The following is a 72,089-nucleotide window of genomic DNA, read 5'->3' as shown; positions in this document are numbered from 1 at the left end:
TTTGAGCAGAGCTTTTACCTGAGGCCTTGTTTTTGGAAAGACAATAATCTTGTGTAGGCGTCAATAAAAGATTAATAACCAAAGAAAGTAGGACAGCCTGTCTTGAATGTCTTCTGATGTCAGCCCGCCTCCCATGACATCACTATAGCAATTCCCAGGATTGGCTACTGCATCAGAGAAGCTTGGTGGGAATTTATATCTACAATCTGTCTTCCCCCAGGATCTGCTGTCACCACTGACCTTTATCCAGATGAGGAGAGCATTTTTGGATAGTGGTTTTTAAAAGTACTTACTGCAGCAAATTGCACTGGGTGAGACAGTTATGCAAGCTGGCCATACTTCCTCACAGAGATTTTGGGTGTGTTATACTCATGAAACTGTGGGAAAATGAGGCCGCATAAGGACTTCTGAAATAGAGTGCTCTAGCTATTAGGCTGCTTATAAAATGTAAAATAAAGTCACTTCTCAATTGCCAATTATGTAAATGTAAACAGTCACTCAATACATTTGCTCAAAAGAATCTCACTAGAGGTGTAAGGAAAGGAAAGTGTGCTTGTGTGAAAGTGGATTATTTATTGCAGTGTAAGATAGTCCCCTTCAAGTAATAATTGCACTTTTACTTACTAGGTCTAGTTTGGTCTCAATAATTTAACTTGAGCTCAACCCTTGGTAGCTGTAGACAGAGTAGACAGACTTCACTTAGGAGAAATGTGTGAAGCATTTATCAGTACCAAAACAGTTAAAACATAGACAACACAACATAATAAAAACTCCACTTCTTTCATATGAATAGAGAACATTTTAATGAGCAAATAGGCACCAGAATTACAAACATCTGATGCAAGGAACTGTAGGTATGATTCTTCAAAGTTTTAGCATTTTCTAGTGACAAAAAGCACAAAGTGCTGCCTGCTGTTATCTGGTTGCACTAGACTAGGTAAAAGTCAAAGGTTATATCAGATTGTGATGGAGCACAGATTCGATACAGGGACCAGGTTTGTCTGGGTGGGAAGTTTACCTTCTGACATTTTTCTGGAGAAAAGGCCTCATAGACAAGGTCTTCAGCACGTCAAAACAGGGTGCCAGCTGGATCCGAATAGGGGCTTGTTGATGGCAGCTGAATAATGCACAGGACCTCTGTGGGTGGCTCAGGTCCTTCCGGAAGTTCGAGGCTCTGGATGTGAATGGTGGGAAAACTCTGAGTGGCCGAGTCCAACATCTGGGCTCTGGTAGTTGTCGTCGTCTTGTTTCTGCTTGGATTTGATCCTGGTCAAAAGCTTCTACTTAGCTTTCTGGAAGTCAGCATCATTTTAGTGGGGCAAACCAACAAGTTGAGTCTAATCAGCAGTTCAATAGCAGTGGCTGTAGCTAGGCAAAGCAGCAGTGGCAGCCTCTGGTCTTCTTTACAAAAAGGTCAGAAAAATGTTGTCTAATTGTCCAGTCTTGCAATTATGGAGAGGAAAAGAGTACACTCTAACACTAGTCAAGGGTCTGGGACCTGCAAGGAAATGGGAGAGGGAAGAGGGTTTGAAACTGTCTATGGATATCTGGGAGAATGTGAATCGATTACATTTCATGGCACTTAGAGGCGCAAATTGGCATCAAATGATATTTTTCAATAAATGGCTTTATCGTACCCCACAAGCCTTGTCCCTGACTAACCCTAGCTGCCCTGACCTTTGCTTTCGTTGCCAAGTGCAGGGCCCCGCAAATTGGATGCATGCGATCGGCACGTGTCGGCTTATTCAAGAATACTGGGACAGGGCGTTTAAGCTTTTAACAAAAACCTTGCAGAATTAGATAACTCCCAGTATTTGGTTACTGGCCTTGGGCTATGACCCGGGGCAAAGCTCCCACCTAGGTGGGTAAAATTCATTTTTATTAGCACCACAGACGCTAGGTCTCTTTTCTTGAAAAATTGGCATTCTACGGGGATCCCAACTGCTGCAGAATGGTTGAATAAAATGGTTCTTGTAAGAAGTCAGGAATGGAAATACACAATGAGAATGGGCGGGCTTAAGAAGTTCTCCCAAACCTGGGGAAGATTTTTTTATATGATCGATTGTAACTACACCTAGGTATGGGTAAAAAATATTTGATGGTCCTGAAGTTGAATGCACTAAGTGGTTGTGATGACTATGGAAATGTTTTGCCACTCCCTAAATAATGGGTTATGCATTCCCAGATGTGCACAGCATGTGTGTTTACCTGTAAACTATCCAAAAGTGCCCCCTCTCCACCTAAAACCAATATATCAGAACCTTTCTTCCCTTGTTCAGAGCTCTGGGCACACTCCTGAGGTGTGTCCAATGGAAATGAGGCATTTCCCCTGCACATCAGTTCTGAAGCACATTTTAGCCCCACTGGGATTGGTACCACTTTAGCTACTTGGACAATAGCAGTGACAGGCCTAGGTGTGGATTACATTTGCCTGTGACAGGGGATGCCCCTTTGAAGTTTGTGCATTTGATGGACACACCCTCATGCCAACCTATCAAAAGGAGCTCACACCTTCTCCTAGCCAAGCACCTTTACTGTCATTTCCTGAGAGTCATTCATTTTCCCCCGTCCCCCCAGGTGGCCGTCGTGTCACAGTTGGGGATTAACATTCAAAGGTGAGGGAGGATAACTTTCTACAAGTGATATGTTTGCCTTTTTAAAGTTTTAAAGCTGACTTGACCTTTAGATTATAGTTCAAATTGCTAGTAATGTGAGTACTTGGATGATGGTTCTAGCTATTTACAATCTGAAGTTATGATTTACAAGGTGTTAAAATGTAACCCAGGGCTTTTCTATAAAAGAGCTAGCCTTCCCACAGCGAAAAATTACTTTGGAGATTTTTCACTACCACAACATGTAAAACATAAATACACATGTCATACTTTTTAGCCATGCATGAATGACGTATAAATAGTAAAGAGGCATGATTAGGCCTGGCAAAAGGTTTCTTTGGCCAGGTTGAATTTGCAGTTTTAAACTGCCTACTCAGGTGGAGGGGCTGGCCTGAAGATATGCTTTGCATGGTCTAGTGGTGATGGGAAGGTGCTCCATTCCAGTAGTGACATTTAACTTACAGGTCCTAGGTACTACATACAAGGGACTTATCGGTGAGTTAAATGTGGCAATTATTATTTTTAAACAATTTGACATGTATTAGGGAACAGAGCACATGCCCTGGGCCCTGGTTAGCAGGTCCAGATGTGCTGAGTCCAAACACCAACAGAATCAATTACAAAAATGGGGAGGATAACACAAAAGGAGGCATTTTCTTACACTTCTCATTTTATCACCTTTAAGCGTATGAAATGCTAGAATGCTGAGTAAGTGCTGCAGGATTCTTCTCTTCGGTAAGCAAGTTACACACTCTTCTGCAATCTGTATTCAATCCACTGAGCTATCTTCCAGAATGATTCGGCAATGAGATTATTAGATGTACTTTTAAAAGTTATAGTCAGCATCAAGGAGGTTGAGGAGGAGCAAGCACTTTTTTCCTCTAGAATTTTAGTAACCTACACCAATTTTAAATTACATTACAACACCTTTAGTGCGATAATATTACCAATAAGATACCATTTCAATTATGTTTCCTTCAATTATGTTTCGTTCTTTCTTCTTCTTCTGCTTCTTCTTCTTCTTTTTATTATTATTATTATTATTACCTTATTATTATAATCAAAATAATGTCAACATTATCATATCATTTTTGTTGCTCTTCTTCTTCTCCTTCTTCTTCTTCTTATTATTATTAATAATAATAATAATCTATGAGTGGCATGAGAAGATGTCCATCGTTTTGTCTTTTATCCTAAATAATGCCCTCGCGACTAAAGTAGAAGGGAATGATCAAAGAATACACATGCCCCACTTCACTTTTCTAAACTCCTACTTAACATGTCTAAATGGTACTGAGGCCAACGAAATAAGATGTAAACATTTACTCATAGATTTCCTGCTATGATTTGCACAGATTTCAGACTTTGTGGGGAGTCACAGAAATGTACAAGATTGTGCAGGAAAATCTATTCAAATCGAAAGTCCCCTTGCATGTGAATAACATTAAACTGTCTGGTGTGTTACTGTATAAAAACAGTCGGGCTACAGTTACATTTGAGGTGCAAATGCAGCAATATTATTTTTGTGGCTACAGTGAAAGTATTTTTCCATATTCAGAGAGTTGTGCTTCTTCACCCTGGTAAAACATGGTGTTTTGGGGGTGATCTTCCTACAAAATGTACACACACCAGAATCTAGTGATAATAACATTATTTGCATAACATGGGAATAATAAACATTGGGAAGGTTTATAAAATCCTACATTGTTGATGATGGTGATCCCTATGCAAATCCTTGCCCTAATACAAGATATTAGCTATGGAGTAACACATTAACAAAGGTCATTAAAGATTAGCTTGTCCGAGGATGCTAAGTTTTTGTTTTTTATGCACTTTACATATTTTTTGTTAAAAGTTCCAAACATATGCAAAGATGAACAAGTTTTAAGTGAGTTTATCTCTCGTGAGAAAATTAAGACTTTCGCAAGCAAGTGTAATTTATTCAGTGTATTTAGCCACTCGTGGTAAAGCGAAACAAGGCATGTGTTCACATGGAAAATGCCTGTGAGTTACTGGTGTAATGTGGTTTCAGAGTACCGATAAGAAAACGTTAAACAATATATCTATACAAACTGCTTGCATGATACAGAGTAGCATGATTGGTGTTTCATAGTACTCACTATAAGAATCGAAAAATTGCAAATTGCTGGTGCTAACTAATGCTCAAACTCAAATTGCTCTCTGATGTCAGAGGTGTAGGAGGCTTGATTATACGTACACCTCCAGCATCAACTGACATCCTCAATAACTTCATTCTACTGAGTCATATGCCCTTTGGAGAAATCCCTGTGGCAGCAGACCTATTCTTTTTCTATTTTCTATCCCAATGAAGGCAGAGAAATGCCAGTCCCCAGCAGCTCAAGTACTTGTGGCCCGGCATGCTGTATGCCTCAGGATTCCTCTCTATCACTAACTCACTTACTTGCTCTACTCAGATTTCAGCATAGATGTGGATGACATATAAAGTTTTTTTTAACTTAGTTTGGAAAGTGTTGGTGGAGGACCAAAACTAGAGGGGCTGCAGTTTGTTTAACCACAACTAAGATAACACAGAGGTGATTCTCATCTGTGTCAACATGTAATCTGTGGGGGCCCATTTTCTGGTGTGGATCTTTGGGTGTACCATGATATGTTTTTATAGTCAGGAAGGCAATGTCATATTTATCAAAGTTTTTGCATCACCCTTGCATCACGCAAAGTAGCGCAAGGGCAATGCAAAACCTAAATGAGATTTATCAAGCCCCGCAAGGCCACCTTTGTGGGCCTGAGGGGCTTGATAAATCTAGAGTAATGCAAGGCAGCACAAATCACTTCCTTGCATTACTCTGTGGCAGTGAGGCATGCCATGAGTGGAGGGTGGGTGTTTCACCCATGGATTTCAACAAATCCCCAAATTTACCAACATTATTAAAACCTGGAAATGCGGCAGAATTGTATGCTTCCCTGCCAGAGGCACAATGAGGAGAAATATCTTTATTTTTCTTCATTGGTTTCTCTTTTTAAGTGAGCTGCAAAATGTAGCACACTTAGAAAGAGAAAAATACCTTTGAGGATTGTTTTATTCAGGAAGGGACACCTTCCTGCACAAAAATAATTCTGCCAGCAACATGATGCTAGAATGCGCTAGGCAGCCAAAAGTATGCCAGTTCTAGGAAAGGACAGGAATGCACCATATAATGGTAAATATGGCACATTGCTGCCCTTTCACGTTGTACAGCACCACAAGGTGCCTTGCTATGTTGCGCTGCATGAATTGCTTTGTGAATATGGCCCTCATGTTTTAAGGTAGATGCCAACCTTTCACCGGGCCTGCAAATTGTCACTCTTTCTTTTAGCTGCATCTACCAGCTGAAGTGTCTTCATCCTTCATTACATAACACCATGCGTTGCTCAATCTTGCCACAAAACAGCTGTCACAGGCTTGGCAGGATCCAATTTCAACTACAACAACTTGCTGTATCTGGGGCCATGAAGGGATTGACACTGACAAGTGATGCAAAATGGAGCAGCTTATATTATTCTTAGTGCCCAAATACCTGAGGCAGGTAATTACTTCTTAGAACCCACTTATAGCTGTCTGTCTTCTCATATGTGGTCTTAAACTTCTTATATGTGACATATCAAACTTTTCATGGAACTCTCTAAATGCTATTAAAAACAGGCTGATATGTGATCTTCCTGGGAAAACACATTGCTATGCATATCAGGAATGTTTCAGCACCATGATTCAATCCTCACAAGAAAGGTGGACACTATTTTCACTTGTCAAGTGTGAAATGGTTGCCAGTGGTACATCGCCATGGACCAGTTGCCATTTTTCAATCTTCTCAAAAACGTGCTCTTCCCCTCTGCACATCCCTAATTCTCCTGCCTGGTAGTGGATTTTTCACTGTTTAGTTTTCAGCACTAAGAAATACACTGAGGTGGTCATTCTGTGTTTGGCAGTAACGTGACCGCCACGCCGGTGGAGGTGGTGAGACCTCCGCCAGGGTGACAGTGCAGACTGCCATATAACGAGTAAGGCGGTGAACCCAATGTAACACAGACCACTTACTGCTAGTACTGCCATCGCCGACGAGCAGCATCTGACACGGTAGCCAACTTCAGGCTGGCGGGAACCAATGTCCTGCCCACTATATTATGAGTCATTAGACCGCCAGGATATCCAGGGCGGGTTGACAGCACCACAAATCTTGGCGGAAACAGAAAGTACAAAATGAGACACTCACCTCCAGATACACAGATGTGTCCATGGCCGCCATGGCAAACGAACTGCAAGTCCTCCCAGCATAGTATCCCGCCATACACCTTCAGGGCCAGCCACAACGACGAAGACGATAACCGTAGGTGCGCCTAGCACATAGTGGAGGAAATGGCAGTGATACACACCCACACATAACACACACTCCCGGCACGGACAGCGAAGGCCACACACATGTGCCTACAAACGTACCATTACCATATGAACACACACATATACACACACAAAATACGTAAAAGCCAAGTACTCAGTACACACACAAAGCCAAGCAGATACGTGCCAAACACACAGCACAATGCACACAAACACCACCAACACAGTCATACACATCCATACACCCCCCAATCACACAACAACTAAACCAAAAACACTTCAATGCAGTCTTAGATAGGCACGTTGTGAAACATCACACATCCACACATTCCAAAAACTGTATGTAGCAATGACACACAATCAATAGCAGGGAACACACATCCAAACAATGACACAGGTGACACATCATGTACAACCAACATACAAGGAAATCCACAGATGCAGGATCATACACACCAATGCACACAACACCCATAAAATCCCACAAGCAAGCAGTCAGACACATAACAACATGCACATGGCACAACCCATCTACCTAGCACATGCAACAACACAGACACAACCCATACACAGTCCTCACACACCATTGCACACAGATATCACACCACCATGTAGAAGGAAACCAGGGCAAGCATCTCATCTTGCCAACCACAGCAATGTGGGCAGATGTATTTGGAACCATGACATTAAAATAAAATATATACAAATGTGCCAAATGGCAAGTCCAGCTTCCAGAAATGCAGGACACATAGTCCATATATCATGGGCCCAACTTGACTCCTGACAGCAAATAGGCCTCCATGTCGTTGGGGCATCAATTGGACATGCAGGCACCTCAGGGGTTTGGGGTTGGTGGGGGTGGCTTGGATTTGGAATGGGGGTGTCTCTGTTTGGGCTTTGGAGGGGGGACTTTGGCTCTGGGAGGGGTGGACTTTTTGATGGGGGGATGAGCAGGGGAAACACCAGTGGGGGCACTAGAGGAATGGGAGGTGGAAGGCCCTGGCAGGGGCAAGGGGACATGACATTTGGGGCAACACGGGGTGGGAGAGGAGTAGGGAAGAGGTCAAGGGCGGCAAGGAAGAAGTTTTTAGGTACACAGAGCGGTCACATAAATGAGGGATGGGAGTGGAGATACAGGGCATGCTTGTGTGACGTGTTGGTGTGCTGTACATGGATGCTGGTGTGTGCAATGTGTGCATGTCTGTGGTGGGTGTATGTTGGGTGGATGAGTGGGTGCGTGTGCATATCTTGGGAGGAAGGGGTAAAGATCCAGGGAGAGGGAATGGAAGATGTGTTAGTGAATGTTGGGGTGGTGTGTGCAAGTGAGGTGGAGTTGCTGCAGGTGGCAGAGAAGGTGGTAGTGGTGAGTGCTGATATGGTGTGTGGTGTAGATGTCTTTGAGTCTGCTGTTGTGGTGACTGAGGGTATGACAGAAATGCTAGCAGCACCAGTGTGTGATGATGCAGTACTGGCAGGTGTGAGTGGTGATGTGACTGTAAGGAAGGCAGTGTGGGAAGGGCCTGTTGTTGCATATGCAGATGTATTTTGTGTGTGTGCCTGCCTGGGGTTTGTTTGTTGTGCTTATATTTGCCTTTGCACACCTTGTCTGTTGTAGTGGGTGTTGCTGGTCTGTAGGTGTGCCCTGTACGGGTGAATGGAGAGGGGTTGTGGAGTGGGAACAGGTAGCTGGGGGTGGGAACGGAAGATGAAGGGACGCTAGCGGCCATCAGTGAGGAGGCCGCAGCCTGAAACGATCTCTGTCGGCCAGACAAGGCATTTGAATACCTTCCAAGTAGGCATTGGACTGCTGCATCTTGGATGCCAGTCCCTGGATGGCATTCACAATGGTTGTTTGCCCCACAGAGATGGACAGCAGGGCTGACTGTGGCAGGGGCAGAGGTGCCTGCAGTGAAGGAGATGGACACGGGCAACTGGGTGGGGAGCTACAGGAAGGGTGTGCTGGTATGGGGGGTGGCAGACAAGGATGGTGCTGGGCTGGTCCCAGAAGGATCCGCCACTGCCAGGGAGCCGTCATCAGAGGAGGAGTCTGAATCAGGTGTGGTGGTAGCTCCAGTCTCCCCCGTAGTGCTCCCCTTGCCCTCCATCCCACTGGTCTCCTCGGCTTCGCTGGTGCCAGACTCCTGGGTCCCGTGGGCTGCTGCATCCCCACTCGCTGGTGCCCTTCCTCCTTCCCCAGATGATGCTAATGCACACATAGACAGAAGTTGAGAGAGAAGGAGGGTAGGAGAAAAAGAAAGGAAGGAAATGGAAATAACCCACACATCCACTTCACATACAAACAATACATACATTTGCCCCTGTCGGGGAAAAAAGAGCTCATTTTGCAGTCATGAACAATAGAATCCTGCACCGATTACCCCATCCCTGCAGCCTAGACACCTGATTAAAAAGTCCAAAATGCCTGTCAACTGGCTAACTGAACAATCCAACAATTTAATCTAGTAACATACCCAACCACATGCGGGACAGGACAGTGCTTCGTACTCCTCATGTGCAGTGTCCACAGGCCATGGTGCCGGTGTCAGCAGGAGCGTGGCGTCGGGGATGCCCATGCTGTGGTGTGAGCAGGAGATTCTGATGTGCGGGGCCCACAGGTCCCGGTGCAAGCAGCAGCTCCGTGAAGTCGTCCAATGATGGCGTTGGTGAGACCGGGTCACTGTGTGAAGCGGGGCAATGCAACTCCGTGCGGCGTCGACAGGTCACGAAGCAGGCCAGAGGCGTCATTGGTGGCGTGGCAGTGGTTTCTCCTCTTGAACACACGAAACACACAGTTCCCAGTGCTGCAGGTTGAGGAAACTGAAGTCATTGGTGTCCCTGAGACTTCCAATAGGAGGCAAGCTCTGCTCCAAGCCCTTGTAGAACTTTCTTAAGCAGGACACACAGCAAAGTTCACCCTTTGCACTCCTTTCAGGCAGAAGCAGCAACTTCAGGCCAGTCCAGCAAAGCAGCACAGCAAAGGGACAGTACTCCTCCTCCAGCTCTTCAGCTCTTCTCTTTGGCAATGGTTCATCTTGATTCCAGAGAGATTCTAAAAGTCTGGGGTTTTGGGTGTTCTTCCTATACCCCTTTCTGCCTTTGAAGCTGGCAAACTTCAAAGCAAAGTCTCAAGCGTTTGCCAGATCCTTCCTTGTCCAGGCCAGGCCCCAGACACACACCAGGGGGTCAGAGACTGCATTGTGTGAGGGCTGGCACAGTCCTGTCAGGTGAGAACGACCACTCCTCCCTCCCCTCTATCTCAGATGGCTCATCAGGATATGCAGGCTACGCCCCCTTTTGTGTCACTGTCTAGAGAGGTCCAAAACAGCCCAACTGTCAAACTGAACCAGACAGACAATCCACAAACAGGCAGAGTCACAGAACAGTTTAAGCAAGAAAATGCCTACTTTCTAAAAGTGGCATTTTTAAACACACTACCCTAGGGGTGCCTGACATGTAAGAAAAGGGAAGGTTTAGGCCTCGTAAGTGGGTACAATTGCCAAGTCGAATTGGCAGTTAAAAACTGACCACACAGACACTGCAGTGGCAGGTCTGAGCCATGTGTACAGGGCTACTAATGTGGGTGGCACAACCAGTGCTGCAGGCCCACTAGTAGCATTTGATTTACAGGCCCTGGGCACCTCCAGTGCACTTTACTAGGGACTTACCAGTAAATCAAATATGTCAGTCATGGATAAACCAATCAACGGTACAATTAACCTAGGGAGAACTTCACTTTAGCACTGATTGGCAGTGGTAAAGTGCGCAGAGACAATAAACCAGCAAAAACAGACCTGAAGAATTAGGAGAAAGAAGGCAAAAAGTTTGGGAATAACCCTGAAAAAAAGGCCATTTCCAACATACAGTATTTGCAGAGATGGAGTACGAAGCAAGTAAAATCCCTGAACGTTTGAGTAACCCATATGTACAGTAGAATGTGTGTTACATTACACCCACTTCTGTTCCTGCATGGCTCTACATAGCTAAGGTGTCACACTCCAACATGACTGGTGTGACAACCAGGACTGTACACTCCCCAAATTTCATCTGACCACGTAAATCCCAAGTCCAGAGAGGGTCACAGTAGACAACCATGCAGAGGTCACCTAACAGTCTACACTTACCCCCTTGTGGCTGCTGGGCTGCCCTCAAGCACCTTTCTCAACTCTGGGTAGGCCACCACCAGTATGCGGACCATTAGGGGAGTCGGGGTCTGACAGGCACCCGTTCCATGTTGGGAAGCCGTCCCCAGCTGGGCCTCTGGGGTCTTCCGGGCCCAGCTTCTCTGGTCCTTCCACCTCTTTCTGCATTGGGTGCTCCACCGGATATAGACCTCCAGGGTCTGCTCTTCCTTGTTGATGGCTCTCCATAACACTTTTTTCGGGTGGGCCGTTGACCAGCATGGGAAACATTCCAATAATGGAGGACATGATGTAAATGATACCAATATAGCTGCAACCTTTGGTGACACTCAACATACACAGCCCATACACATTGCTAATATACCACACACCACACACGTAATGTGCATGAAAAACCACAAATCAGTCATCACATGTCAAGTTGCACACACATTCACAGTCAAACACCACCCAAAATGTGTGACAAAGGCTGTTGTACTGACCTGTTGTCCTTGAGCCCCATACAACCGCCCATACAGGGGTAAGACCTCTTTCACCAGTTTATCCAACTCCTCAGCTGTGAAGGCTGAGGCCCTATCCCCTGCCAGACACAGGAGCACACAAAGTGAGGTATTCCACGCCCGAATGCCAGGAGTCAAGTGAGCTTGCCCATTCAAAATGGAGGTCATGACCCACAGCAGTCAGGACCGTCAGCACCAGCAGTGATCGTCATTGGTCCCAGTTTCCCAGAGGCGTCAATGTTAACCAATGATGAGTTACACAGTGGTTCCGACCGCCTTCCACCATGATGACTGCCGCCGGCGGAATGAGGTCACTTCTATCCGTCCAAAATGAGTAATATAGGTTACGTTTTGTAGATAATCACATTTGTAGTGGGTGTCAGGTGACATCACCACACTTGTCACTACATATGTCTGTATTGACAATCCGCATGGTGAAACACCTTGAAAGTCTATGATTACATGCCCGTACATGTCCTTTGTCACAGGGATTATGTGGCATTGTCTGGCTAGCAATGGAGTGTGGAGTAATGTGTCTTTCCACAACATGATAGCCAACTTACATGACCAATGCTACATGATTGTCATATGTCATACTTGGTTCACAACATTATGAGAGGTTCCCAGATTGTTGCTTGTCTCCCTGCATAGTTACCACCAAAATGGAGTGATGACCAGTTTACCGGCCCCTAGTAGATCTTGAAACCATGGAAGAGAGCCACATCATCCTAACCTATCAGCTGAACTGTGTACCCATCAGGGGACTGGTTGCCCAGTTGGAGCCAGACCTCCTGCCGGCTTTGAGAAATCCCCATGCCATCCCTCCAACAGTCCAGCTATTGTCAGGCCTGCATGTTCTGGCCAGTGGCTCACTTCAGGTGACTGTGGGAGTGGCTGCAGGGATGTCACAGCCCAAGTTAAGTAAGGTGTTACAAGATGTGCTGGATGTACTACTCAAGCATGTGCACAGGTACCTAAGGTTCCCACAATGTGCTGAACTGCCCACTGTTAAAGCAGCCTTCTACAATATATCACATGTCCCACATGTAATGGGGACTATTGATGGAACTCACATCGTCTTGGTGCCTCCGAGGGCCAATGAACAGGTCTACAGAAACCGGAAGAGTAAATATTCGCTCAATGTACAAGTGGTGTGTCTTGCAGACGAGTACATAACAGATGTAACAATGAAATTCCCAGGATCGGTACATGATTCCTACGTTCTGAGGAACCGCAGTGTCCCTGCATTGATGTTACAGCTACAGGGAGAAAGGACCTGGCTAATAGGTATGTGTACTGCTCTCCATGTCAGATGTTTGATATCCCTCTCTACACAGTCTGCACTCTGCAGAGCATTGTTACATATCATCATGTCTCCTTTTCCACACAGGTGACTCCGGATACCCCAACCTACCCTGGCTCCTGACACCTGTTAGACATCCAACTACAGGAGGGGAGAACAGGTACAATGAGGCACATGACCAGACGAGGTGGTGATTGAGAGGACTTTCGACCTCTTGCAAGCTAAATTTAATTGCCTCCATGTGTCCGGTGGTGCCCTACAATCCTGACCAGGGAAAGTCTGCAAGATCTTTGTTGCATGCTGCATGCTCCATAATCTAGCCCTGAGAAGGCAAATCACACTTCTGGAGGAGGGGGACATTGATGCTGGAGCAGTGGTTGGGGCCAGTGATTCTGATATGTTTGATTTGTATGTCATGTGCACTTGCACTATATATTGGTAAAGGTAGCCTGTACCCAGATTTTCATGCATCAATGTGTGTATGGAGAATACTGCCTTCCATCTTGGTTTCCGACTGTTAAAGGTAGTGGACTTACCATGAGGGGTAGTAGAAGTGCATTGATGCCAATGGCAGTGTGAAATGCTGGTGCCATAACAGAACATACTTATGGTTGTACCAAAGGTTATGGATCCTCAGTCTGACTGTTTGGGTAAATGTAAGGTGGATTTATCAGTCTTATCCTGCGGTGTAGGCATATTATGCTGCATTGTCAGCCGCTGTGTGGCAACTACCTGTTCCTGACTACTCAAGGAGGTGATCGGTAGAGGATGTCACCTTTGTGAAATCTTTACTTTCTTACATGTGTGTGAGTGACAATGCAGGCCCTTACATATGTGTTCGTGTTTAACTGCTGTTGATGCATGAATATGGAGTATATGACTTACAACATTGAACCTAACTCCTTGTCATTTTCGCTCTTCAGGTCACATGTATGTTTGCTAGCTGATTACTGATATGCATGTTGGCATCGTTGATACTGGATGTTACTAGAATAAGAATGTACTTACACATCTGCTGGATACTCTTACTGTATCTGTCACTTTGACATTCTTGTAATGCTGATATGTATATTTGCTTGTTGCTTGTAAACAGAAATGCCATTTGAAACAATGAAGACACATGCACCATGACTTGTGCAAATTGGTGTTTATTGAGTGTTTTACATCACAGTCCAGAGTAGTGGGGACTTGGTTTAGGTGAAGATCAGAGTGGGTGGTCCAGTTGTATGTTTCACAGGTCTTGTATCCATTAGCTTTGTGATGATGTGAACTTGGCATTGAACAGCCAACAGTGTGTAACAGTGGCACACAAGGGTGACATTTCAGGAGAGGGATCACCTCCTGGTGGGGGGATTGGTCTTTGCCTCATGTCCTGCAGGGTGTCTGAATGACCAACCTCTTTTACGGGGGTCCCTCATCTGCAGTGGTAGGGGTGCTGGTGGCATGTGGGTCCTCTTGCTGGGACTCCATTCCAGTAGCAGGTGCTGATTCAGAGGGCAGTGGTATTGTGTAAGTACTGGATGAGGCTGCTGTTGGGTGGGGGATGTACGCAGGATGGTGTTTAGTTCCTTGAACTCCCCAAACATGGAGACCATGGTGGCATTGAGTACCTGCCACTGCTGCATGGCCTCCTGGTGGTATTCCCCTTACAGCCTTTGGGTCTCCTGCAAGGTGGTGAGTATCTGCCCCATCTTATCCTGGGAATACTGGTAGGGTCCCAGGACTCTGGAGAGGGCTTCCTGGCCAGTCGTGTCTTGTTGCTGCCTTGTCCTTTGGCCCACAATTGCCCTCTCACTGGCCTTTGCCTCCTGTGCCTGTGCCCCTGGTGTAGTATGCCCCCTCCCACTAACACTAGGACCGTCATTGTCTTTGGATTGCAATGTTGACTCATGCCCCTGTCCTGTGGGGCACACTGATATTTGATGTGACCTTGGGCTCAGGTTTGGGGAGGTGGGCTCTGCTGTGCAATGGATGCCACAGGGGATGTGGTTGCAGTTGTAGGCAGGGTGAGGCTGGTGGTGGTGGACTGACCACTCATGCCTGATGGGCGAGGTACGCCATCCCTATTCAGACATCCAGGGGATTCCTCCTCTATTGGACCTGCTTCCAGGCCTGGGCATTCTGTCACTGGCATCTTTCGCTGTGTGGCAGTTCATGGGACAGCTGTGGAATGAGAGGTATTGTGTCACAAGGTGGTATTGTACAAGTGATACACATGGTTGTTTGCCATCATTGACTGGATTTGCAGGGCAGTCATGGTATTTACAGTTACTAGACTACTGCTCGTGTTTCTATCAGTGGAATGTTGCAATGGCCCTATTTTGGGCAATAATTGGTATTGGTCTTGCAATTGTCATTGCCATGTACTGATGTGCATTCCAATTACTTTTTGTTAAAGGGGGTGACTTGGTTTAACATGCAGGTGCAGAGATGTGAAGTGGATTTATCAGTCATGTAACGGTAGGGTGTGTTGGTTTGTGGTAGTTGTAGTACTTGCTGCAGTGTGGGGTATCCATGCACTAGGTGGGCCTGTGAGGGAATGGTGTTAGTAGGGATCTGTGGCATGCAAGGGTGGGTTTTGGGTCTATGGTTGCTTTCTGCCCATTAGGGTGGTGTGAGGGGGTGAGAGGGTGGTGGGGGTACATGCTGTGTACAGGTACATGTTGTCCTGGGAGTGTAGTTGACTTACCAGTATCCAGTACACTAGGTATTCCTGTCAGCCCCTCTGTGTGTAGGATGGCCAAGAGCTTCTTCTCCCAGGATGATAATTCTGGGGTCGGCAGTGGGGGCCCACCACCAGTCCTCATGACGGTGATTTGGTGCTTGGAAGCCATGGCCCATACCTTCCCCATAGGTCATTCCACCTCTTCCTAATGTCCTCCCTTGTGCATAGATGGTTTCCCACAGCCTTCACCCTGATGATGATCCTCTGCCATAAGTTCTTTTTCTGGGCTATGGATGTCTGCTGGATCTTTGCTCCAAACAGTTGCAGCTCCACTCTGACAATTTCGTCGACCATGACCCTAAGCTCCTCATCTGTGAATTGTGTGTTTTTTTGTGGTGCCATGGTGGTTGTGTTGTGAGTGGTGTAGTGTGTGTTGTGCAGGGATGCTGGGTGTTCTGTTTGTTGGTGTGAGTTGGGGTGATAGGATGTGCATGTGGTTTGTGGTGTTTGTGTGCAGTGGCGATGTGCATGTAGTGTTTCTCTTGATTTTGACTGTTTTGTGATGCATGTTCAGTGTGATGGTGCCGGTGATATCTAGGTGCAGTGCCTTTTGCCAATGTGCTATTGACTCGCTCTGCCAAACTTTGGGTGCAAAGGGCTCTGGGTATGTGTGGGAATGTGTTTTGTAGTGCTCTGGTCTGGTGTGTGTGATGTGTATGTGTATCAGATGTTGGGTATTGTTATTGTCCAGTGTGGTGCAGTTTTTTGGTGGCTGTGCTTTTTTCCCACGGCGGTTCTGCCCACCAATGGATTGGTGCCGTGCTTAGACCACAGTGCTGATTTGTGATTTTTGATTTGCAGGGCGAGATGTTCTTGGCGAGGTGGTGCTGGTGGTGCAGACGCCTCTTTGGTAACTTTTTGGCGGTGGTGTGTTGGTGACTCGTAATACGGCGGTCATCAGACCACCATCATTGGTATTCTTTCGGCACCAGCTTACACGGTGGTCTTCGGTAAAGACCGCCAAACTCAGAATGACCACCTGAGTGTAAGAGAGCCTCAGAAAAGACCTGCCTAAGATAATCAGAAAAGAAAGGGGTGCACAACTAAAAGAAAACAATTATAACTCTGTTATTGATGTGGAAATGTAATTTTTACTACAAGCAGTTGTTTTGCTCTGCCAAAGGCAGCTATTTTATTGAGGCCTTGATAAATGCCTGAATTATTATGTGACTGGTATAACCCTTATACATGCAAAAAGATCTCTTCACATGGGTTCCATCATTAGAAGCCATAGAGAATATGAATTTTGCTAGTGGCAGGTCTCTTAAGAAACAGTTAATGATAATAACACTAGATTATTGCATATTTTTTTTTGGTTGTGGTTGCTGTTTTATGTACTTTTTACATAATTTTCTATATATCAAAATCTATTCTGATTCCACCCCCTGAAAGTGAAGTCCGGGTATCACCCATACTCTTTGCTAAACCTTTATTCCTCTGTTTCTTTTTTATGTTCATAATCAGATTGATATCTGCAATTTTAATTATTTATTTACTATGATTCATGGCCTGTGCTCATCAGTTAAATTTTACTGCCACTAATTTATTGTTATAAAATTACTTTAATGCTACATTAAGCAAATAATTTCTTTACTTGATATTTCTATTTGCAATTATATGCTGAGTCACTGACTGACCTTTGTGGTGTGCCCTTTCATGATATATTATAATTAAGGTATTTAGTTAACATCCTTAAATCTTAGGATTGTGCTGACATTACTTTTCTTCCTTTTTGTGGATGGGATTGTAACACAGTTATAGATGATATATTTTTAATATTTTTTTTGTCATGGACCCTGACCAATTATCTTTTGACGGAGTAGGTACTCCAAAAAGATATTTGCGATGATAATTATCTGGTCGTTTTATTTTCAGTGCCTTTATTCTCAGTCTCTGTGCCTTTCACTGACAACTTTGGTCTTTCAGTCAAGAATAATAGTCTTAGATTATTATGGAAATCATCTCTGTCTAGCTTGTTTATGGTTAGTTTAGCAAAAAATTGTTTGTTAATTTTGAATTGTCTTTCCCTATCACTGCTCAATGTCGATTCCAAGATATTTACTACATTTCTGACAAATAGGATTAACAGAATTATCTCTTGGCTAGCATCACCTGAGCAACATTGCTTTCTTCCCAGCAAACTCCCTATTGCATTACTGCATTATTAGATTGAGGTGAAACGTTAGCAGTACCACTAAATATTATTCTATTAGCTGCTGAAAAGCATTCAACAGGGTTTCATGGCAATTTGTATGGGAATTGCTAAAAAATGTCATATTAGCCCTCAATTTATTATATTGATTCAAGAGACATACCAAACACCCAAGGCTCTCATACGTAATCAAAGATGAATGCACATTCTTCATCCCACTCATATGAGGCATACACCAAGTTTATCCACTGTCATCCGCCTTGTATGCGTTTTATATGGAACCATATATTCGGTTTTTACAAAAGAATATCCCTAGCAATCCTTATATTGGTATCTTCCCCTGCTGTATATGCAGATAATGTATTAATATTTTCACATTGTATTAACCTAACTTTGAATATTATCAAATAAGTAGACTTTATATTTGGTAAGATCTCCTTTTATAAACTATTCTCTCATATCACCCAGCTTATACTGGCAGGTGGGGGTACTAGCTAAGATCCTATAGTGATTATCAGAGCTAGGTATCTGGGTACTACTAGTGCGACTTTTTTAGGCTGTTACTTTGAATACAAGTATATCTTAAAATTACAACAGATAAAGGTTCTATTGGCAAAATGGATGTATTTGCCCATCTATCTAATTGAGCGAATTAAATAAGTGAAAGGGAATGTCTTATCTATAATTTTATATTTTTTCTGGTCTTAACCTCTTTACATTCCTAATAAATACTTTAAACAGCTTGACTCTACAGTAGCTAAATTAATCTGGAAAAGGAAGAAATACCTAAGAGTAATTACGTTTCAAAACCTTTCCATAACCAGAGATGGCTGGGCACTTCCCAACTGGTGACTGTACTACTGGATAGCATTGCTAATTGCATCAAGATGCTATACGATCATAGCTCTGTGAACTGTTTACACACCATCTCTATTAATAATACTCCTCCTATTACTAGGGACAAACTTAACAAAGAGAATTGTTTTCAAGAAAATCAGACTGAGAACAATTGCAGCACTGGCTAAGATCTCGGTGGACATTAGAAAGACCTTAAACAATCTGGCAATCCATGCACATACTTGATTACTGGACAACCCGGAATTACCTGACTGCTTACAGCCCCATATTTTGTCACCTGTCACCTGGCTGGGGTCAGGTATTTAACCAATTTGTTGGATGATCAAGGGATAAAATCATTTTTAGAACTGCAGAGGAAAATTAAGTCTTTAAATATCTGCACATTAGAACCTTTTTACTGAACAACACTGCTAGGATAAGAATACCACTGGCTTAGTCTGATTTCACACAATTGATTTTTAACCCTCATCGGACTATTTTTGACAGCTATAGCTGTTTCCGGCAACATCTAAAAAATGATTTTGGATTCTGAGCAGACAAGTGGTTTATAAGTTCAGATGAGACCATTACAGAACAACAACTATCTAGTATCCTTGCTTTTGCAAAATTATTACATCTACAAGACTGTGGGTCAATTGTACTGGAGCTTATTTGATTTCTATATGAGCCCCTTGAAATTATGTGAGTAGTACAAAATACCCCAGGGCTGTAAAAACTATTCAACTGTGGTGGCTGAAAATAGTCAAGTTTCTCATCTGCCTTAAACTCAATGAAATTTGGGTACTGATCAAGCTGAAAATAGCCTCTATGCAACATACAAGGGTCTCACTTACTCCTAAAATGATTGTAGTGGGTGTTGAGGTTGAAGACTGGATTTATTTTCTATTGCCAGGCTTGTGATTTCTAAAAACACACAAATCTAAGTATGTGCCCATGTATGAAATATGGTGGAAAGAAACTGTGGAGGCATAAGATTTTGAACTTTAGATAGCTAAATTACGAGATCAACTGTCAGGTTTCAACATATCTGGGGCAAAATGATGGATTATTTAATGCTTTGCTTAATATGATGTTTTTTTGCTGGCTTCATTAATTTGTTGATTCTTTCTGCTTTCTGGGCAAGGTGTATTTGCTCCTAAATAAAATAAATAACTAAATACATTATCTTTTCTTTGACGCTACTCAAAAAGGTGTTATTGATTCTTTTGTTGTGTTAAGTAGTGTAATTAAGAATTTATTACTCATGAAATTAATACACCACAATACCAGGGAACCTGTGGTTTGACAATATATGTCCGTCTGCCAATAGAAGTTTTTCTGTGATCTTATAAAGAAGACTAGGTGCAAGGAGGAAATCACTTCTCTTAAAATCCATTATAAAACTGTGTTAAAAAATAGAAAGCAAAATGAAAAAGAACAAATGGGACCCCGTAGTGCATGTAAGTCTAAAGACACCAAATTATCCTGGCATACAGATAATATCATCAAAGAAGATAATAGTCAAGCAGTCTGTATGAGCTGCTATATTTTTACAGATCAGTGCGGGAACCATCTTTCCACGGTCTATTGTTCTAACATAAACTCTACTCAGTGTGTAGGTTTATCACAGTTAAGTGCCCCCTCCTTGGCTGATCCTATTGTGTTCAATTTTCATGAAGTATAGATGGCCATTTCCCATAGCCCCTCTACTAAAGCCCCTGGAAGGGATGATGTTCCAATTGATCTTTATAAATCTAATAGTGACCTTGGCACCTCTCCTTAATAATGTAGACGACCATCTTAACATGTCTGCTATGCCCTGGTCATGGGGTGCATCACTCATGCTCTCTATTTTTAAGAAGGGAAACAGGTTGGTCCTATGGTGTTATATACCTATATTTCTATTAGTTTCAATAGTTAAGGTTATGAGTAATTATTGTTGATTAGGCCACATATGAAAGTATTTTTGTGAGGCACAGAACGGATTCTGTGAGGGACTAGATACAATGGAGCAATTGTTTAACTTACATTTCATCATTAGCAACATCGTACTTCATAGACATTAGCATTGATAGTTGTTTGATATTTTGGTGTTGAGAAATATGATTTTGTCTCAAAAGTATGAAGTTAAAGAAATGTGAGAATTATTAATCAGAGTTTTGTCATTATATAAAATGTATGTATCAAGAGTAAAATTGATTGTAATATATGCCTGATATAAGCTGTCAAAAGAAGGTCTGTGAAATTTTGTATTTATATTTACTTGAAAGTTGGGGGTTTCTCTGTTTTTTTTAACCCCTTTGCTGCCAGGCTTTTTCCCCCTCAGATGCCAGGCCTTTTTTTTGTCTATTTAGGGCATTTCGTGCTTAGGCCTCATAAACTTCTGGCCACATAAGCTAGCAATGCCAAATTTGCATACTTTTTTACAACATCCTAGGGATTCTAGAGGTACCTGGAGTTTGTGGGTTCCCCTTGATGGAGACCGAGAAATTAGCCAAAATACAGCAACATTTTTTTTATTTTTTTTTATGAGAAAAAAGGGCTGCAGAAGAAGGCTTGTGTTTTTTTCCCCCTGAAAATGACATTAACAAAGGGTTTGTGGTGCTAAACTCACCATCTTCCCAGCTTTCAGGAACAGGCAGACTTGAATCAGAAAATCACATTTTTCAAAATAATTTTTGCATTTTACTGGGACATACCCCATTTTTACTATATTTTGGCCCTCAGTACAACATTGGCGGTAAGTCACCAACATACCGTGACCGCGGTGGTATACTGCTGCGGGTATTATGACAGAGAAATCCATCACTATACAGACACCCACACAAGTCTGCCAGCCCAAAGGTCAGTGATAAACTGGTGGTACCCAAACCCACACCGCTACGCCAACAGAAATACGCCCACAGCATCATGACCCATGAATCATCGAGGCGGACATTCAACTGCCGTAAACCATTAGCGGTACACACCGCTGCGCTCAAAATACACACACACTAACAAAACTGCACCACATTGGAAAGTTCAAACCACACACACTGACACACACCCACAACACTATAAAACACACACCCACAATACCCACAACCCTTTATGACCCAAACATTTTGGCAAGTGAGAGACAGACAAACCAGGAGCACCCACTGAATCTGAGCCACATAACACCATCACCCATACACCATCCACGCACCGCACAGCACCCACCCCAACACATCACCCCACACACCCTCACACTGCACCCATGGCAGCACAAAGACACCCCAGGTTCTCAGAGGAGGAGCTAAGGGTAATGGTGGAGGAAATCATCCGGGTAGAGCCACAGCTATTCGGATCACAGGTGCAGCAGACATCTATTGCAAGGAAGATGGAGTTATGGCGGAGAGTAGTGGACAGGGTCAACACCGTGGGACAGCATCCAAGAACAAGGGATGACATCAGGAAGAGGTGGAACGACCTACAGGGGAAGGTGCGTTCTGAGGTAGCAAGACACCAGGTAGCTGTACAGAGGACTGGCGGTGGACCCCCACCTCCTCCCCACAACTAACAACATGGGAGGAACAAGTCTTGGTGATCATGCATCCTGAGGACCTCGCAGGAGTAGCATGAGGACTGGACTCTGGTAAGAAAAATCTTTACTACTTTATCCCCCACCCTACCTGCATGACATCACAAACAATAACCCCTATCCTCACCCCCATCACATCACATATACCCCAGCATCACAACCCACTGTAGGAGGCTGGACTGGCTTGTAGTGAGTACCAAGGGGTACTTACACCTTGCACCAGGCCCAGGTATCCCTTATTAGTGTAGAGGGGTGTCTAGCAGCTTAGGCTGATAGAAAAGGTAGCTTAGCAGAGCAGCTTAGGCTGAACTAGGAGGCGAGTGAAGCTCCTACAGTACCACTAGTGTCATATGCACAATATCATAAGAAAACACAATACACAGATATACTAAAAGTAAAGGTACTTTATTTTTATGACAATATGCCAAAAGTATCTCAGTGAGTACCCTCAGTATGAGGATAGCAAATATACACAAGATATATGTACACAATACCAAAATATGCAGTAATAGCAATAGAAAACAGTGCAAACAATGTATAGTCACAATAGAATGCAATGGGGGCACATAGGGATAGGGGCAACACAAACCATATACTCTAGAAGTGGAATGCGAACCACGAATGGACCCCAAACCTATGTGACCTTATAGAGGGTCGCTGGGACTGTAAGAAAATAGTGAGGGTTAGAATAATAGCCCACCCCAAGACCATGAAAAGTGGGTGCAAAGTGCACCTAAGTTCCCCAAAGAGCACAGAAGTCGTGATAGGGGAATTCTGCCAGAAACAACAACACCAGCAATGCAACAACAATGGATTTCCTGACGAGAGTACCTGTGGTACAAGGGGACCAATTCCAAGAGTCACGATCAAGTTGGGAGTGGGCAGATGCCCAGGAAATGCCAGCTGTGGGTGCAAAGAAGCTGCCACTGGATGGTAGAAGCTGAGGATTCTGTAGGAACGACAAGGGCTAGAAACCTCCCCTTTGGAGGATGGATGTCCCACGTCGTGAAGAGTCGTGCAGAAGTGTTTTCGTGCAGAAAGACCGCAAACAAGCCTTGCTAGCTGCAAGGGTTGCAGTTAGGGTTTTTGGATACTGCTGTGGCCCAGGAGGGACCAGGATTTCGCCAATTGCGTGAGGAGACAGAGGGGGCGCCCAGCAACAGTAGGAGCCCACTCAGAAGCAAGCATCACCCACAGAAGTGCCAGAACAGGCACTACGAAGTGGAGTGAACTGGAGCTCACCCGAAGTTGCACAAGAGGGTCCCACGAACCCGGATGACAACTCAGGAGGTCGTGCAATGCAGGTTAGAGTGCCGGGGACCCAGGCTTAGCTGTGCACAAAGGAAATCCTCAAAGAGTGCACAGGAGCCGGAGTAGCTGCAAAACACGCGGTTCCCAGCAATGCAGTCTAGCGTGGGGAAGCAAGGACTCACCTCCACCAAACTTGGACTGAAGAGTCACTGGACTGTGGGAGTCACTTGGACAGAGTTGCTGAGTTCAAGGGACCTCGCTCGTCATGCTGAGAGGAGACCCAGAGGACCGGTGAAGCAGTTCTTTGGTGCCTGCGGATGAATGGGGAAGATTCCGTCGACCCACGGGAGATTTCTTCGGAGCTTCTAGTGCAGAGAGGAGGCAGACTACCCCCACAGCATGCACCACCAGGAAAACAGTCGAGAAGGTGGCAGGATCAGCGTTACAAGGTCGCAGTAGTCGTCTTTGCACCTTTGTTGCAGTTTTGCAGGCTTCCAGCGCGGTCAGCAGACAATTCCTTGGCAGAAGGTGAAGAGAGAGATGCAGAGGAACTCTGATGAGCTCTTGCATTCGTTATATAGGGAATTCCCCAAAGCAGAGACCCTAAATAGCCAGAAAAGGAGGTTTGGCTACCTAGGAGAGAGGATAGGCTAGCAACACCTGAAGGAGCCTATCAGAAGGAGTCTCTGACGTCACCTGCTGGCCCTGGCCACTCAGAGCAGTCCAGTGTGCCAGCACCACCTCAGTTTCCAAGATGGCAGAGGTCTGGAGCACACTGGAGGAGCTCTGGGCACCTCCCAGGGGAGGTGCAGGTCAGGGGAGTGGTCACTCTCCTTTCCTTTGTCCAGTTTCGCGCCAGAGCAGGGCTGAGGGATCCCTGAACCGGTGTAGAATGGCTTATGCAGAGATGGGCACCATCTGTGCCCATCAAAGCATTTCCAGAGGCTGGGGGAGGCTACTCCTCCCCAGCCCTGACACCTTATTCCAAAGGGAGAGGGTGTAACACCCTCTCTCTGAGGAAGTCCTTTGTTCTGCCTTCCTGGGCCAAGCCTGGCTGGACCCCAGGAAGGCAGAAACCTGTCTGAGGGGTTGGCAGCAGCAGCAGCTGCAGTGAAACCCCGGGAAAGGCAGTTTGGCAGTACCCAGGTCTGTGCTAGAGACCCGGGGAATCATGGGATTGTCTCCCCAATACCAGGATGGCATTGGTGGGGCAATTCCATGATCTTAGACATGTTACATGGCCATATTCAGAGTAACCATTGTGAAGCTATACATAGGTAGTGACCTATGTATAGTGCACGCGTGTAATGGTGTCCCCGCACTCACAAAGTCCGGGGAATTGGCCCTGAACAATGTGGGGGCACCTTGGCTAGTGCCACCAGGGTGCCCACACACTAAGTAACTTAGCACCCAACCTTTACCAGGTAAAGGTTAGACATATAGGTGACTTATAAGTTACTTAAGTGCAGTGTAAAATGGCTGTGAAATAACGTGGACGTTATTTCACTCAGGCTGCAGTGGCAGGCCTGTGTAGGAATTGTCAGAGCTCCCTATGGGTGGCAAAAGAAATGCTGCAGCCCATAGGGATCTCCTGGAACCCCAATACCCTGGGTACCTCAGTACCATATACTAGGGAATTATAAGGGTGTTCCAGTATGCCAATGTAAATTGGTTAAATTGGTCACTAGCCTGTTAGTGACAATTTGTTAAGAAATGAGAGAGCATAACCACTGAGGTTCTGATTAGCAGAGCCTCAGTGAGACAGTTAGTCATGACACAGGTAACACATACAAAGGCACACTTATGAGCACTGGGGCCCTGGCTGGCAGGGTCCCAGTGACACATACAACTAAAACAACATATATACAGTGAAATATGGGGGTAACATGCCAGGCAAGATGGTACTTTCCTACACCCACCCAACCCAATACCAAGCCCTGCATGCAACACCAATGCATAGACCCCATCACAGACCTGCATGGACACCCATCACCACAGCATGCACGCTAGTGACAATCACTTAGCCAAACCAAGCACAACTCACACAAGCCAAAGCTGTCTTGCTAATTACAACCACAGAGGGAAACATATCCATGCACAAGATACCACATGCAGATACAATAACACTGCATTTACATCCCCACAGGACCCCCACGCAACGTCACCGGAGAGGAGGTGCCAGCAACATCCAGTCCCCCCCGAAGAAGCCCACAGTGATGACAACAGCTCTGCACGCCTGGATCAAGATGACCAACCTGGCCCCTCAGGGACCTCTGGACAGTTGGTGGCCCAGCCACAGTCCCAACCCACCACAGAGCCCCCCCTCAGGAAATGCCAGCACAGCACCCACCCAGCGGGCCCATCCCTCTGTCCCCAGGACCCATCAATCAGCAGTGTGTCCACCACTACAGGGACCCCAGGCAGCCCCACAAACACAGGACGATCAGGGACCTGGGGTCAGTGGCAATGGGCACACGGTTCAGTGGACAGAGGCACAGGACAACAGGGAAGCTGGAAGGACTGCTGTGCAACAGGGGGAGGACAGGCCCAGGGAACCGACTCTCCATGAGGCACTCACCAACATCCTGGGAGCATACCACCATTCCCAGTGGACCATGGGCCACATAATGGCCAAGCTGCAGGAGACCCAGCGGCTGCAGGAGGGACAGTACCTGGGGATCAGGGAGGACCTGAGGGACATCCACACCACCCTGGTCACCATTGCAGGGGTGCTGGCAGACATGGCCAACACCATGAGGGAGGCAGTGGCACATCAACCGGCCCCTGACACTAGCCAAACCAAAGAACAGCCCTCCACCTCAGTCAGCACTAGTGGACAGGAGGCCCTGCCACAGGACCAACAGGCCACCAGCAACCCACTCCCTGCAGTAGGAGAACCACCCCACAAACAGTCTCTGCGATCCAGGCAGAAGCCAGAGAACATTGCCAAGACCCCCGCCAGGAAATAGGACTCTCCTGATTGTCACCCTTGTGTCCCACTCTGTCACCCTGTTCACCTTGAACTGCCATTGCTCCACATCCTATGCCCCCTTGGACAATGCACCTGTGATACAAAGAGACTGGACTGTACCCTGGAATTTCCTCCATCAGCAACCCAGCCCATTGCAATACCCCCTTCACTCACTAGCACCAAAATAAACACCCATGGAACAAATTCAAGTATGGAGTCTATGAATTCTTTGACAAATGTATTAGTTTCACAAACTGTAAACATTGCAATTCAAACGTATTGTAATATTTACATAGGTATGACCTGTAGTGGGCAGCAGTAAAAACACCAGGAGCCAGAGTGGGGCACAGAGATCTGAAAATAGAGATGCCAAAGGGTACCGTAAGTGGCCATAAAAATAAGGAAATCAGGCTGCCATGTTCAATGTCAAACACAAAACTGCAATGGAAGGTGAAGTTACAGTGTCTTACCTGTGTGTCACTGGAAGAACTGTTGAATTAGTGTACTTCCGTTGTCCACATCTTCTTCTTCTGCCTCCTCTTTGTCACTGTCCACGGGCTCCACTGCTGCCACATGACCATCCCCAGGGTCATCCTCCTGCAGAAAAGGCACCGGGCGTCTCAAGGCCAGGTTGTGCAACATGCAAAATGCAACAATGATGTGGCACACCTTTTTAGGTGAGTAGTACAGGGATCCACCTTTCAGATGGAGGCACCAGAATCTGACCTTTAGGAGGCCTAAGGTTCTCTCAATGATCCTCCTTATTCGCCCATGTGCCTCACTGTAACATTCCTCTGCCCTTATCCTGGCATTCCTCACTGGGGTCAGTAGCCATGAGAGGTTGGGGTAACCAGAGTCACCTGCAAATATTTGAGGGATACCTGTTAGCCACACACTCACCCTTAGGGCCAAACCCACACCCATATACCTACATCAACTGGGTGGGGACCATGGGCTCAACTATTAGCCACACCCGGTGCCCCTGGAGTTTAGACATCACATATGGGATGCTGCTATTCCTCAAGATAAAGGAATCATGCACAGAGCCAGGATACTTGGCATTGACATGGGAGATGTACTGGTCCACCAAACACACCATCTGCACATTCAGAGAGTGAAAGCTTTTCCTATTTCTGAACACTTGTTCATTTCTCTGGGAGGGGCCAAATGCAATATTTGTACCATCAATGGCACCAATAATGTTGGGGATATGTCCCAGTGCATAGAAGTCAGCCTTCACTGTGGTCAAATCCTCCACCTGGGAGAATACGATGAAGATGCGCATGTGTTTCAGCAGGGCAGACAACACTCTGGTCAGCACGTTTGAGAACAGAGGCTGTGACATCCCTGATGCCATGGCCACTGTCGCTTGGAAAAAAACACTTGCCAGGAAATGGAGCACTGATAGACCTGCACTAGAGGGGGGATACCTGTGGGTTGGCAGATAGCTGAAATCAGGTCTGGCTCCAATTGGGCACACAGTTCTTGGATTGTGGCCCTATCAAGTCTGTAGGTGAGGATAATGTGCCTGTCCTCCATTGTCGCCAGGTCCCCCAGGGGTCTGTACACTGGGGGATGTCTCCATCTCCCATTCATCCTCAGCGGTTGAACTCTAGTGTGAAAAATTGTAAGCAGAAGGTCATATTCACACATATGTCAATATTAATATGCATTTCTTCCTTTACAGACACAGTATGTGAAATCAGGAGTCAGTTGATGTTCCAATGTCTGCTGAGACACTGTTAGGTTCCATAGTCTGTGCCCCCCTGAAATGGCAGCTGCCTGACATGTGAGTAGAGACAAGTGGAAATGAAGTAATTCCGCTGGCATTGTGTGCCTTTGCAGTCGGCGGTCGATGACCTCCGTGCAACATCACATTGGTTATCATTGGGCCCTGTGGGTTCCAGGAGCAAATGGCGATGTACGCCGGCGGTGATGGTACGCACCACCGCGGACGTGACCGCCATTTTCTATCTGTGCACTCACTTGCTACCTGACCTTCAACAGGAGAGGACCTACACTGCAAGTGCTGCTGTGACCTGTGTCTGCAAGCGACAATAGCTTGAGTGTCTGGGGAAAGGGCCCCTGCCTTCACTTCCGAGGAGTTGAAGAGACTAGTGGATGGGATCCTACCCCAGTACACTTTACTCTATGGTCCTCCAGACAAAGAGATTGGCACACTGGGAGCATGATGCGTGGGCCATGAATGATTGGATTGCTGTGTGTGTGAGCCCCATGCAGTGGGGGTCTGAGGGGTCCTGGGCAGAGTGCTGCATGTCTGGTGGTCAATGTATGTGCGTAAGGGGATGGGAGGGATGTGGTGGGCGATGAGTATGACAGTCCGAGCGGTATGACTAATCCCTTTTCTGCTGTATTTTTTCTGCAGGTCAGTGCCCATCAGAAAAAGGGTATTTGGCGTGCCATCGCCAAGGAGGTGCGGACCCTGGGGGTCTTTGACAGGTGGAGCACATACTGCCGCAAACGGTTGGAGGACCTGCGCCGCTGGGCAAGGAAGACGGCGGGGGCCCAGCTGGGGCTGGCCTCCCAATGAGGAAGGGGTGCCCATCGTACCCTGACCCCCTGTTGTTCCGTATCCTGGTGGTGGCCTATCCGGAGTTGGATGGGCGCTTGAAGGCATCACAGCAGCCACAAGGGGGTGAGTACAGATTCTGAATCATGACTTAGTGCGCGTTAAGGTTTTACCTGGGTGGGGGATGTGGGCTGTGGGTGCCCCTAGGCCAGGGCGAACATGGCTGGGTGTGTTCAGTGATGGGCAAGATCAGATGCACTCCAACCCCAATAGTGTTAGTGGGCATCTGCTACTGGGCAGGGTCCTGTAGGTTTCAGGTGTGCAGCTAATGGCGTTAGGCATTGTACCCCATGGGCTGGTGACTAGCATTATAACTGGTAGTGCATGTACAAGTACATAGGGCTATTCCCTGTGTGTTGTGTATGACAACGGTAATGTTGTTGCTGGCATTTAAGAAGTGTATCGTCTGTCTCTCCCCCACTTTTTTGTTTTGTCACCCTGTCCTTGTGTGCATTAGCATCATCTAGCGGAGGAGCAGAGGCACCGGTGACGGAGGGAGCTGCATCCCACATGGGCCTGGAGGCCGAATCCACCGACGGTGAGGGCACCAGTGGGACGGACGGCGAGGGGAGCACCACGACAGAGACAGGAGGGGACACTACCGACATCGACTCCTCCTCCGATGGAAGCTCCTTGGCGGTGGTGGACACCTCTGTGCCTACCCCAACAACAGGTACATCCGCCTCCCCCATACCAGCACTGCCCTTCCAGCAGCCCCTCAGCATGTTTCCTGTTCCCGCTCACCCAGGAGGGTGGGCATCTCCTTCGCCCCAGGCACCTCAGGCCCTGCCCCAGTCAGCCCTGCTGCCCTCAGTGAGGAGGCTATTGACCTTCTGAAACCCCTCTCTGTTGGGCAGTCAACCATACTGAATGCCATATAGGATGTAGCAGGGCATTTGCAACAAACAAATGCATACCTGGAGGGCATTCACTCTGGCATGGTGGCCCAACAGAGAGCATTTCAGGCTCTGGCCTCTGCACTGATGGTAGCCATTGTCCTCTTCCTCTACCCAGTCCCAATCCCCTCAACCCCAGCCTATCCCAAGCACACCTTCAGACCACCAATCTCCCATATCAACACACAGAAGTGGTTCAGGCAAACACAAGCACAACACTTCATGTCACAGGCACTCACACAAGCACCATCCCCATGCAGACACACCATCATCCACTGCCTCCACTGTGTCCCCTTCTTCCTCATTGTCCACCTTCCTCTCAGTAGCGTCTCCAATCACACCTGCATGCACTACATCCTCATCCACTACCTCCATCACGCCTATCACTACACACCCCTCACTGGCAGTCACCACCCCTACATCCATGCACACGTCCCCTGTGTCCTCTCCCACTGTGTCTGTGAACCCTCCTCCCAAAGTACACAAACGCAAACACACAAACACCCAACAGCCATCCACCTCACAAAAGCATCTAGCCCATGCAACTGCACCCAAACAGAGCAGACTGACACCTCCTACAACCACTCCCTCTTCCTCCACTCCCAAACCTTCACCCTCTTCCCGCCCCAGTGTCCCTAAGAAGCTTTTCCTTGCCAACATTGACCTATTCCCTACCCCCCCGTCCTTAACCTCGGGCCAGGATGGCCAGAACCCAGCCCAGCACCTCAGCCACCCAGTCCACAGCCACTGTGGTTTCTGCAGCTGTGAGAGGCTCCAAGGAGGCACCCATCAGCCCAGCCAGTGTGCCAGCACCACCTGCCAAGGCCAAGAAGGGTCTGCCACCTAGCAAGGGCAAGAAGGAAACACTAGCAAGCAAGTGAAAGGAGGCACAACCAGCCAACAAGGGCAAGACAAAGACTCCAGCTGGCAGAAGCAAGGAGGCACCACCATCTGCCAAGGACAGGAAAGGGCACAGAACACCAGCCATGGCAATTCAGCCATCCGAGGCTGCAAGTGAAGGCCTGGAGGCTACCACCACCACTGCCAGCACCGTCATCTGCACCGCGGCCAGCACCGCCACCTTCCCTGCTGCCAGCAGCACCACTACCAGCAGCAGCAGCCCCAGTGGGCAGCCGTCCGAGGCTGCAGGTGAAGGCTACCACCACGACTGCCAGCACCGCCACCTGCACCGTGGCCAGCACCTGCACCGCCACCAGCACTGCCACCTGTCCCGCCACCAGCAGCACCACTGCCAGCAGCAGTAGCCCCAGTGGGCAGCTGTCCAAGACTGCAGGTGAAGGCCTGGAGGCTACCACCACCACTGCCAGCACCGCCGCCTGCACCGCAGCCAGCACCGCCACCTGCCCCACCCCCAGCAGCACCACTGCCAGCAGCAGCAGCCCCAGTGGGCAGCCGTCCGAGCCTGCAGGTGAAGGCCTGGAGGCTACCACCACCACTGCCAGCACCGCCACCTGCACCGCGGCCAGCACCGCCACCTGCACCGCGGCCAGCGCGGCCACCTGCACCGTGGCCAGGCCTGCCACCTGCCCCGCCGCCAGCAGCACCACTGCCAGCAGCAGCAGCCCAATGGGAAGCCGTCCGAGGGTGCAGGTGAAGGCCTGGAGGCTACCACCACCACTGCCTGCACTGGCACCTGCAGTGCAACAGGCATCCACTGAGCAGTAGCCACAGCAGGGCAGCAGTGTGTAGTGGTGACTACATGGGCTGCAGTGCATCCTGGCCCCTGCAACACCTGTTGGTGTGACACACAGGTGAGAGACTGTGACCTTCCCCCATCCAGGATGAAGCACACTGAGCACAAGGCCCCCTCCAGCACCAGCAGAAGAAGGCATCCACTCAGCCCCTCCTTGCCAGGATGAAGCACATTGGGCACAAGGCCCCCTCCAGAACCAGTGGAAGAAGGCATCCACTCAGCCCCTCCTTGCCAGGATGAGGCGCACTGGGCACAAGGCCCCCTCCAGAACCAGTGGAAAGCATTGGGCAAACCACCCACTTGAGAGACTGTGGCTTTGCACTCCCCAGGACCAAGCATGGAGCAAACCACCCACTTGAGAGACTGCGGCTTTGCACTCCCCAGGACCATGAAGTGGGAAAACCACCCACTTGAGAGACTGTGGCCATGCACTCCCGAGGACCAAGTAGTGGGCAAACCACCCACTTGAGAGACTGTGGCCTTGCACTCCCCAAGACCAAGCAGTGGGCAAACCACCCATTTGAGAGACTGTGGCTTTGCACTCCCCAGGACCAAGCAGTGGGCAAACCACCCATTTGAGAGACTACCTTTGCACTCCCCAGGACCAAACAGTGGGCAAACCACCCACTTGAGAGACTGAGGCCTTGCACTCCCCAGGACCAAGCAGTGGGCAAACCACCCACTTGAGAGACTATGGCTTTGCACTCCCCAGGACTAAACAGTGGGCATGGAGCCCCCTCCAGGCCAGTGGTGTTATACCATCTTCCGGCTGAGGTGTCCCCCATTTCCCGTCCCCCTGAGGTGCCTGTGTGTTTTCGACCTGATGCCCCTGCAGTGTTCTCTCCGTATTAAGGCAGGAGTCAAGTGTGGCCTTGGCCTATGTGTTTTGGCCCGGTGGGCCACGGACATTTTAGAGTGGGCGTTGTCCCTCCTTTTATATATATTGTGCATAATGTTTATTTCTTTAAGAACGAATTTCTCCAAATTACTAATATTACACTCATTTTACTCCATTCCTTTTGTCCTTGCGTTATTCCTGAGGGTTATGGGGTGTATATGTAATGTTGTTGCATGTGTTTGTGTGTATGGTGTTGGGGATGGAGGTGGGGGTGTGTGTTGCATGTGTGTGTCACTCTCTTTTTCCTCCCCCTCTCCCCTGTGTGCTAGGTGCAGTACTCACCGTGGTCGTCTTCGCCGGCGTTCATGTTCCTCGTGTATGAGGAGGTACACCAGCATGGGGAGCACCTGCAGTTTGGCCTCCATGGTCTCCTGGTTCTTCCTTGAGTGTCGAGAGGTGAGTCGTTTCCCTTCTGTGTTCAGTTACCGCCGTGCTTTTGATGGCGTTGGTACCGCCCCGGAAAAGCTGGCGGATAGGCGTGTTGTAATGCAGTGGGCAGTACATTGTCTTCCGCCTGGCTGTTGGCTGTTACCGCCACGGTGTTTGTTGCTACCGCCGTGGCAGGGGGGCTGTTTGTGTTGGCGGTTTCCGCCGTGGTCATGATTCACATTTTTTTACCGCCGGCCTGTTGGCGGTATTACCACCGCTTTATCACTGACCGCCAGGGTTGTAATGAGGGCCTTTATGTTTCAGCCTCCTTCTAGTTAGTGACAGAAATGGGTGTGAAACCAATAGTGGATCCCAGAAAGCTAAACATTTTAGAAATTTAGACAGAACTCAGCAGGTGGTAAGTTGTGTAGATCCTACAAGGTTTTCCTACAGAAAATAACAGCTGAAATAAAAAGAATGTTGAAATTGAGGTAAAAAAAACTGCCATTTTTCTCCATGTTTTACTTGGTAACTTTTCCAGCCATGTCAAATTTTTAAAAGCAATATACCGTTACGTCTGCTGGACCCTTCTGGTAGCGGGGATCATCTCTTCTGTCAGTTCATCAAGAACCCTAGGTACCGAGAGCCAATAAATGAGCTGCACCTGGCAATGGGTTTTCATTCTATGCCGGGTATACAGCAATTTATTTGCTGAAATATGAAGAGTGAAAAATAGGAATCAAGGAAACCTTTGTATTTCCACAATGAGCACAAGATAAGGTGTTGAAAAGCAGTGGCTATTTGCACATCTCTGAATTCTGGGGTCCCCATGTTAGCATGTGAATTACAGTGCATTTCCCAAATAGAAGTCTTTTTTACACACTGTCTTACATTTGGAAGGAAAAGGTTTTGAGAAAGACAAGGGGCAATAACACTTGTTCTTCTATTCTGTGTTCCTCCAAGTCTCCAGATAAAAATAGTACCTCACTTGTGCGGGTAGGCCTAGTGCCTATGACAGGAAAAGCAACAGGGACACATCACATTTTTACATTGAAATCTGACTTTTGTTTGTGAAAAGCCTAGCTGTGGAGTTTGACCCGTAGCTCAACCAGCACTTAGAGAGACCTACCAAACTTGTGCATTTTTGAAAACTAGACATCTAGGGGAATCCAGGTGACTTGAGGGGCTCTCACCAGGTTCTGTTACCCAGAATCCTTGCAAACCTCAAAATTCGGCCAAAAAAACACTTTTTCCTCACATTTTGGTGACAGAAAGTTCTGGAATCTGAGAGGAGCCACAAATTTCCTTCCACCCAGCATTCCCCCAAGTCTCCCGATATAAATGGTGCCTCACTTGTATGGGTAGGCCTAGTGCCAGTGACAGGAAATGCCCCAAAACACAACAAGGACACATCACATTTTTCCAAAGAAAACAGAGCTGTTTTTTGCAAAGTGCCTAGCTGTGGATTTTGGCCTCTAGCCAAGCCGGCACCTAGGGAAACCTACCAAACCTGTGCATTTTTTTAAATTAGACACCTAGGGGAATCCAAGATGGGGTGACCTGTGTGGCTCCTACCAGGTTCTGTTACCAAGGATCCTTTGCAAACCTCACAACTTGGCCCAAAAAACACTTTTTCCTCACATTTCGGTGACAGAAAGATCTGGAATCTGAGAGGAGCCACAAATTTCCTTCCACCCAGCTTTACCCCAAGTCTCCCAATAAACATGGTACCTCACTTGTGTGGGTAGGCCTAGTGCTCGTGAAAGAAAATGCCCCAAAACACTGTGTGGACACATCAAAATGATCAAATACAAAACTACTTGTTTTTGCAAGGGCATTTGCGTTTTTGGTTCTGGGCTCAGCAGCCATATAGGGAAACCTACCAAACCCAAACATTTCTGAAAAATAGACAGCGGAGGGAGTCTAGGGAAATGGGACCTACGTGGATCCCCCAATGTTATCTTACCCTGAATCCTCAGCAAACCTCAAATTTAGCTACTAAAATCACATTGTTCCCATATTTCTGTGTGGGATCACCGCACAGGACAAATTTCCTACCACCCAATGTTCCCTTCAGTCTCCCAGTAAAAATGATACTTCACTTGTGTAGGTGGGCCAAGTGCCTGTGACAGGGAAAAGCCACACACATGTCGAAATTGAGGGGGAAATAAAGCAGGTCCAAAAGGGAAGTTTGAAAAAAAAACATTTTTAGGCTGACAAGTGGGGCAGAATTTTGATCTGTATAGATGCGACAATGCTGGGTGGTAGGAATTTTGGGGATTCCTGCAGATTTCGGAAGGTTCCATCACAAAAATTTGGGAAAAATGTGTGATTTCCAGCAAAGTTGGTGTTTGCAGGACATTGTGGGTAAGAAAATGGAGTGGGGTGCATGTGAAGCACACAACCCTGGACTCACTCAGATGTTTAGTTTTCAGATCTGTCTAGGTCTTGTGGATTTTTCTACATGGCAGCGTCCCAAAGTCCAAAAAGTGCAGCCCTCACCATTCCAAGTTGGATGATTTTGAGAGTTAGATAAGCTCTCATGGCCCAAATGTAAAACCTAAACCCAAAATATTCAAATGTCCTCTTGCTTGCCACGGGATAAGATGTTTGTGGGGGAGAGCTGAAAGACTGCTACCCCCTTCAGCTGGGGTGGGGGCATAACCATGTCCATACTGGTTGGTAACCACCACCCCACTGTTTTTTTTTTAATTCCCTGGCATCTAGTAGGCTTTCTGCTCCCCCCCGGGGAGCGGATTGGGGGTAATTGCCCCATCTGCCCACAGGTGAGCAGTGCAACTTTGGCCCTATTTATTTTGGGTGGGGGTATGGCCATACCCCTACCCTCATTCTTTGAATAAACAATCTTCCCTGGTCTCTGGTAGGCTTTCTTCCCCCAAGCCTTCCAAAAATAGGCCGACAGTAATGCACCCCCATGGGGAGTGGCCCTTGCCCAAGGGGCTGCCCACACAAACAAAACACACACATACACACACACACACCAATCCCTGGTGCCTAAGTGGTTTGTGCCCCGAGGGCAGATCAGCCTAATAGAAATAGGCAGAACTGCCCCCAAAGGGGGCAGAAATGGCCTAAAATAAATTTTGCATCAAATTGGTCAGTGCCCTTGTCACCAAGGCCCTGATTTATACTTTTTGGTGAAAAACTGCACCAACTTAGTTTTGCACCAAAAAGTTTAGCACCTGCATGCACCATTACTGAGCACCAGCCAGGCACCATAATTACAGAATGATGTAAGCCGGTGCAAAGGATAGGCTAGCGTAAAAAAACAAATGACGTTAGCCGGGTGGGGCGGAGGTATGGAAGAAGAGGGTTTTGCATCAAAAAATGTTGTTGGGCAGGTTAGAATAAAAAAATAAATGACTAAGCTGCCTAGAGTCATTTTCTGCTGCAAAACCATCCATACCACATGACTCCTGTCTTAGAAAAGACAAGCGTCATGCCCACCACCTCAATGGCCCCTGGGCATGGCCATTGCACCCAGTGCCATGTAGGGGGGCCCATTGCAGGGCTCCCAATGGCACTTAAAAGAAAATATTTACCTATACTTACCTGGGATGGGGTCCCCCATCCTCCGCTATGCCTCTGGTGTGGGTGGGGGTGTCCCTGGGGCCTGGGAGGGCACCTGTGGGCTTATTCCATGGTGTTCCACCATGGAAACAGGCCCACAGGTCCATTAACGCCTGTCCTGACCTAGGCATTAAGAAATGGTGCAAAGCAAGCTTTGCACCATTTTTTGACACCTCCTCCCCCCATGTGTGATTTTTGCATGGGAGGATAAATAATGCGCTAGGGACTTAAAGTCATTTTTTGCCCAGGAACGCCTACCTTGCATCTCATTGACGTAAGGTAGTTTTCCACAGGCAAAAAATGACTGTAAATATGGAGTTGTTTGCGCCAGATTTGCGTAAAAAGAAATGAGGCAAATGCGGCTCAAACATAGTATAAATACGCCCCCTAGTGTCTCTATGGGGGCCAGGTGACCAGGACAAGAGTTTTGTATAAAAGAACAAGGGGAGGCTTTGCTTTTGAAAACCCTTCAGGCCCCCTCTTCTGCCTAAGGTGGTGGAACCGCAAGTTGGTCTAGGTAGGACAGTACCACCAATTTAGGGCAGTGGTGCTTCACCAAATTTTAAATGAAACCCTCTGTGTTTTATCTTTCTTTCACACGCCTAGAGACATAAAAAAACCTTTCCTTTTATTCTTTCTTCGCACCTAGAAGTAAATTTGTCTCATTGTCAGACTGATTAATTCAATTCCATGAAACACAGATGCGTGTTTCTGTAAATAGTTATACTCAAAGTGGTCTCCTTTATGTTATGAATGAGCAATATATCCGATATTCAAACTTGACTTTATACTGTTTCAATTCAAGTTGCAGTATTCCATAAATAAAAGCTTTTAACACTGTCTCAGTGCCTGTAAAAATAATATGAAGTTAAAACTGCGGTTTAAATGTTTTTTTAAATTTCTGTGTTAACCACTTGAAAGCTGATATCCAACAGTTCTGTGTGTGACTCATGGGAAACAACTCTGCACAACGACAGTTCAAGCTACTGAACAATGTTCACTGGATCAAAAAATAATATCTAACTTTTTCCAAAACGTTATGTAAGACTTTAATTGGTTTTGCACTTTTCAGTTTCCTATTGCTTGTAGTGCTTATCTGTGTGTGCGAGTGTGGCTGACATCTGCAGAGAATATATTTACAAAAAGACTAATCTTTACAGTGTCTAGGCTAAAATGTAACTTACATGTTATGTGCACAGACTTGGAACAATGTCTGTAGCCCAGAAAACAGAATCTCGCCTTGTTCCTGAAAGGCTCACCCTCGTGACACTTAGAAAGGCTGCATCCATCCTGACTCTTCATACCAAATCTCTTTGCTATTCTTATCAGGCATTTCCCTGACAACCTACTCTGCAGCAAAACGTCCGCATCATTAGAATCCCATGTATATTTTGCTGTGCCATGTGCAGCCTATTACAAAGCATGCACGTCTAGCATACCTTAATTGCTCACAGATGCACACGTGTCGTCATGCTTAACCTACTCAGTGTATTATTTCAGAAAATATGGGTATTAAATCGCGTTTCAAAAATGTGCAGTTACACTAATGACTCAGTGGCACAATATCTGTATTATGAAACAGAAAAATAATTTACTCCTAATTATCATGTGGACTTTCATATATGTTCAGTAATTACTCAGTGATTTTCTCAGGATTTTACAGATTATTCTGATGACGCCTGTCTAGCTATTTCAATAAAATCCTGACACCATTTCTCATTTGTATTTTTTGCTAATTAGGTGTATTTCTTTATAAACCGCAGACCAGGAGCTTACCAGAGTGTGATGCATACCATAAATTATGGCTCAGCTGCCTTTTGGATTAAACAGTGGATGTTGGCGTGCTTGCAAAGCATGGGCACAGTGGTGCAGACGTAGAGAAAGGGAAGGGAGTCAGGCGTTAGGTGGTGGGCAAACGTACAAACGTTAAGAAATCCAATTAGGGAAATTGTTAGATGCATGGCCCATGCTCGTATGTCCATGCATGTTACCTAGTTTGGAGAATGCTATCACTAAGGACAAAAACCTTATTTTTGAAAGGGGGGGATCAGGATAGTCACAGAAGCGACCGGAGGTTTTGGTGACTGATAAATGTCAACATTTTGAGGTAAGGTTGCGTGTGCTGAAGCAGGTGTTTTAACTAGAAAATTATTAATGAGTGTTTATGTATTTTGAATAATGAATTATGTAGAAAATAAATAACAAAGAAAAATAATGCACACGTTTGGAAAATGTGACCTCGGAGAATGGCTACCAATGTTCACGAAATGTACTAATTAATGATTAATACTTATGAAATATTGAAAATGTATTAGATTAATGTAGTAATATGTTATATTTAGGGTTATGAAGTATGCTCTTATTAATTGTAGGCCTCAACTTAGTGAGTGTCTTGGCCTAGTTTTGCCAGGCCTCACGCAGAAGCTGTATTTCTTAGCGTTTAATAAAATGCTGACAAAGTGAACTCAACTGTGAGATGTCCATTGTCTTGTTAAAAGTGCTTAGCAGAAGCGTTCCATGAGAACCAAATTACAGGAGATGATGTTCCTAGCAATGTAACAAATTGTGTGTAATGTGTGTGACATGTACTTTCCCGGGACGCAAACAATGAAAAGACACTGACTGAAGAGGAAGACAAAGCAATATTGTTACCTGACGAGCCGGTTGATGAGAACATCGTAAAGTGGACCAATCAACTTTGTGTAAAGAGCAAAATATTAGAATTCTTATATTTGGTGCAGAAATATTATTGTATAGTGTATAAATGTATGAATGATTGACCAATGGGGAATTAGGGGATAGTTTAGGTGACTTTGATATAACAATACGACAGAGGGAAATTAGACAGACGATGAGACCAGAGATTTAGAGTGACTCTAGGAGAAGAAGAGATTTTAGAAGAGATTTGAGATTCTGTCATTGGGCTCATACTCTCTGACTGAGAGCCTGATGTTTTGCTCATCGATTGGTGACCTGAGGACGAAGACTTGTTCTGTTTGCTGAGCCATACCGTGGATAGGTAGATATGATAATGTGACTGAAATGCATTTTTATGCCTTTTCTTTCTGGGTACCAACTGCGCTGTATTGATAGTTCCCTAGCTAGATGCTCCGAAATTTGTGTTCTAAATTGTTTTGCATGAAGCCCAATATGCTGATGCTAATCTGGGTTAGTTAAGCCTATCCACATGATGACTGAGGAATTACAGGGACAAATGGTTGACAAGTTATCTTGCTGAATTATATGTTATATATATCTTTATTACAGCTGACTCTGCTATTGATTTGTACTGTAGATTTAGAATGCGTCATGATTCAAGCTTTGATTAGATTGCATTTCTTTTGTCATTTTGGACAATCAGTAATGCTCTTACATGTGTTTCATTTGATTTTGAGATTAATCTACATGACTTTAGCATTGTTATTTTAAGGGAAATAAACTTACTAATCTTTACTAAAGGTGTGGTTCTTCATGCCTGAAAAGTCATGGCGCGTGACAATTACTGACTCCATTGATTATTGAATTTTGACCAATGATTATTGACTATTTTGTATTGATTATTGTTAATGTACTGCAGATATGGTAAGAACATCTTAAATGAGTCAAAGGTTCATCAATCTATTTGCTTCCCCTGGTGAGTTTACTTACGGAGGTCTGACGCGCTGTCATGTGTCTCCATTGCATTATATTCGTGAAGAGTCTTGTCTAATTGGTCATTTAGGGGCATATTTATACTTTGTTTGCACTGAATTAGCGTAATTGTTTTTCACTAATGTAGCGCAAACTCAACGCCATATTTATATTTTGACGCTAGACCCCTCTAGCGTCAAAATATTGGTGTTAACGTCATTTTTCAGCTGCGTGAAACCTTTTGCATCAATGAGATGCAAGGTAGGCGTTCCAGTCCAAAAAAGATTCAAACCTCTAGCGCCATATTTCTCCACCTGGGCAAAAATTACGAAAGGGTGGGAGGCGGACCCAAAAAATGACATTAACTCCGATTTGCGTCAAAATTCAATGCCTTTGTCAGGGCGGGCATTAAAATGAGGCAAACTCATTACCACTTACGGAGAACACACAGAAGCAACATTACCAACCCACAGGAGAAGATGGAGGTGATACTGATCCAGCTTGCGAGACGACGCAGAGGACAGCAACAGCTACAGCAATCACCACCACCACAACGTGGCCCACAAAGGCAATGCAGAAGGCAGGAGAGGGTCTTCAGAACCAGGACGACCCTGCTTGGCCTCAGGGACCAGGACATCATTAGGACCTACAGTCTGAACCGGCAAGCCATACTGCACCTGTTGCACCACATTTAGCCACAAATCACAGCTAACTTGCAGACCCCACCCAACATACCACCTGTAACAAAGCTGCTAGCTGTCCTGCAAATGCTGGCAAGTGGCTCATTCCACACAATGGGTGTTCTGGTTGCTGGTGTCTCACAGCCGTCATTCTCTGCATTCCTGCCAAGGGTGTTAGATACAATAATCTCCCTGACACCTCAACACATCAGCTTCCCTAACACCCAGCAAAAGCAGCAGGAAATCTAACAGGGGTTCTATCAAATCCATGGCTTCCCACATGTGCTCGGTGCAATTAACTACACCCATGTCTGTCTCTTACCACCTGCAGCAACTGAGCGCTTATACCAGAATTGAAAGCACATGCATTCCATTAATGTGCTGGCCATAGTGGACCACCAGGGACTATTCATAAACATTTAAGTATCCTGGGAGTGTCCATGACGCCTTCATATTCCGGCACAGCAGGATCAATGAACAATTCCACGATGGACGATATGGAAATGGCCTACTTGTGTGTAAGTCAAGAAACCCACCAATATACACACAACACACCAACCCTGTAGGACACACAAGACATACACCACTCCATTAACACACGGCCAGGGTAACACAGATGTGGAGGTAACAACACATATGTACCATGCTGCAGTACAGAACAATCAGTGCACACCACAAACACATACACCCACATGTACGCAACACACCCACAAATTGACAGGCACACCACGTGAAGGACAGGTGCAAACATGTACCCTTTGCCAACAGAAGAACTACACAGACCATTACAAGTGCCCACAGGTTGCCTACTATGTACACTTCATACACAGTGCACCAAACAAAGAATAGCACAGCCATGTCAATGGCATACACCATGCCCTTGTCATGTAAATGCCATATAGGCAGAGATCCCTCAAGTCATGCCTTGCAAATCACTGCCAGAACAAACAACAAATACCAGACAACTGCTACCTATACCAACTACATCTCATCAACACATACCTGACTTACCTGTAGTATGCAGTGACATCTGCCTGACGCATTGGCTCACACACATAGGAATATAACATCAATGCTCATTACATACCATGTGCCAGATATGTGATAAGTGGCACCACACCTACTGTAGTGCCACCTCACATGCACCACTTACTGACCCACAACACCATCATGTCTGTACCAGATACAAGATATGTCCCACCATGGGGCAGAACCACTGTCAGACAGTGCAGATCATGGATGCCATAGTGGGAGCCTGTAGGAGAATACAGTACATCACTGACATGCACTGTGCCAAGGGACACATTGCTAAGTAGCTGAGCTCCATCCCATAGCCTGCACTGTGATTGTGTTGACAGTATAAATGCTGATTCATGTGTTTGAAGATAGGAGAGACACTGGTAGTTATGTTGATCATCCTGTACAATGAGATCCACACCCTTGGACACCTCATGGCTGCCACAAACATTAGCTGCCACTCTGGATCAACAAAGGACCTATGTAAAAAGCAACAGTGCCATTGTCATGGCCTGCACTGCATGTAGAATGTTGCAGATTACCATTTTTTATTGACCTGATGTCAGGAGATCACCCTTTAAATCAAACTTCCACAGGACCAGATGCCTTTTACCCAACTCACTCCAACAGATGTGTGCTCAGACTTTACTGATTATCTGAACTCTGCATCCACTAGGAGGAAAGGGGAATGGGAATAGAAAAAGAGAGACCGCCTCCAGATCCAGTTCCAGCCTGTCTTTCCACTTGATGATAGGATATTCAGTGTGTGCTTCTGTAACCTACACCTTTCTTCTTCTTGGGATTTCTTTAAAGGAAGAACCTGCAGGACCTGCAGTTGGGTGATAATACCATAGATAAGTACATTCCTACTACGCATTCAACTGTTCAGCCATTCACATTCACCCAATTCTATTGGTCTCCTAACCTGGATGTTTTGAGAGACTAGCCTCTCTCTAAGAGAACAATGTTAACTTTATATATTCTTTTTTGCAGGAGTCAGAGGTATCCAAGGTTCTCTAGAGAACAGTTAAAAGGTTCACAAATATACAATCTACTAATGTCTTTCACAGAAAACAAAAACTCCTTCTCAAGGTTCAGTTTTCTCAATCACAGTCTCTAGGAATTAGTCTGAGCACTGAGGTTAGTTTCTAAGACTGGCAAGAGTGCTGACCACACAAAGATTTGCGGCCACCATGTTGAGTGGCAGTCAAACCTGAAGAACCTAGTTCTAAGAACAGCCTCTGCAAGAGTCACCGGTCATGAGGACGCCGCTGTAACCAACGTGGGTACAAGGAAAAGGGGAATCGTTTTTGTGAGGGAAGAACACTGGCAATAGTTTTCCTGACAGTACTTCCCTCCAAAGAACTCCCTCTCACAGAAGGTTTGTTGGGAAAGTGTCGTGAAATTGCTTTATCAACCTGGGATCCTGCACATTTTGGAAGGCTTCCCAGGACCTTTCTTCTGGGTCAAAACCTTTCCAATCAATGAGGTTTTAAACTTTGAGTCTAAAATTCTATTAACTTCATATTCTAAATGTGAATCTACTTGCAAAGGATCTGGAGGGGTGGTTGTTCTAACATTGGGAGGGCTTCTTTTAAGTAGCGAGACATGGAATCCTCGATGAACCTTAATCTGAGGAGGCAAGGCGAGTTTGACTATTACTGGATTTACAAGTTTCTTTATTTTAAAGGGTCCTACATACATAGGCTGGAATTTTTTGTTCCTTCTTAAAGTAAATGTCGAGTGGATAGCCAGACCTCTCACCCTCGCAATAACCAGAATTGCCTCTCCCCTTTTTGTCAGCATGCTTCTTGTAAGAGAGGTCTTTTCAATTTTCTTACTGAACTCATTCGCAACTGGGACCGAGCCTCTCAACCTTCCTAAGATAATGTTTGGGTGCCTACCAGAGTTAAAATAGAAAGGAGAATAACCCATGTAGGCATGAATAGCATTGTAGTATGCAAATTCTGCTGTCCAAATGAAATATGGCCAATCATTATCTTGGTCCAGAAGATATAAGCATAGGTACTGCTCTATCTCCTGGTTAACACTTTCTTTCCATCCGTTTCCGGATGATAACTAGTAGAATAACGTGAGTCTCTTCCGAGTTGTTTCATAAAGGCCCATCAGAATTGGGAAACAAATTGGGGACTTTGATCTGAGATTACAACCACCGGAATGCTCTCAGTATGTGCTGTGAAAATAACTGTGCTAAATGAGAGGCTCTAGGAACCTTCTTCAAATGGATGAAATTACTCATTTTAGAAAAGGTGTCCACAAAATCTAGGATTGTGTCAAAACCTTGACTTAAAGGTAAATGTACAATCAAATCCATAGTAATGGTGTGCCAGGGATATGGTGCAATGGGAAGAGGCTGAAGCTCACCTTCAGGAGCTAGTCATGTTGTCTTTCCTAGAATGCATTTATCACAGGTTTGAACGCATTGTCTTATTTGAGGGATCATGGCAGGCCACCACAAATACCTCTTAATTAATTCAGTAGTCTTCAAAATTTCTTTGTGGCCAGCTAAAGGATCATCATGACACGCTTATAGCGCTAGTTCTTGCAACTCACGAGTTGGCAAATATAAAGCATTTTCAACAAAAGGGAGATTTTCTAGAACCTTTCTTCCTTCCTTTTTGTTGGCCCAATGTGAAATTTCTTGGTCAGACGTGGATTCTCGAACCTTCCTTTTCATTTCGGAAAATTGTAAGGTACAAACAAACTTGTCTGCTGGAATAATTGGAATCTTTGCAGCTTCTCCGGTTCCAGGTATATTATTCATTCTCGATAACGCATCTGCTTTACCATTGTCAATACCAGGTTGATAGGTAATGGTAAAATTAAAATCTACAAAGTACAAGGACTTGGAGTTAATGTCTTAGCAGTCTTTAGAAGCTGAGTATTTTTATGATTGGTAAACACAGTGACTACATGACGAGCCCCTAATAAATAATGCCGCCATCCCTGAAAGGCATCCTTCACTGCCAATAGCTCTTTGTCAGCAATTGGATCATTTCTTTCAGGAGGAGTTAATTTCCTGGATCGAAATGCCACTCGGTGAAGTTGACCAGTTTCCTTGTGCCTCTGAGACAATAATCTACCAATTGCTTGGTCGGAGGCGGCAGTTTCTACAAAAAATGGCTTCTCAGAGTTGGGATGGAGAAGGATCAGGGCTGTCATAAAGGCCCTTTTGAGGAACTCAAAATAGTCTTCAGCATCAGTTGACCAATGGAAGGGTACTCCTTTTCTCAAATGTTTTGTAATTGAGACCAGCTTTTTAGAAAACTCTTTTATAAACTGGTGGTAAAAGTTGGCAAAGGCAATAAAGCTTTGCACCTCCTTCATCGTTTTAGGAGAAGGCCAATCCAGGATTGTTTGAATTTTAGCAGGATCCATGGAAACTCCATTTTCCGATAAGACGAAACCCAAGAATTCGACTTCCTTAGCATGAAAGGCACACTTTTCCAACTTCACATATAGGTTATTTTCCAACAAATTCTTTAGAACTGCTCTCATATGATCTACATGGTCTTGCAAATTCTGGGAGAAGATTAAAATATCATCAATGTAACTCCTACAAATTGATCTAAAAACTCCCTCAGAACATAGTTGACAAAGTGCTGGAAAGCGGCCAGCATGTTACATAGCCCATAAGGCATCACTTGGTACTCGTATAGACCAAACCGGGTGCAGAAGGCCATTTAACATTCTTCTCCCTTAACAACTCGAATTAAATGGTACGCTCTGTGAATATCTAGTTTTGGTGTAGATTTTTGCATCTTTTACCTGATCTAGCAGTACTGAAATCAAGGGCAGGGGATATCAATTCTTCACCGTAACTTGATTTAATGCTCAATAATCAATACAAGTTCTTAAACTCGTCATTCTTCTTCTTTGAGACAAAAAAGGGAAGAAGAAACTGGGGATTGCGAGGGATGAATAAAACTGTTTGCCAAATATTTTTCCAAATATTGTTTTAGGAACTTGTTCTCCTATTCAGTAAGGGCATAGATTCTACTGCAAGGTAGATTCGCACCTGGCTCAAGTTCGAGCTTACAATCATAAGATATGTGGGGAGGTAGTTTCTCTGTCTCTGCTTGGTTAAACACTGCAGACAATTCTTTATATTCTGAGTGAATGACAACCTTTTCCAGAGCACAAAACACATTGGATTTAGTAGCTAAAACTTGAGCGGGAGATGGTGCCCTACTTATCTCTTGAGGACAATAACAATATTTCTGACAGTAGCTTGAATTTAATTGGACAGTCCTCTTTTCCCAATTAATTTCAGGGTTGTGCACCGTAAACCACGGTAAGCCACAGATCAGCTGAAATTGAGGAGCATCTATGAGATTGAAAGACATCTTTTCTTGGTGTCCTAGATGATCTTTCAGAACTATAGGTTCAGTTTAATCTGTGATAGGGCCTGAAGACAGGTTTGTTCCATCCACCGCACGAACAGGCTCTGCGATTCTTTTTTTGACAAAATGTATTCCCATTTTTGTGGCATACTGGATGTCGCAGAAATTTCCCATAGCTCCTGAGTCAATCATCACTGAAACCTCCTGCATCTTCTTTTCTCTGAAGATGAGGTCAAAGGAGATATTTAGATGAGGGGAAGCAGACTGTAAGGTGTTTGCCACTAATTGGGATTCAGGGGCTAGTTGGTGTTGTGAGTCAACCAGGATTATTCTCTAAGTAGAATGAGTTTTCTCTTTTCCTGAATTATCTTGTTTAGGCTTCCTTGGGCATTCTCTTACAAAATGCCCAAACAACCCACAATAGAGACATAGGGGGTCATTACAACATTGGCGGTAAAAGCCACTTACCGCCGTGCAGAAGACCGCCAACACACCGCCGCGGCCGCGGAATTCTGCCACAGCTATTATGACCCACATTTCAGAATCTGCCAAAATTCAGACACCCACACAAGTCCGCCACACCAAAGGTCAGTGATAAACTGGCGAAAACAAAACCTCCACCGTCACGCCAACAGAAACACGCCCATGCATAATGACCCACGAATCCACGCAGCGGTCTTTCAACCGCTGTATTCCATTGGCGGTGCACACCTCCGCTCTCAAAATACACACACATCTCCAAAACACCGCCACATTGGACAATTTGAAATACACACAGCTGATACACATACACACACCACTCCCACACAATCAATACTATATAAAACACACACCCACATCACCCACAAACCCCTACGACCAAAAATTTAGACAAAGGCCAGAGAGACAGCACAGCATAGACAACCCCACCATACAGAGGCACACAACACCTTCACCCACACTACTTCCACGCAAAAAACACCACACACCACTACATATCACCACACTCATCACCACATACACCACCCCACACATCACCCACACCATCCCATGGCACGGCAAAGACACCCCAGGTTCTCGGAGGAGGAGCTCAGGGTCATGGTGGAGGAAATCGTCCGGGTAGAGCCACAGCTATTTGTATCACAGGTGCAGCACACCTCCATAGCTAGGAAAATGGAGCTATGGCGAAGAATAGTCGACAGGGTCAACGCAGTGGGACAGCACCCAAGAAATGGGGATGACATCAGGAAGAGGTGGAACGACGTACGGGGGAAGGTGTGTTCCGTGGTCTCCAGGCACAACATCGCGGTACAGCGGACTGGCGGCCGACCCCCACCTCCTCCCCCACAACTAACAACATGGGAGGAGCAGGTCTTGACTATTATGCATCCTGAGGGCCTCGGAGGAGTCGGTGGAGGAATGGACTCTGATAAGTCAAATCTTAACTATCATATCCCCCACCCTAACTGCATGCTATCACAGACCCCCACCCTCACCCCCTCCCCTATCACTCCAACTCCTCACTAATGTACTACTAACACAAACCACCCATCCCAGCACCAAGCCCTGCATGACACAACAAAGCATGGACACCCCTCACTAAAGCATGCCCACTGCACATACCCATAACACCCCCCTCAACCATCATCACACAAGCCCCCACACAGGAATGCTAGCACTGGGGTACACACTCACCCACCCATTGCACACCATGCATGACACACACAGATGCAATAATCATGCTTTTGTACCCCTGTAGGACCACTACCCAACGCCACCAGACAGGAGGGTCCAGACATCTCTACCCGACCCACAGAAGAGGCCCACAGTGATGACAGCAGCTCTGTCCAACTGGATCCAGATGACCAGCCCGGACCATTGTGGGCCTCGGGACAGTCGGTTCCCCACACCCAGTCACAGGCCACCACAGACCTTCCACCCTCTGGTAACACCAGCACAGCACCCACCCAGCGGGCTCATACCTCCGTACCCAGGACACGTCAATCAGCTGTGTGTCCACCACTACAGGAAACCCAGGATAACCCACCACCCCAACAACAACAGGAACCTACCTGGGGGCAGTGGTAGTGAGCACACGGTCCAGGGGACGAGGCCCAGGAACACAGGGGAACTGGGAGGGCTGCTGTGCGACAGGGGGCGGACAGGCCTAGGGAACCCACTCTCCATGAGGCCCACTCCTCCATCATGGGAGCCTACCACCACTCCCAGGAGACGATGGCAACGGTCCTGGCCAAGTTTCAGGAGACCCAGAGCCTGCAGGAGGAACAGTATTTGGGCTTCAGGGAGGAACTCAGAACCATCAGCACCGCCCTGGGCACCATCGTAGGGGTGCTGAAGGAGATACTTAACACCAGGAGGGACACCGTGGCACTCCAAGGGGCCCCTGACAGTAGCATGGACGAAGAACTGCCCATCACCTCTGCCGGCGCTAGTAGACAGGAGGCACCGCCACAGGACCACCACACCAGCACCCCACCCCCTGCAGACGGAGAACCACCCCGCAAGCGGTCCCTGAGATCCAGGAACAGGACAGAGCACAATGCCAAGACCCCCGCCAAGAAATGAGACCACCCTGATTGTCATCCCACTGTCCCACTTTGTAACCCTGTCCATATTGGAACTGCCCCAGCTCCACTTCCTATGCCCATATGGGCAGTGCACCTGTGGGACTAATAGACTGGACTCTGCCATGGACATTCCTCCACCATCACCCATCACCATTTTACCACCCCCCTCCAATATTTAGCACTTCAATAAACACCCTTGAAGCACAAAACAATCTTTAGTCAGTCTGTGATTTTGAAAATGTGTATTAGCAATGACAGTGACAAAATCCGTTCTCAAATGTAATGTCAACATACCTATGTCACACATCTCAAGTCCATGAGGAATCTAAGCAGATGACACACGTTGGTAACCACACCTGTGAAACCGTAATGGAAATGTACAACTCAGTTACCATATACTGGTTGAAATCGACAGACAGGATAGAGGTAGAAGTGTGAAAGTACTTGTAGTAGGCAGGAATGTGTTCTCACCTGTGTGTCACTGGAAATATTGCTGGATAACTGAGTCCCTGTTGTCAATGTCTTTTTCCTCTGCTTCCTCCTCATCACTGTCCACAGGCTCCACAGCTGCAACAACACGTCATCTGGACCATCCTCCTGCAGAAAAGGCACCTGTCGTCGCAAAGCCAGATTGTGAAGCATACAGCAGGCCACGATGATCTTGCACACCTTCCTTGGTGAGTCGAATAGGGAACCACCTGTCATATGGAGGCACCTAAACCTGGCCTTCAGGAGGCCGAAGGTGCGTTCGGTCACCCTCCTAGTCCGCCCATTGGCCTCATTGTAGCGTTCCTCTGCCCTGGTCCTGGGATTCCTCACTGGGGTCAGTAGCCATGACAGGTTGGGGTAACCAGAGTCCCCTAATAGCCACACCCGGTACCTCTGGAGTTGACCCATCACATAAGGGATGCTGCTATTCCGCAGGATGTAGGCGTCATGCACAGAGCCAGGGAACATAGCATTTACCTGGGAGATGTACTGGTCTGCCAAACATACCATCTGTACATTCATTGAATGATAATTCTTCCGGTTCCTGTACACCTGTTCACTCCTGTGGGGGGGGGGACCAGAGCTAAATGGGTCCCATCAATGGCACCTATGATGCTGGGGATATGTCCAAGGGCATAGAAGTCACCTTTAACTGTAGCCAAATCCTCCACCTGAGGGAAAATGATGTAGCTCCGCATGTGTTTCAGAAGGGCAGACAACATGTTGGAAAACATAGGCTGGGACATCCCTGATGCCATGGCCACTGTTATTTGAAATGACCCACTTGCCAGGAAATGGAGCACTGATAGCACCTGCTCTTGAGGGGGGATTCCTGTGGGATGGTGGATTGCTGACATCAGGTCAGGCTCCAACTGGGTACACAGTTCCTGGATTGTGGCACGGTCAAACCTGTAGGTGATGATTAAATGTCGCTCCTCCATTGTCAACAGGTCCACCAGCGGTCGGTACACCGGAGGATTCCGCCATCTCCTCACATGTCCCAGCGGACGGTGCCTAGGAAGGACAATAGCGACCACAGAGTCAAACAACTCAGAGGTATGTACCCACAGACTACACAGAACACGAAACATAATCCAAAAAGTTGCCTGTATGTGTGTTGAGTCTAGGCCTAGGTATGTGTGACGCAGTTGAAAATGAAGCCATTTGGGCCCCTGAAATGGCGGCTGCCTGACCTCTAAACTGGGACAATGGGATGTGAGGTAACTGCGCTGGCGTTGTACACCGTCGCGGTAGGCGTCCGAAGACCGCTGCGCAATGCTGCATTGGTTAACATTGGACCCTATGGGTCCCAGGAGACAATGCCGAAGTGCGCCGGCGGTGATGGTACGCACCGCCGCGGACGTCACCGCCATTTTCTATCTGTTCAATCACTCGATACCTGATCTTCGACAGGAGAGGACCTACACTGCAAGTGCTGCTGTGACCTCGGTCTGGAAGAGACAATGGCTCGTGCGTCTGGGGAAAGGGCCCCTGCCTTCACTGCACAGGAGTTGGAGAAGCTCGTGGACGGGGTCCTCCCCCAGTACACAATACTCTACGGTCCTCCAGACCAACAGGTAAGTACACAGGGAGCACATTGTATGGGCTATGCCTGAGTGGAGAGGGCTGGTTGTATGAAGGAAGGGGCCACAGTTCTGCGTGCATGAAGGACTGTGAATGCATGTGCCACATGGCAAGGCTAGGGATGTGGGCCACTCACTTCCACGGTGCAGTTGCTAATGACTTCTCATCTTCCCCTGCGCATTTCATGTAGGTCAGCACCCACCAGAAGAAGGCTATTTGGCGTGCCATCGCCAAGGACGTCCGGACCCTGGGGGTCCACCACAGACGGAGCACCCACTGCCGGAAAAGATGGGAGAACATTCGCTGCTGGAGCAAGAAGACGGTGGAGGCTCAGCTGGGGATGGCCTCCCAACGTGGGAGGGGTGCCCGTCGCACCATGACCCCCCCTGATGTTCCGGATCCTGGCAGTGGCCTACCCTGAGTTGGATGGGCGCTTGAGGGCATCACAGCAGACACAAGGGGGTGAGTACAACATCATTCTGCGTACACACAAAAAAAGGGAGCACACTGCCTCACACTCCAGCATAAAATAGCCCCTATGCATCATGGTAAATGCAGTCATTTGATTTAAAGATAGAGACATTTTTCAAAAAGTCTTTCACCTTAAGTAGGTGCAGCAAGTGCCGTATCTCTGGACACGTGTTTCTGGCTTTCGGCCGTCATCAGCAGAGAGAAAATATATCTGAAGGGGTTGCTTGAAGTGCCGCCGAACGTCTTCACAGGTTTTTGTACCACTCAGTAGGCGAACAGGTGCATCACCAGAGCTCGTCAGCTCGTAGGCTCACGGGAGCCGTCAATTAGACACACAAAAAAAGGGAGCACACTGCCTCACACTCCAGCATAAAATAGCCCCTATGCATCATGGTAAATGCAGTCATTTGATTTAAAGATAGAGAAATTTTTCAAAAAGTCTTTCACCTTAAGTAGGTGCAGCAAGTGCCGTATCTCTGGACTTTGCGCGCAGTGAAGGTGTCTGGGTGGGGGAGGAGGGCTGTGGGTTCCCCTAGGCCAGGGCGAGTTCCGTAGGCTAGGCCCCTCCGTAATGTAGGCCATGTGGCACTCCACCCCACCTCTGTAGAGTGCCAAGTACAGGTATACATGCCCCTGTGTCATCTATGTGTGCAGATGTTCACCATAGCCAAGTAGGCCAATCCCAGGAACTGCATCTGTAGAGCCCAACAGCGCGGCGTAGTGCAGGGGGCTGCTGTGTCTGTATTGTCCGCCAACGGTAGCGGTGAGCCATGCACTCAACCTGTCTTTCTTCTGTCGTCCCCCCCCTTTTTGTGGTCTCCCTGTTCTTGTGTGCATCAGCATCATCAGGCGGAGGTACAGTGGCACCGGAGCATGAGGGAGCTGCATCCCACATGGCCATGGAGGGCCACACCACGGACTCTGAATACACAAGTGGGACGGAGGGCGAGGGGAGCTTCACGGCGGTCACAGGATCTGCAACCAGCGACACGGACTCGTCCTCCAATGGGAGCTCCCTTGTGGTGGCGGAAAAATCTGTGCCCCCCACTTCTACAGGTACAGCCGCCACCCCCCCTACCAGCACCGCCCTCCCAGCAGCCTCTCAGCCTTCGCCCGTGCCCGCTCACCCAGGAGGGTGGGCATCACCTTCGCCCCAGGCACCTCAGCCCCTGCCCCTGTCACCTCTGCTGCCCTCAGTGAGGAGGCCATTGACCTCCTCAGGTCCCTCACTGTTGGGCAGTCTACCATTTTGAATGCCATCCAGGGTGTAGAAAGGGAATTGCAACACACAAATGCATTCCTGGAGGGCATTCATTCTGGTCAGGCTGCCCTTCATCGAACCCTGCAAACTCTGGCCTCAGCACTGATGGCAGCCATTGTCCCTGTCTCTAGCCTCCCCCCTCCAACTTCCTCCACCCAGACCCAATCCCCTGTACCCCACCCTATCCCAAGCACACCATCAGACCAGCATGCACACACTTCAACACACAAGGGAAGCTCAGGCAAACATAAGCACCACACATCCCACAGGCACTCACGCAAACATCACACACATACAGACACAGCAACATCCACTGCCTCCACTGTGTCCCCCTCCTCCTCGTCTCCCTTCTCCCTCCCAGTCTCGTCTACACTCTCACCTGCATGCACTACCACTACAGCCACTAGGTCCCGCACCAGCACACCCACCACCACACCCCGCTCACCTGCACTCACCACCCCCACTACCATTTACACATCCCCTGTGTCCTCTCCCAGTGTGTCTGTGACGCCCCCTCCCAAAGTACACAAACGCAGGCACACACCCACCCAACATACATCCACCTCACGACAGCCTCCAGTGCATGCATCTGCACCCAAAGCCACAAAAGTTACACCTCCTACAACCACCTCCTCTTCCTCCACTCCCAGACCCCCTCCAGCTACCCGTCCCAGTGTTCCTAAGAAATTTTTCCTGACCAAGTTTGACCTCTTTCACACCCCCCCTCCAATTCATAGGTCCCGTACTAGCACCTCAGCCAAAAAATCTCCGGGACCAGTGGTGCCTGTTGTTAGAGGTATGTGGAGTGCACCGGGCACCAGGGCAGCCAGTGTGACACGGAGCCACAGCCAGTCCCCCCGTGAAGCACCAGAAGTTGGACAGTGCCCGGCGGGAGTGGGGGAAGACTCCAGCCAGCAAAGCCGCTCACAAGGGTCCCGGGGGGAGTGTCCACTCAGCTGTGACTCCTCCCAAGGTGGGGAAGGGGCAGAAGAAATCGCCAAAGTCTGGGAGGAGCAGCACGGCGGAGAAGACCGCCATCATCCCCGCTGCCCAGGAGGCCACCGCCAGCCCCATCGTCACTGGCCAGGAGGCCACCGCCAGAGTCAGTGCCCAGGAGGGCAGCCCGATCGTCAGTGGCCAGGAGGGCAGCCCGATCGTCAGTGGCCAGGAGGCCACCGCCAGAGTCAGTGCCCAGAAGGGCAGCCTGATCGTCAGTGGCCAGGAGGCCACCGCCAGAGTCAGTGCCCAGGAGGGAAGCCCCATCGTCAGTGGCCAGGAGGCCACCTCCAGAGTCAGTGCCCAGGAGGGAAGCCCCATCGTCAGTGGCCAGGAGGCCACCGCCAGCCCCAGCCCACCTGCCCAGGAGGGCCCCGGCAGCCACAGCCCAGCTGCCCAACGAAGGACCGCCAGCCCCAGCCCAGCTGGGCAATGAAGGACCGCCATGGCAAGCACCGCTGAACAGGTCAGAAACTGCAAACTCAAGCACCGCTGAACAGGGCAAAGACCGCCATGGCAAGCACCGCTGAACAGGGCAAAGGACCGCCATGGCAAGCACCGCTGAACAGGTCAGAAACTGCAAACTCAAGCACCGCTGAACAGGGCAAAGACCGCCATGGCAAGCACCGCTGAACATGGCAAGCACCGCTGAACAGGTCAGAAACTGCAAACTCAAGCACCGCTGAACAGGGCAAAGACCGGCATGGCAAGCACCGCTGAACAGGGCAAAGACCGCCATGGCAAGCACCGCTGAACAGGGCAAGGACTGCCAACTCAATCACCGCTAGCCCATGAGCAGCAGGGGCAGTGACGCAACTGGAACCGTCACGGGGAGAGTGATGCACTCTGGGCACCAGTCCCCCTCCAGAACCAGTGGAGACATGCATCCACTACCTCTGTCCTTAGCAGGATGAATCACTCTGGGCACCAGTCCCCCTCCAGAACCAGTGGAGACATGCCTCCACTACCTCTGTCCTTAACAGGATGAAGCACTCTGGGCACCAGTGCCCCTCCAGAACCAGTGGAGACATGCATCCACTACCTCTGTCCTTAACAGGATGAAGCACTCTGGGCACCAGTCCCCCTCCAGAACCAGTGGAGACTGTTATCCACTTGAGAGACTGTGGCTTTGCACTTCCCAGGATGGTACAGTGGGCAACCCACCCACTGTAGAGACTTGAGAGACTGTGGCTTTGCACTCCCCAGGATGGTACAGTGGGCAACCCACCCACTGTAGAGACTTGAGAGACTGTGGCTTTGCACTCCCCAGGATGGTACAGTGGGCAAACCACCCACTGTAGAGACTTGAGAGACTGTGGCTTTGTACTCCCCAGGATGGTACAGTGGGCAAACCACCCACTTGTGAGACTTGAGAGACTGTGGCTTTGCACTCCCCAGGATACATCAATGGGCATGGAGCCCCCTCGTGGATCTGGCGTGGTGCACTCATCCGGCTGAGGTGCCCCCCTTTCCCTTCCCCCTGAGGTGCCTGTTGTATTTCTATCGGATGACCCGGCAGTGTTCTCTCCATTTTGATCAGGTATCTGATGTGGGCCTCGCCCATGCATTTTGGGCCCAGTGGTCCACGGACAATGAATGGTGCATTACCTGCACTACTAATTGTGATGTATATTTTGTTGAATGTGTATATATATCTGTATATATTTGGTTACTATATTTTGATATATTACAACGGTTGAACTCATTTCCTTTTGTCTTTGCATTCTTCCGGGGGGGTTGGGCGTTGTTACTGTAATGTGTGGATATGCATTGGTGTGTGTTGTAGTGGGTGAGGATCGGGGTGGGGGTGGGGGTGTTGCGTGTCTGTGTCCCTGACTTTTGCCTCCCCCTCCCCTGTGTCATAGGTGCAGTACTCACCGTTGTCTTCGCCGCCGGCGGTGATGATGGTCGTATAGGAGCAGGAAGCCTGTCGCAGGGAGAATTTGGAGGTCCGGTTCCATGGTGTCGTCGTTCCTCGTGGGGTGGGTAGAGGTGAGCGATTTCCCTTTGAAATGGCTGTTTCCGCCGTGTTTTTATCCGCGGTGAATCTGCCCCGGAAAAGGTGGCGGATTGGTAAGTTGTGATACTGTGGGCGGTACATTGTCTCCCGCCTGTCTGTTGGCGGTGACCGCCAAGCTGTTTGTCTGTACCGCTGTGGCGGTCGGAGAGTTAAAGTGGCTGTCTTTGTTGGCGGTTTCCGCCACGGTCATAATTCCCATTTTTTTACCTCTGGCCTGTTGACGGTCTTACCGCCGCTTTAACACCGTCCGCCAGGGTTGTAATGACCCCTATAGATTCTTAGATCTTCGCTTGTCCTTTTCCTCTTTAGAGAGGAAAACTCTAACACTGCCGATTTGCATTGGCTCTTCCGAAGAGTGTGTCTCAAAGGTCTTGATATTTTCCATTTATTCCTGTCGAAGCACGGTGGGATAGGACTAAATTATCTGTTTCCTTCAGCTTTTCTTTAAAAGAGACGCTGATCAATCTGTAAAACTAGATCAAGTAATTTTGACACATCAGTAGGTCGATCTGGAATCTGGGCTAGCACATCTTTTAATTCTTCTCGTAAACCTTGGTAAAAAACTGCAGCCCTTTTGCTCTCTGGCCAACCAGTGTCCACAATTAATTTGTTGAATTGGGCCAGATAAGAGATCAAGGGCCAGATGTAGGTAAGTAAAATTTTGCGACTTGCAATTTGCAAGTCTGACCGACTCGCAAATTGCAACTCGCAAAACCATATGCAGAAAGGTGTCTCAGACACCTTCTGCGACTCGCTATGAGGTCGCAAAGACCCACCTCATGAATATTAATGAGGTGGGTCGCAGTTTGCGACCCCATAGCAAGTCCATGCACTCCACCTCAATGTCTGTGACTGCTTTTTTAATAAAGCAGTTTTTTTTTCTTTTTGCAGCCCGTTTTCCTTAAAGGAAAACGAGTTGCAAAAAGAAAAACTTCCGAAACCATTCGGCATTCACAAAGGGGAAGGGGTCCCATGGGGACCCCTTCCCTTTTGCGAATGAGTTACCACCCACTTCAAGTGGGTGGTAACTGCGAGTTGGTTTGCGACCGCATTCGCGGTCACAAAGCAACTCAGCATGGCGATGCGGTCGCAAATAGGAATGGAACACCCCTTCCTATTTGCGAGTCGCAGCCTCAAATTACGAGTCGGTACCGACTCGCAATTTGAGGTTGTGCATCGCGTTAGGCCTTTTGCATGCCGCAAACTGCGTTTTTCGCAGTTTGCGACGTGCAAAAGGCTTCCTACATCTGGCCCTAAATCCCTATTTCCTTGTTTTTAGTCTAGTAATTCATTATCTGTGGCTTGGGAAATTATTCAGCAGTCAAAAATTTGAAGGAATTCAGTTTTAAAAAACGTCAAAATTATATATGACAGGGTCATTTCGTGACACCAAAGGCATCGACCATGAAGCTGCATCTCCACTCAAATAAGACAAAATGAACACTGTTTTTGACTGATCCTCTGTAAAAATAACAGGTCGACAAAGGAAGTGTAAGGAGCTCTGGGTCAAAAGTATGTGCGCCTTGAAAGGGATCTTTTTATTTCCTCTCTCAAGTTTTTGTTTTCATTTAGGGCAAGGGTTAACTTTTTTTGCATTAAGTCCACAAGTGCCGCCAAGGCATTAAAATCTAAACCTTCAGCCATTCTGCTCGGGTGGAAATAAGTATTTTTTAGGCACTTCAGTCTGTCAGGAGATTACCCATTAAATCAAACTTCCACAGGACCAGATGTCTTTTACCCAACCCCCTCCAACAGATACGTGCTCAGACTTTACTGATTATCTTAACCCTGCATCCACTAGGAGGAAAGGGGAATGAGAAAAGAAAAAGAGAGACCACCTCTAGATCCAGTTCCAGCCTGTGTTTCCAACCTGAAGATAGGATATTCACTGTTTGCTTCTGTAACCTGCGCCTTTCTTCTTATTGGGATTTCTTTAAATGAAGGACCTGCAGTCGGTTGATAATACCATAGATAAGTACATTCCTACTGTGGATCCAACTGTTCAGCAATTCACATTCACCCAATTCTGTTGTTCTCCTAACCTGGATCTTTTGAGAGACTAGCCTCTCTCTAAGAGAACAATGTTAACTTAATATATTCTTTCCTCCAAGAGTCAAAGGTATCCAAGGTTCTCTGGAGAACAGTTCAAAGGTTCACAAATATACAATCTACCAATGTCTTTTACAGGAAACGAAAACTCCTTCTCAAGGTTCAGTTTTCTCAATCACAGCCTCTAGGAATATGTCTGAGCACTGAGGTTTGTCTCTAAGACAGGTAAGTCTGCAAGGCGAAGAGTTTTTGAATATATATAAACACATATATATTGGCAAGTCTGGAAATCACACAAAAGGATTCCTTACTGCAGTTGCTTGAAGTTCTGTTAAGTCTGTTAAGCCAAAGCAAATTCTCCTCAGAAAGCCGATAGCCAGTTGTTGGAAGAAGGAAGAAATTCAGCTTCTCCAGAAGGGAAAAAGTAGCTGGCATGCACACTGTAACAAGAAAAGTAATGAATTACTCAAAGCTGGAAGAATTCTCTATGAAACGAAGCGCCTCAGGAACACTGCTCATTCTCCTCAGGATGACAGTTGAAGTGCACATCTCCCAGAGAGAAACAGCTGGAGGGAAGCTTCAGCACGGGACTAAGGTAGAAACACTAGAGCTCTGACCTCGCTAAGATTTGCGGCCACCATTTTGTGTGGCAATTAAATCTGAAGAAGCTAGTTCTAAGAACAGCCTCTGCAAGAGCCACTGTGCGTGAGCATGCCAATGCAGCCAATGTGGGTACAAAGCAAAGGGGAATTGTTTTTGCAAGGGAAGAAATTAACAACACTGGCAATAGTCTTCCTGACACCTGAAGCCACATTGTAAATCAGCCACCCTCCCATGCAGTAAGTAACATGGAATGGGTGTGAAATGTGAGTTGCTGCAGGTCTGTCACCACAAGATACATAGCATGATGATGCTGTCTCAGATGTAGGTGTCACCTAGAACCTGAGGCAGTGTCAACAACAAACACCACCCCAGGTGTGCTGTTTGAAGGGTGCAATAAGGAAGTAGACTGTGCTTTGAACTCAGATGATTGTGCCACCAATGCATGCTGCATACTGCTGCACACACAGAAAGAGCCAATTGGCAATTAAAACAGCATATGTGTAGGGCGGTGTCCCTTCCTGCACAGATACATCAACCTCCACAAGGCAGCTAGCCAAGTACCCTGGTGCAAGGTAGGTAGTGTAGGTGCACAGCTGCAAATGAGCAACTGGCGCAGGGGACAACAAAGGGTTGCCTAGTAACATGTTGCACATGGGGCATTTTTGCATAGTCTAAATGTTGCACGACTGTGCAGCCAAATTTGGAGACATGTTGTGCATTGTCACTTACCAAATTCAAAGGCCCTAAGTGTCGCACATTATCTGCAATGACACGTCAAAATGGATGGGAAGTTGAGGCTCTGTAGTGCTACCATGTTGCCACCATATCTGACCCCATTGTGAGGTGAGGATGTGTCATGTCCCCTCTAGAGATAGAACACTGATACAAAGGTGCACTACACAACGCATGGTACATATATACTGACCATCAGTTTGGAATCCAAATCATATGTCCCAGGTTCTTGAGCCAAACACAAGATTGTCATGTCCAACAACCCAGTGCTGAGGAGACCTTTCACAACGCCAGGAACTCACATTATACCACAAACACATATGGGTCACAACCAACTCAAAATATCAACTGCCATGCTACATGACAAACCTGTTGCAAGTCTTTACAGCAAGTTACTCCTTTAATCTTTTGCAGCGGATCAGGGTTATGGCATAGAGCCATGGATAATCATCCCATTTCCCAACCCAAACACAGCAGCAGAGCGTGCATATAATGAGGGACATCGGAGGGCACAGACTATTGTGGAGAGGACATTTGGCATCCTGAAGTCCAGATTCAGGTGACTGGACATCACAGGAGGCAGCCTCCTATATGCCCCACACATCATCTGCAAGATCATAATGACATGTGCTATCCTGCACAGAATATGTGTACTGATGAACGTCCCCTTTTATGAGCAGGTGATGACCTGCCGGAGGAGAAGGAGGAGGATGGTGGTGAAGAAAATGAGGGGATACAGCACAACACAGCTGCTGGGATACGCCGCAGACTGCATAGTTGAGAAATTCTTAACTTAATAATCACTTAAGTCACTTGTGCATTTTGTCAATAAACACCTCACTTATTCACACAGTCCAGCTTTGATCTCTTCAATCTCCACAACATATACCTTAGGATTGTGAGTCTAACCTCAGGGAGCATGCTACAAATACTAACCTGAAAAGTACTGTTGCAACATCATACGTGATGCGTAAGATTGTACAGCTACCATCACACACATCACAGATTGCCTCATCACTTGAATGTGACAACTGAAGGACACAATCTATGGACCACAATATATGAATTACATCCACATTGGCAACTTGTACAACAATAGTTGATCACACCCAACTACAACATGTCCAAATAGGAGGTAAACAAGGGCCCCACGCATGAGGCAGTGGATGTCAAAATATGATAAGACAGTAATGTTTGAACAAACTGCTGTCACAACTCATTGTGAGAGTTGCTATGTCTGCCTGGATCATGTGTGACAAGGGGGGGGGGATATCATTGGTAACAATGGTCATCATGATTAGCCCAGGTATGACAGGCAAGGGAAGACGCTGGGCCTGCACAGTACATCCATGGTAATCAGTCCTGCCACTGCCATGGGGCCTAATCCTCACACAGGGTACACATGACCGCACTCTTTGCCCGGATATGTCTGTGGAATGCACATGAGAATGGATGAGAACATATGCAGCTAGGGCTGCAGGTCCACCACCCAAAAACAACAACCATTGCTAAATGTAATGAGTTTAATCAAACATTTGTGGACAAAACATAATATGGGTGGAAAGTAGGCAGAGTGTGTCAATCACATAATGTACCAAATATGTACACATGTCAGACATATGTGTAGTCCGCACACAAGTCACCATAAACTCAAGATCTACATATAGATACAGTTGTCGGGTAACATTTTCTAGGTAGCATTCATCAGCCATTATCACCAATGCTGGAGCTGTGTATGTCATCTTAAATGTTGTGTTACACACATCAATAAGTAAACACAATTCACAATCACCTAACAGAACTGTTGCATAGTCCTGACTGCCATACATATGTGGTAACACTATTGTCACACATGCATAAAAATGCACGACATGCCAATATTTGCATGCTGTTGACTCTGTGACACACACATCGGTGTAACAGACCAATCACACCCAAATCACATTGTTGTATGGACTACTACTTGTGGTCATATACAATATGCCACACTGCAGCAAAGCCCATTCCATTTGTATGTTGATACAGGGTGCATCCTTAGACAATGGAACAAAATCACGCAATCAGGAATAGAGTCAAAACATTTGACGCAAATAAGTCGAAAACATAAAAAAACACAAAGTATATGACCCATGGGCCTTAGCGTGACTTTCAGCTTCGCACTCATCTCCATGCTGATTTTGTGTCAATTTGACGCATAAAAGTAATGCATAAAAAAAAAGATGCACGTAGGTCATGCATCTAAAATACTCACACAAATATCACATGCTTCAAATAAATACACGCATAACAGAAAACGTGACGCATGGGGACAGGAAGTGATGAAATAGGAAATCCTGTTTAAAGGGTTGGTACATTGGGTGTACTTTCATTTTCTCTTTAGAGTCTCTGCCTATGTTGACTGCTGGGTTGTGTCCTGGAGTTGGTGGTGTTTTTGCTCACTATTGTATCTTGTGGTGTCCCTCCTGTTGTGTTTTTCATATTTTTGACTGTACTTCGTCCCAGTGTTACTAAAATTGTGTGTTTTTGTGTCTGTCGTTGTACTGTGGGGTGTCTGTCTGGGATAGTTAATATGTTGGGTTAGTTAGGATTTATTTTTGGGCCTTAAGTTTCCTTTCTATTCATTTTATATTTTTATTTTTTTCATCAACCTGTACCTGGTAGATATGTCTGGTAGGAGGTGGTTGACAGGGATGGGGGGGATGGAGGAGCTGGGAGGCTTTTAGTGGCTGGTAGTCCACTACCTGCCAATAATGTTGGAGATGGGGGGCCGTGTGATCCAAGGTTACCGGACAGAGGTGAGGTGGCTGCAGTGGGGCAAAGTGCTCCACCACCTGAAGATGGTGTTTCGCTGCACCCGCAGCAAATACCAGCTCAAGCATCGCTGGGCAGATCTGGTGGCCAAGGAGCAGGATCTGCCTCACCATCTTGGTGTGGTGATCAGTGGCCCTGTTTGTGAGTCTCCCATTGGCATACTATTTACTGCTCTGGAATGACAGTAGCAGATGCATTAGAGTGCAGCATGCAATGTTTGTGGACAGGTTACATGCAACCAGAATGAAGTGTAACTGCGCCAGTCTAGACATGGAGTTCACATGTCCTACCATTTTAACAATGCAGGTCAGATGTTTGGTCAGTCCACAACCATGCACAACCATCAATACGTCACACATTTCAGGGGCCATAGCAACACCTGTGCCCTAGCATAGTGTCATGTATGATACACCAAGACGCCGACAGCATACCATATTTAACTGGATTGTATGTGCATCACAATGTGCCTCTGGGTGCCTTGCAGGACAAGCCAGAATACCTGAGTCAATTGTCTTGCAGATCACCAGGGTAGTGTCACGTATTTGTCACCAACTCCCCCCTCATACCATGGAGTTCAATCTTCTATAGATTGGCCACATAAGGTTGTTGCAGGGTGTAGCACTACATGAGACTCAGGCCTAGTGTGCAGATGGGTGGCTCTCACTTACCTGAGTGTCATAGTGAGTTTGCCGTGGTGTGTCTGTTGTACTGTTTTACACCAGGAAAACTGGCTCACTCCTCTAAAATAGTACACACTGTAATATGGTGTCCATTAGTAGTGGCAGTGATATGACACTAAGCATGGTTTTCCATCCATATCTTACAGGTGGACCTGCCCCCTACACCATCGGCAATGTGGCAAGATTTGAGGACCCAGATGTATCCAGTAAGTGTGATAATGTCTGTCATGTGTAGTAATTGAGGGTTTGGTGTGAGTGAGTCATGTGTGTTGCACACAATGCTAGAAGTGATGAGCTGTCAAATGATCAGATATCAAAGTAGGCTGGATGGTGACATTGAGTCCCATTTAAGGGTTCTCCATGCACAAGCAGAGAGTCATATCTTGTGAGGCTTGTGGTGCTCAATGTGCAGCATAGTGTAAACATGGTAATGACAAGCCACATGTAGGCCCATATGTGACTAGGAAGTACATCGCTGTGAGAATATTGGCATTGGGACACACCATCATTCTCAAAACACAGTGATGCACCATTTTGAACACAATTTGGCGCATCCCTGTATTTTAATGTATACGTAGGACTGGGTGGGCAATTGTCCCCCTGCATGGTGCCACATATATTGTACTCCATTTATGTGACACTTATGTGGAATGTAATAGGCGTGCATGCAAGTCATGGCCAGACTTGTGCTGGCATGGCATGGCTATGGGTGTGTAAGGAATAGTATTGGCAGATCAGGTATTTATGGGTGTCAACAACTGGACACATGAATGTAGATGTGATAGACCTATGGATACCAGCATCCTAGTTGGCAGCCCTCCTAACATATGGTCCACTCCCTGACTCCATGTATGAGTAGGCATGACTTAGTGGATGACCTGGACAGTTGAGATGATGGATTGCATGGCCATCCCCACTGAGGCACGGGGAGAGGAAAAATAAATTTGTAGGTAGATGTGATTCTCACAGATGTGATTCTCACAGGGAAGGTGAAAGTCATATTGATCAGGCTTGCATGTGTCAACACTGACCCCTTATGGTTACCAACTGCATCCCATACTCCCAATAACATATTCAAGTTACTTGAGATGTATTGTTGAAAATTGACACAGATGATGAGGAATATTTTTCCTGATCTATGTGAAGTTGACACTGCCTTTGCATTGTTACACATGGCACAAAATCAATGCTCACCTAATTTAGTTTGGTTCGTAATTTTGTGTGTCGCTTTGGTGTCAATGAAATGATGCTAAGGCAGAGTTGTAGTTGTATTTATCAGGGCCATTGTTTTATCCGGAATGTGAGTTGGAGTGCATGTGCAATTAGATGCAGAGTGTAAACTAATAATCTGTACATACTCCACACAATGCTGACACTGATGCTTGCCTGTCTCAATTTAACCTCTTGGGTGCCTTGGACGAGATGATCTCGTCCAAGGCTACAGTTCCCCTGTGCCTTGGACGAGATCATCTCGTCCATGGCACAGGGGAACTTGGGGGCGCGCTAGCGCGCCCCCCGTGCACCCCCCCTCCTCCCCCAAGGCGGGGATGGAAGGGGAAGACCTTCCCCTTCCACCCCCGCCCCCCCCCCACCCCCCCCTGTGACGTCAGCGCGCGCAAGCATTTCTCTTTCAATCACTGGGGAGGCCCGGAGGGGCTTCAAAGGGAAGGAAAAGTATTTCCTTCCCTTTGAAGTCTCTCCGAGGGTTTCAAAAGCCGGATTGCTTGCAATCCGGCTTTTGAAACCCCACTAGACACCAGGGATTTTTTTTTATTTTATGATATTGACAAAAGGGAGCGACCCCTTGGGCAAGGGTCGCTCCCATGGGGGGCATTTTTTCTGGAAGGCCTTTTCTGCCCCCCCCTGGGGGCAGATCGGCCTACTATTAGGCCGATCTGCCCCCAGGGGGGGCAGAAACCTCTAGGGCACCAGGGACCATTTTTTTTTTTTTTTTTTTATGTGTTATTTTATTTTTTTGGGTGGGGAGCGACCCCTTAGGCAAGGGTCGCTCCCCTTGGGGTAAAATTATATTTTGGCCATTTCTGCCCCCCTTGGGGGCAGATTGGCCTATTTTAATGAGGCCAATCTGCCCCCAAGGGGGGTAGAAACCACTAGACACCAGGGAGTTTTTTCTTTGCGTGAATTTCACGCAAAGGGAGCGACCCCTTAGGCAAGGGTCGCTCCCTGGGGGGGGAGGGCAATTTATTTTAAACCTATAGGCGCCAGGGCAAGTTTTTTTTGTGTGTTTTTTTTTTTTGTTTGTTTGTTTTTTTCGAGATGGGGAGCGACCCATCAGGCAAGGGTCGCTCCCCTGGGGGGCAAATTGTATTTAGGCCATTTCTGCCCCCCTTGGGGGCAGATTGGCCGATTTTAGGTCAATCTGCCCCCAAGGGGGCAGAAACCACTAGGCACCTGGGATTTGTTTTTTGGCGCAAATGTCACGCAGGGGGAGCGACCCCGTAGGCAAGGGTCGCTCCGGGGGGGGTGGGGGTTGGGAGTAGAAATTTATTTTAGGCCATTTCTGCCCCCCCCCTGGGGCCGGCTGAGCTACAGGCCAAACTCCACAGGTAGGCACCTTGCAAAAAACACCTCTGTTTTCTGTGAAAAAATATGTTGTGTCCATGTTGTGTTTTGGGCCATTTCCTTTCGTGGGCGCTAGGCCTACCCACAGAAGTGAGGCACCATTTTTATTGAGAGACTTAGGGGAACGCTGGATGGTATTAAATTTGTGGCTCCTCTCAGATTCCAGAACTTTCTGTCACCGAAATGAGAGGAAAAAGTGTTTTTTGGGCCACATTTTGATGTTTGCAAAGGATTCTGGGTAACATAACCTGGTCAGAGCCCCGCAAGTCACCCCATCTTGGATTCCCCTGGGTTTCTAGTTTTCAAAAATGCGCTGGTTTGCTTGGTTTCCCCAGGTGCGGGCTGAGCTACAGGCCAAAATCCACAGGTAGGCACCGCTTTTTATAAAAAAATGTGATGTGTCCACGTTGTGTTTTGGGCCCTTTCCTTTCGTGGGCGCTAGTCCTACCCACGCAAGTGAGGTATCATTTTTATCGGGAGACTTGGGGGAACGCTGGGTGGAAGGAAATTTGTGGCTCCTCTCAGATTCCAGAACTTTCTGCCACAGAAATGTGAGGAACATGTGTTTTTTTAGCCACATTTTGAGGTTTGCAAAGGATTCTGGGTAACAGAACCTGGTCCGAGCCCCGCAAGTCACCCCTCCTTGGATTCCCCTAGGTCTCTAGTTTTCAGAAATGTACAGGTTTGGTAGGTTTCCCTAGGTGGCGGCTGAGCTAGAGGCCAAAATCTACAGGTAGTCACTTTGCTAAAAACAGCTCTGTTTTCTGTGATGTGTCCACGTTGTGTTTTGGGGCATATCCTGTCGCGGGCGTTAGGCCTACCCACACAAGTGAGGTATCATTTTTATCGGGAGACGTGGGGGAACGCTGGGTGGAAGGAAATTTGTGGCTCCTCTCAGATTCCAGAACTTTCTGCCACAGAAATGTGAGGAACATGTGTTTTTTTAGCCAAATTTTGAGGTTTGCAAAGGATTCTGGGTAACAGAACCTGGTCCGAGCCACACAAGTCACCCCTCCTTGGATTCCCCTAGGTCTCTAGTTTTCAGAAATGCACAGGTTTGGTAGGTTTCCCTAGGTTCCGGCTGAGCTAGAGGCCAAAATCTACAGGTAGTCACTTTGCTAAAAACAGCTCTGTTTTCTGTGATATGTCCACGTTGTGTTTTGGGGCATATCCTGTCGCGGGCGCTAGGCCTACCCACACAAGTGAGGTATCATTTTTATCGGGAGACATGGGGGAACGCTGGGTGGAAGGAAATTTGTGGCTCCTCTCAGATTCCAGAACTTTCTGCCACAGAAATGTGAGGAACATGTGTTTTTTTAGCCAAATTTTGAGGTTTGCAAAGGATTCTGGGTAACAGAACCTGGTCCGAGCCACACAAGTCACCCCTCCTTGGATTCCCCTAGGTCTCTAGTTTTCAGAAATGCACAGGTTTGGTAGGTTTCCCTAGGTGGCGGCTGAGCTAGAGGCCAAAATCTACAGGTAGTCACTTTGCTAAAAACAGCTCTGTTTTCTGTGATATGTCCACGTTGTGTTTTGGGGCATATCCTGTCGCGGGCGCTAGGCCTACCCACACAAGTGAGGTATCATTTTTATCGGGAGACGTGGGGGAACGCTGGGTGGAAGGAAATTTGTGGCTCCTCTCAGATTCCAGAACTTTCTGCCACAGAAATGTGAGGAACATGTGTTTTTTTAGCCAAATTTTGAGGTTTGCAAAGGATTCTGGGTAACAGAACCTGGTCCGAGCCCCGCAAGTCACCCCTCCGTGGATTCCCCTAGGTCTCTAGTTTTCAGAAATGCACAGGTTTGGTAGGTTTCCCTAGGTGGCGGCTGAGCTAGAGGCCAAAATCTACAGGTAGTCACTTTGCTAAAAACAGCTCTGTTTTCTGTGATATGTCCACGTTGTGTTTTGGGGCATATCCTGTCGCGGGCGCTAGGCCTACCCACACAAGTGAGGTATCATTTTTATCGGGAGACGTGGGGGAACGCTGGGTGGAAGGAAATTTGTGGCTCCTCTCAGATTCCAGAACTTTCTGCCACAGAAATGTGAGGAACATGTGTTTTTTTAGCCAAATTTTGAGGTTTGCAAAGGATTCTGGGTAACAGAACCTGGTCCGAGCCCCGCAAGTCACCCCTCCGTGGATTCCCCTAGGTCTCTAGTTTTCAGAAATGCACAGGTTTGGTAGGTTTCCCTAGGTGGCGGCTGAGCTAGAGGCCAAAATCTACAGGTAGTCACTTTGCTAAAAACAGCTCTGTTTTCTGTGATATGTCCACGTTGTGGTTTGGGGCATATCCTGTCGCGGGCGCTAGGCCTACCCACACAAGTGAGGTATCATTTTTATTGGGAGACGTGGGGGAACGCTGGGTGGAAGGAAATTTGTGGCTCCTCTCAGATTCCAGAACTTTCTGCCACAGAAATGTGAGGAACATGTGTTTTTTTAGCCAAATTTTGAGGTTTGCAAAGGATTCTGGGTAACAGAACCTGGTCCGAGCCACACAAGTCACCCCTCCTTGGATTCCCCTAGGTCTCTAGTTTTCAGAAATGCACAGGTTTGGTAGGTTTCCCTAGGTGGCGGCTGAGCTAGAGGCCAAAATCTACAGGTAGTCACTTTGCTAAAAACAGCTCTGTTTTCTGTGATGTGTCCACGTTGTGTTTTGGGGCATATCCTGTCGCGGGCGCTAGGCCTACCCACACAAGTGAGGTACCATTTTTATCGGGAGACTTGTGGGAACATAGATTAGCAAAACAAGTACTATTGCCCCTTGTCTTTCTCTACATTTTTTCCTTCCAAATATAGGAGTGTGTGTAAAAAAGACATCTATTTGAGAAATTCCCTGTAATTCACGTGCTACTATGGTCACCCCGGAATTCAGAGATGTGCAAATAACCACTGCTCCTCAACACCTTATCTTGTGCCCTTTTTGGAAATGCAAAGGTTTTCTTGATAGCAATTTTTTACTCCTTATATTTCAGCAAATGAATTGCTGTATACCCGGTATAGAATGAAAACTCACTGCAGGGTGCAGCTCATTTATTGGCTCTGGGTTCCTCGGGTTCTTGATGAACCTACAAACCCTATATATCCCCGCAACCAGAGGAGTCCAGCAGACGTAACGGTATATTGCTTTCAATAATCTGACATTGCAGGGAAAAGTTACAGAGTAAAACGTAGAGAAAAATTGATGGTTTTTTCACCTCAATTTCAATATTTTTCTTTATCAGCTGTTATTTTCTGTAGGAAACCCTTGTAGGATCTACACAAATGACCCCTTTCTGAATTCAGAATTTTGTCTACTTTTTAGAAATGTTTAGGTTTCTGGGATCCAGCATTGGTTTCATGACCATTCCTGTCACTGACTGGAAGGAGGCTGAAAGCACAAAAAATTGCACAAATGGGGTATGCCCCAGTAAAATGCCAACATTGTGTTGAAAAATTGGGTTTTCTGATTCAAGTCTGCCTGTTCCTGAAAGCTGGGAAGCTGCTGAGTTTAGCACTTCAAACCCTTTGTTGATGCCATTTTCAGGGGAAAAACCATAAGCCTTCTTCTGCAGCCACTTTTTCCAATTTGTTTGAAAAAAACGAAATTTTCACTGTATTTTGGCCAATTTCTTGGCCTCTTTCAGGGGAACCCACAAAGTCTGGGTACCTCTAGAATCCCTAGGATGTTGGAAAAAAAGGACGCAAATTTGGCTTGGTTAGCTTATGTGGACAAAAAGTTATGAGGGCCTAAGCGCGAACTGCCCCAAATAGGCAAAAAAAGGCCTGGCACAGGAGGGGGAAAAGGCCTGGCAGCGAAGGGGTTAACAGCTGCCAACATAAACAATGAGGAACTGCGGGCATTTCAGAATAGGGCAGTCTGCTACAGGCACATCCTGGCAGTGGAAACTGGGTTCCGGAAGATGGCACGCCACTATCGCAGGGAGCTATCTACTGGTGAATGGTGGGCATTCACCCAAGGGGGGCCCACACTGCGCAACACAGAGAGGACAAAGCTCCACAGCTGTGCAGGAGGACACAGCTGCCACCATCACTACAGCCCCAGCTGCTACACCATCAACATCTGTGCCACAGCCCAGCCCACCTGGTGCCACGGACATGAATGTGATAAAAGGGCTACAGAGGGATGTAACACTGGTCCTTTAAAAGTTGGACAGTCTGGAGAAGGAGGTGAAGAAGAACAATAAGAGACTGAAACTCATTAAAAAAAAACTCAAGAGAGCCAATCTGTAATTGGCTTAATGACTGTGACCTCCAGTTCTGTCCCCTCCCTCCTCATTTGTTTTAATGTTTTATAGTGGGTTTTAGGGGGTTAGTGTCAGGTTATATTAGGTTAGTAGTTTAGTTTAGTAGTTTAGTAGTTTAGTTAGGATAAGTAGGTTTGGGGTGGGTTTCTACTTTTTACATGTTACTTTGTGGGTGGGTGCGGGGTAATGTTGGGGGCATTTATGTGTTGTATAAAAGAAGAAAGAAAAAAATATAAAAAATGAAACAAAATACCAAAAAAATACATATTTGTTTAGATATAGGTAGTATAAGTGTAGTTTAGTATATGTTGTCCTGTATGTGTCTCGTAATATAAGGTGGGTGGGGGACTAATGTATAGAGTGTGTTAATAAATGTGTTAGGTAACTTTAGCATAGGGTAGTTAGGGTCAGTTGTTGCTTATGTAGAGTTAGGATAGGTTAGGTTACGATAGATGTTCTTCATTCTTTTTAGTTTAGTGCCAATTACAGATGAGGTTAAGTACCTCTGTTTCACACCAATGTGTTCTACTGGTACTCCCAGCAGACGATATTGCCTGAGAACTGTTTCACAGCATTCCTGCCATATGTAGTTGGTGAAGCATAAATGTGTTCAGCTTTTTGGACATACTCAGTGAATTACTTGTAGGTGATAAGATCAGCATCGACGTTCATCATTTAGGTGCCTTGTGCATAGATATGTGCCCCAATATTCCTGCAGTCGTGTACTGACACTCTGTGATAGTGTAATAGATGTGTCACAATACACAAAGACATGCTGGTTGTGTAGGTGCTGTTTAGTTACAAGTGTCGTAGTGCAATATTTACAGTGTTGAAGTCTGTGATCCCATTAGTGAAATCCATACAATTGTGACACAACACAAGTCCAGGGTTGAGGGACAACTCATGGGACATGCTGGGGTGAAGTGCCATTCAGTGCAGGGGAACATGAATTGCCAATTGAAAAGTGAGAGACAATTGCAGTCCATAGTAGAAAGGTCAACAGTATGTCTGTGAAGAGTGCATATCTCCAACTGCGCTAACACTGGCAAGTTGTCAAGCACAGGACAAAGGAAAACACTGCCTATGTGGCATGGGCTGGTGCTACCAAGAACTCCTACGGGTGAAGATGATCTCTTCCACATCTTCATCCTCCGATGTGTGTGGTGCCTTCTCTGCCCTTAATGGTGGTAGTGAGGAGGAAGAGGGGGCCACACACACTTTAGTGGTTTGAGATGTGGACTCCCAATACCAGCAGCTGCCATCTGTGGAACAACATATGGCATCACTGGAGCAAGAAGGAACTGCTGATATTTTAGTATAGCAGCAACATCCCTGTGGTAGGCCGCCATGTCTGCCCTTAGGGAGACCATTTCCTAGAGCATGGAGCCCATCTTGTTGTCAAGCATGCTGATGCCTGTTTAAGAAGGGCAGGTGTTGTGGCCTCTCCATCATGGCAGCCGCTATGTCCCTCATACATAGCTGGACTCCATGAATTGGGGAGTGTGTGCCTTGGTTGGCTGCAGTCTGGTCAGTAGCTGTAACAATGGACATGCGCATCCCCTCTAGGTTGCCTGCCATAGTTTGCATCCCCACCGCACCTCCTTGGCCAGCTCCCACTGGACTCCTAACACTGCCCTCTCAAAGCCGGACCCTGGGTCCTCGGAGTCCTCAGCTGTGTCGGTGCTGGCAGGTCGTACTATTGGGGTGTTAGGTGGGGCCTGTGGGATGGCTGCTACATTAATACTTCTCCTTGCCACTGGAGGTGGTGTCTGGAGGTTTACAAGGACTTCTTGGAGGGTCTCTTGGCTGATGATTGTCAGCTACTCATCCAGGTCATCGGGGTACTCCAGGACAGGCGAATCCGCAGGAGAGCCATCATCCTCTGCTATGAGATGGTGTAAAATCAGTTTCTCTGTGTTGTGGCAGTTGATATGTCACATCACTGACTTGCTATTTGAGGCTCATTGTCATTTTAGGTCCAAAACATTGTTCCTGTACATCAAGGCTGCAGTCTATCAGCCCTATGCCCCACCTGCGTGTTACATGAAGGGAAGCCCACTTGGCACAATGGGCTGTGTCATATGTTCTAGGTGTGATGTATATCCTTTTTGTGGCTTGACACCATCTTGTCGTTGTCCACCCTCCTTATTCATCCATTTGCATGGTGAGGCCTTGCAATGGGTGCTGCTGTGCTCATGCCATAGCACCACACATGGCATGGCAATTTTCCCCTGTCCGAGTCTTACATGTTTCACATACACCCATGCAGTGCTGAGACCTTGCACTAACCCAGGGATGGCATTGCCAGGACACTATGCTCTTGTTACCGTGGATGGCTCCTCATGTTGATGTTTGTGTATGTGTGCTACATTGCATAGCACTCATCGACCTAGCAGAGTTCAATTTAATCTTCTATCTGTGCAGGTGTGTTTGCCTTCCTACACACCTGTGTCCTCCCCCTAAATGCAGCCCTCCTTGCACTATGATACATGAGTACAGCATGGTGGGAGTGCAGCTAATTTGACATAGGCACATGGTTAGGCCCAGGGATGGCCTGAATGGGTATGACATTTCTGCTGTGTACATCATTATGTATGTGACAGTGCCTGATGGTAAAAGAGTCTATGGACATAGCCAGTTAACAAGAGTTGTTCTTAGGTCAGGGCCTGAAGCTTTTGCAGGTAGTCATACTGGTCCCTCATTTCAAGTGTGTCAATCCTATGGGCACCTGATTGCCATTGTCTATTTGACCACCCCCAACTGCACAGGTGGTAGTGGCAACTGTTGTCAATGTGGAATGCCCCATGGGCCAATGGCCTGGCACTGGCAGGTGCCCAGCAGCTTA

This window comes from Pleurodeles waltl, chromosome 7, assembly GCF_031143425.1.
Source record: "Pleurodeles waltl isolate 20211129_DDA chromosome 7, aPleWal1.hap1.20221129, whole genome shotgun sequence".
Taxonomy (NCBI): Eukaryota; Metazoa; Chordata; class Amphibia; order Caudata; family Salamandridae; genus Pleurodeles; species Pleurodeles waltl.
The sequence above is the reverse complement of the archived record's forward strand: the minus strand, read 5'-3'. Positions refer to the sequence as shown.